Source organism: Schistocerca serialis, chromosome 5 (genome assembly GCF_023864345.2).
Source record: "Schistocerca serialis cubense isolate TAMUIC-IGC-003099 chromosome 5, iqSchSeri2.2, whole genome shotgun sequence".
Taxonomy (NCBI): Eukaryota; Metazoa; Arthropoda; class Insecta; order Orthoptera; family Acrididae; genus Schistocerca; species Schistocerca serialis.
The window spans coordinates 361,890,436-361,962,524 of record NC_064642.1 but is presented as its reverse complement, the minus strand read 5'-3'; the positions used below and the strand labels follow the sequence as shown (position 1 = coordinate 361,962,524).

Genomic DNA, 72,089 nt, shown 5'->3' with positions numbered 1-72,089 from the left:
CCTGCTTCACTTATTGCATTTTTGTATTTTCTCCTTTCATCAATTAAATTCAGTATCTCTTCTGTTACCCAAGGATTTCTACTAGCCCTCATCTTTTTACCTACTTGATCCTCTGCTGCCTTCACTACTTCATACCTCAAAGCTACCCATTCTTCTACTGTATTTCTTTCCCCCATTCCTGTCAATTGTTCCCTTATGCTCTCCCTGAAACTCTGTACAACCTCTGGTTTAGTCAGTTTATCCAGGTACCATCTCCTTAAATTTCCACCTTTTTGTAGTTTTTTCAGTTTTAACCTTCAGTTCCTAACCAATAGATTGTGGTCAGAGTCCACATCTGCCCCTGCAAATGTCCTACAATTTAAAACCTGGTTCCTAAATCTCTGTCTTACAATTATATAATCTATCTGAAACCTGTCAGTATCTCCAGGCTTCTTCCATGTATACAACCTTCTTTTATGGTTCTTGAACCAAGTGTTAGTTATAATTAAGTTGTGCTCTGTGCAAAATTCTACCATGCGGTTTCCTCTTTCATTCCTTAACCCCATTCGATATTCACCTACTACGTTTCCTTCTCCCCCTTTTCCTACTACCGAATTCCAGTCACCCGTGACTATGAAATTTTCGTCCCCTTCACTACCTGAATAATTTCTTTTGTGTCATCATACACTTCATCAATTTCTTCATCATCTGCAGAGATAGTTGGCATATAAACTTGTACTACTGTAGCAGGCATGGGCTTCGTGTCTATCTTGGCCACAATAATGCGTTCACTGTGCTGTTATTGACTCAGAATCGCGTCTTGTGCGGAACGATCCAATAGTGTTTCGTTAGTGCTCTGTATGAAACATATGTATTTCGTTAGCATTGCTGTGTATTTTGTTTTTGGTGTGGTTGTCATGTGTGATGAGATACGAAATAAAAAGGCCAGATCCAGGATTCTGGATAGAAGCACATCAGTAAAGAAAGGCGGACAGAGAATTGGAAGTAACTATTGTTGTGGCAGTTTGGCAACGGCGAACAGTTCGGACATGACGTTTGAGCGTTCTGATGTTAGAAAACCACCTACAACGACTGAAGTGTCAATTATCAAGTAATTTTAATCGGACTATAGGTAGTTACTTATGACAGGTCCCTCTATAAAATATCTAAGACTCGTCTGAATCACTGATTAACAGAGTTGATGGTTCCCTTTTGAGGCGGAATTTGGGGAATAGTCCAGTACCTCGGAAACCTCGTAAAAATCACACCAGGCTGGCTGGTGTTGGTGAAACAGCCCACCGTTGTTAATCCACCGTATGGATTCGATTCGGTTGAGGCACACTTCCCTGTCTTGCAAACTGGCGCACTGCGCGTTGCGCTACGAGAGCAGATGAAGAAATAACATTGCAGTATACGAGTAACTAATCTTTCCAAAAAAAAAAAACGCGTTATGTTTTGAGAACGCCTCGTCTATGTCGTGAGAAGCGGCGACGACGCTCCGCTCGGCCGCGGCCGGTGGCTGGGCGCTGCTAGGGAGTTGTCGCGCGCACGTTGGCCAGCCTGGGGCGCGCGCCCAGCAGGAAGGTCGGCGGTCTGGGCGTTGAGTCGCGGTGCGCCACTGCCGCCGGACGCGTGTGCCGCCACCGCCTCTGCGTGTGCCGGTGTGTGTGTCGCGTGTGTGAGTGTATCGTGTGCTGTGCTTCCAGCGCTGGCGAGTCGCCCGCATGGCCGCCGCCGCCTCCAGCCAGTGAGCTCAGTAAGTGCCCGACTGCCGCTGCCATCGCACGCGCCGGCCTCCTGCCTTTCCTTTTTCTGTGACAAACAAAAGCCGAGGGCCGGGGGCGGCACGCCGCTCTCCAGAGCGTTGATCTCCTTTGTCCGGACGCCGGGCTAGCGGCCGGGGCTCACATGCGAGTTGTGCCGTCGCTTTGTGAATCTCAATTCCGTACGGCTCATATTTTTTCGGAGCGCCTTGTCCGGAACTGTCCTTGACAACGGAGACTCCGCGGTAAATAAACTGACGCAATCAGCCGAAACAAAAATCTTTCGAAATTTGTTTTCTGTCTTCAGCGCTTCACAACAAAAACAACTGATCTTGAACAGTCAGAAGGCGTTTAAAACGGCGTCTGTTGACTATTTCTTTCCTCAATAAAAAAAGTTTCCTTATATGTGATGCTGAAATGTCAAAAGCCATCATTTCATTAAAACTCATTTATTTGTTTACATAGTTCACGCTTATGTTGAAACATTAAAATCAAACTTTATACAACAGAGTGTACAATAAATAGATTTAGACCTTATAAGTCAACAATTTCTGCCTTTCCCAAAACGTCTTCATTCTGAGAGATCTGTCTGCTCGTTCTTCTGCAGATACGAAGTACTTTTTCCGTTGTGATGTTCTGAATGTCACTCACATGTATTTGTTCTTAAGCAGCAGCTTGTCTATGTTGAATTCGTGTTTAGTAATGTTCAGTTCATTCAGATCCATTTGTACTGCCTTAAACCAGTTGTTTTTGTCTTACTGTTTCAAAAGTAGTCAAAAAGCTGTTTGAGGAATCTAGTATTCGGTAAGCGAGAAATGAGGCCATAAACTGCAGCACGTCTTCATTTAGGCCAGAATTCTTGGGAAAATACTACCGATACCTCTTGAGTTCCGCGTGCAAGCACGTAATTTCGTGTTTCACTATCGATAGCATCAGACACGTGAACAAAACAAGTTAATGCCTTTGTTCGTAGTATTAAAAGACAAAAAAAAAAAAAAGAACCTGTTTCTCTTACAGTCTTGACGACAAGATTAGACAGCTGTTTCACAGCAAATTAATGTGGTACATTTTGGTTCCGATTACAGAAAATTTTCTTGATAGCACATCACATTTATTAGTTGTGAAACAAACTATGTCGATAATTAGGAATTGTTTATATTCGAAACACATAAAACCCGTGTGTGTGTGTGTGTGTGTGTGTGTGTGTGTGTGTGTGTGGAGGGGGAGTGGGTCTTGCATTTGGTATGTTCTAAATTCTTGAAATCAAAATAAGACTGAAAAATCGAACATTACATCAAGCAATACGCAACTGTTGGCGTGTGGTATACAGATAGAGAAGTTACCACCACAGTGTGCAGAAACATAGCAGATCTACCCATAAGAATATGGAAAAGAATGCACGAAACAGCTTATAACTCAATAGACATGCAGGTTATGAATGATTGGGTGCTGGTTTTGACTCTAGTTTGCAGATGTCTATAGTAATCATTTCTCAATGTTTCATTCACTGCTAGGCCGTGGGAAGAATGACTTCTTACATGGCTCTTGCCAGTTGAAGCCTCACCATTATCGCTGGAAGCATACTCTGGTTTGTATTACTCACTGGAAAAGGGCTTTTGAAATTTTCGGAGTCGGTCGTAACAAAATCGTGGGCGTTTTTGCTAAGAGTATCTGTTGCTGTAGATTTTTCGTAATTTATGTGTCATTATCCAGTTGTTCAGTGAAACCTATGGCTGTCCATACTGCATACGTGATACGCGTGATGTGATTACAGCATCTCACTGCGGATTGTAGATTTGTTTAGAAATAGGTTATCTATTCCGTTATCGACAGTAAAATTATCAAGAACTCTCGCCATTTCCATTTCTGTGATAGCTGCAACGAGAAGGCCTGAAGGACAAATGTGTTCAGCGATTGATGACAGGAAAATGAGTAATCCCTTTCGTAAACAGCTTGCTGTTTGTCAGTATCTTACCGGTGATCAGCTCATTGATTACAGTAAAGGCATTTAGGGTTGCTCCGTTTCTCAATGAAAAGCGCCCGTGCCACGCCTGATGTACTGCAAATCATCACTTGTGCAAGAAACACTAATACTGCTACGCCTTACGTTACGTGAAGTGCATCCTGAAAGAGATTTATGTTCTTAGAGTAATTTCCTCCTCCGATTTGCCGCAGATTTACTGTTCCATGTAGGAAAAGCTCGTGGAGAGAAGTATGAGTGAAACTGGCAGTTCGTTATCAGCGACGCGATTGTGGAGACAGACTTACAGAAATCAACTTTTATAATTCGAGTATACTTAATTGGGGCTGAGAAAAGAAACGTAATGACGGTGGCCGGTTATGCTTCGCCGGGGTAGGAAATACTGTAGTTCTCTAGGCAAATAACTGGATTCAGTGATAGTACATACAAAATTCTTTTGTAAATGAGTGCATTAATAATTAACAGATTTAGTAAAGCTGCAGAATAATTATTGGAGATGCGTTATTTGCTTGCTGTTATGACATAACAGAAAATTTTGATGGTACCTGTATTTGGAATACTAATATAATTCCAAGTCATTTATGCGAAGTGTCACATTCCATCCCATGCCGATGCATCATGACATGTTAGATTACGAAAATTATTGGTACGTGCTGAATGAACCGATGCCGTTCGAGTGGACTTTTTTTTTAATCATCTGTACTCAGCAGCACATTTTCGTTAAAATATATTTGCATATTATTACAGCGAGAGGGCTGGGGCAGTGGTGAGAAGACTCGAATAATGCTGGGCAAGATAGAGGTTCAGCTGTCCGCAGCTCGTGGTCGTCCGGTAGCGTTCTCGCTTTCCGCGCCCGTGTTCCCGGGTTCGATTCGCGGCGATTTTCTCTGCCTCGTGATGGCTGGGTGATGTGTGATGTCCTTAGATTAGTTAGGTTTAAGTAGTTCTAAGTTCTAGGGGACTGATGACCATAGATGGTAAGTCCCATAGTGCTCAGAGCCATTTGAAGAGGTTCAGCACACATTTTTCTAAATAGTTTGAACGGAAGGCCGTGTCCGTTTTATTCGCCAATCTTGCCCCGTCCTAGATAATACGAGTCTTTAAACGATGTCGGCACCTTCCACACGTATTCGACTATATTTTTTATGTTTGGTACGAAGTATCCTGCGACTATAAATATCAGATTCATGCCACATCCACAGGTCACAACTATATGTAGGGAACATAAACATTAAATGTGGGATGTTGACTAATCTTGCGTAATCTCGTTTTTGCTCTCGGAATCGTTTCTTTGCTCTCGGAATCGTTTCTTGCAATAACGAACAATTTTACTGCAGAAATGCATAAGCTGGCAATGTAGTGAAAGGAAATAGCTTCATCACATTCTCAAATTACGCCAGCAAAAACCAACCCCAGAACTTTCCGCGACCATATACAGGATTAAATTCGATACCTGTCTACAGATTTTTAAGCAGAAAAGGCATAATTCACCGTGGCTCATGATTGGTCCATGGTATGCATTTGTTAATCTCGAAGGCCCCGTTGGCGTTACTCGAGATGAGTAAGCAACGTGTCGGGGGTCAGGTACCTATCCGTCTCCCTCCCCCACCCCCACCCCCTCCACTTTGTTTCACTCCTTGCACATCCAAGACGTAAGCATGAAACGAAACTACACAAGAAATCTAACAGTTCTAAATCTGTGATAAATCTCCATAAGAGTAAAGCATAGCTGGATTTCGGAGATTTCTCAATGGTCATCAAGGAGTGTGGGCCCTTCCGTTATAAACTTTTTACGCTTTCAGAATATAAACCACTTACGATTCCTTAAAGAATCTAGCTTCCATGTATAAAATAGCTGCAAACGTCTGATTACTTCACAAATGAGTTACTGTTAATTCTTTGACGTTAAGCGTACAAAACCTTTCTGGTTGAAGACACCAAACCATAATTACATTGATGTGCAAAACCTAAGGACGAAAGTAATCTTCGCAAGATGCGTCAATGCCAAGTAACATGGTTCGATGAAACTTGGACCATAAATAGAAAGAAATGCTACCAGGAATAGAAGTATGAAACCGGAATTTCGTTGCAACTATAATTCCACGTCTGTTGTTTGAAACTGATAAACAATATTTTATTCAGAATAATCTCCATTGCTATTTATGCATTTCTCCCACCTCTCCGACAAGGTATGAATACCACACAAAAAAAGGAAGTTCTTCTTTTGAAACGAACAATTCAGCGAGCCATTTTCTTACATTTTCATACGAATTGAAGCGTTGCTCAGCAAGAGCGTGTCCCAGTGGTGCAGATGATAATCGGAAGGAGCGAAGTCTGAAGAATAAGCCGCATGCTCTAGTATTCACCAGTTTTGTTGTGAGTGACTGGCCGTTATCAAGGAGCAATATGACTTTGTTGCCTTTTTCCATATTCCTGTCGCGTTTCACGTAATGCTCGATTTAAATCGATCATTTGCTGTTGGTAGAGATCAGTGTTAATGGTTTCACCAGATTTTAGCAGCTCATAATAGATGAAATCCTTCTGACCCCATCAAACACAGAGTATTGTCTTCTTTCCAAAGCGATTTGGTCTTGCAGTGGATGTCAATGGTTTGCCTAGATTCACCACCGAGCGAGGTGGCGCAGTGGTTAGACACTGGACTCGCATTCGGGAGGACGACGGTTCAATCCCGCGTCCGGCCACCCTGATTTAGGTTTTCCGTGATTTCCGTAAATCGCTCCAGGCAAATGCCGGGATGGTTCCTTTCAAAGGGCACGGCCGACTTCCTTCGCCGTCCTTCCCTAATCCGATGAGACCGATGACCTCGCTGTCTGGTCTCCTTCCCCGAAACAACCAACCAACCAACGTAGATTCACCCATCATTTATGAAGCTTAGTATTCTCAAAATATATCCATTTATCCTCATCTGTCACCATTCGATGGAGAAACGGCTTTCCTTTGTATCTGGCAAGCAGCATTTCACAAGTGGTCTTTCGAATTGCCTGGCGTCTTTAATTTATTGATGCGGAACCCATCTTCCCACTTTCTGCACCTTTCCCGTAGCTTTCAACCGAAGTTTAACGGATTTCCGATTCGCATTCGATTGTTCCGCGAGTTCCTGTTGAGTTTGAGTATCATCTTCATCCAATGAGGCCTACAATCCGTGGTCTTCGAACTTTCTCGGTGGTTTGCCGCCCTCGTCGTTTCTCACGCCAAAATCACCACATTTCAATTTTTTAGATCACTCGAAACACTGTTTTCCCAAGAACTTATTCGCCGAAAGCTTCGACAAGCATTCGATGCGATTCTGCGGCAGTTTTTTTTCAAATGATAACAGAAAACCAATTATGTCCGCAAATCGTTGTTCGTAAGCACAAAACTCGACATTCGAGGTTTTAAAGCCGCGCAGTCTGAGACGCCTTGCCACGGCTCGCGCGGCTCCCCACGTCGGAGGCTCCAGTTCTCCCTCGGGCATGTGTGTGTGTGTTGTCCTTAGCGTAAGTTAGTTTGAGTTAGATTAAGTAGTGTGTAAGTCTAGAGACAGATGTCCTTAGCAGTTTGGTCCCATAGGAACTTACCACAAATTTCCAAAATTTCCGGAGTTTGAAACAGAGACTAACGTATGGAACTTGGGTTACTGCGTGTTGACACACGTCGTCAGCCGTTACAGGAAGCAGATGGCGCTGCAGACGCGGTCTCGCTGGCTCTACATTGACGACTAGCACCATCTATAGGGAAATTCCGGTTTCATACTTATACACCTGGTATAGTATAGTACAGAAGGTAGCTGAAAGAAATACAAGCCTCTTGCGTCCTGAGAATCAGAGAATGCACTCGGGCGCGCCTTGCGTAATGAGACCATGGTTCCATGATTCGACGTACAACGCCGCTTGAATTTTCTATAAGTGGTTTTTTTTCTGTTATTAAGCCAACAGTTCTGTCCTTAATGCGTAGCGTCTGGTTCATTGTTTCGTATCTAATCCTAAAGAGGTTAACGCCGCTTTGGTTGTCAGTTGAGGTCACTACATGACTTGATTATTATATTACTGTGTTGAAGCTTTCGTTGTTCCTGCAAGAAAAATAACTAGGACGAATTACTGGGTATCCAAACGTCATGGCCGCGCTCAGAATGCACCTGTAAGCGACGGTTTTTGTTCAGCGAAAAAATGAATTATCTCAGGGCTAGTGCTTTCCAAGTAAAACTTATCGCGTTATCTGTATTGAAAATTGAGAGTGGAGTTATACATAGAATTTGTTGCGATAACATAATCTACGTGTAATGCCAACTAACGCGGTTCATGGTCTCATATAATTTATATTTATTATCTCTATGAATAAATCGCATCGGTCTTGCTGGTTTCATTGTTATTGTAAGGCGAAAAAGGTTTTCCTCCTACTAATCGCACACTATTAGGTGGCTCTTTCGCCGAAGGGGTGCTGGGAGCGAAAACTTCCGATTGGTTCGTAGCACATTGGCTGCTTGAATAAGCCCCGCCTCCTTCTCCCAGGACAGCCACATTATAGTTTATAAAGGAACGCAAAAGTTACGAGTTATTGCGTCGCTGAAGTGATACCAAAGTTGAAGGCGAGCCCTAGAAGAACCAGAACATTTTTCTAATTATTATTATTATTATTATTATTATTAACAATAATAACCACTACGCAAAACACCGCACACGGATCAACGCGACTTTCACAATGGCTACTTATTCCTACAGTGCTTAATTTGCTTAAGGTTGCCAACTAGCGTAAACATTCTGTAGCGGAGCGAAATCAGCAGACGTTCGCTTATCAGAAAAGGGCGACCTTACAGAGTGCACCCCTCCCATGTAAAACGCGGCACCATGAGTCCAGCTTATTGCATCCCTCGCTCCTACATAATTTTCCTTTTCACAGCACGAAGATTACTGTGTGAGCATTAAGATAATTGTCAGAGGAATAGTTTGTGATATTATGTTTCTTTTATTTCCATTATTGACTAAACTTTTGCAGGATAAGAATGGGGCGGATGGAAGGGGAGGGGGGAATTCTCTGACGCATTGCGTCGCCATGTATAAACCTGGGTCCTAGTTTCAGTATTAAACATTTTCTAGTTAGATCACCAAATATGCACCGCTACCATATAGCGTATCATTACATAAAATTGATATTACACTTAAGTGACAGAAGTCATTGGTTACCGATATGCACGTACACAGACGGCAGTAGTGGCGCGTACGCAGGGTATAAAAGGCCAGTTCTTGGCGTAGCTGTCATTTGTACTTAGTTCATTCACGTGAAAAGGTTTCATTATAGCCACACGAATGGCATTAACAGACTCTGAACGCGGAATGGTAGTCGGAGCTAGACGCATACGAGGTGCTATTTCAGAAATCGTTAGCGAATTCAATATTCCCAGATCCACAGTGTCAAGAACGTGCCGAGAAAACTAAATTTCATGCATTACCTCTCACCACGGACAACGCAGTGGCCAACGGTCGACGCTTAACGACCGAGGATAGTGGCATTTGCATAGAGTTGTCAGCGCTAACAGACAGGCAACACTGCGTGAAATAATCGCAGAAATCAATGTGGGACGTACGGCGAATGTATCCTTTAGGACAGTTCGCCAAAATTTGCCGTTAATGGGCTATGGTAGCAGACGACCGACGCGAGTGCCTTTGCTAACAGGACGACGTCGTCCCCAGCCCAACTTCTGAGCTCGTGACCATATCGGTTGCACCCTGGACGGCTGGAAAACCGTGACCTGGTCACATAAGTCCCGATTTCAGTCGGTAAGAGCTGATGGTAGGGTTCGAATGTTGCGCAGACCACACGAAGCCATGGACCCTAATAACAAGAGAGTGTGCAAGCTGATGGTGACGCCATAATATTGTTCTGATGTGTTTACATGAAATGGACCGGGTTATCTGATCCAATCGAACCAATCACTGATCGAGGTTTTTTTTTTTTTATATATATATATATATATATATATATATATATAGCTTCATTTCCCCACACAACGATGGAATTTTTATGGTTGACAATGCGCCTTGTAACCAGGTCACAATTGTCTGGACTGTTCGAGCGAATGGTTTGCCCACCCGACGTATACCACATCTAACATTTATGGGACATAATCGAGAGGTGAGTTCGTGCAGAAACAACGACTTGTTGAGTCCACGCCGCTTCGAGTTGCTACACTAAGCCGCGCAAACTGAGGTCCGAGAAAGTGAAATGGACGTTACAATTGCTCTCGAAGGACTGTTCTTACAGTCGTCTGATTCGTCCCCATGTTACGTGCAATTGCACGAGTGCTGATTGAAGGATCGCGCTCCACATGCTGCAAGACAGCTTTCTCAAATTGCAGTGTTCTTAAAGTGCGACGGCGTCCCTGTCTAGGTAATCTGCTAAATAACCCGTTCTCACGCAGACGTTGGTACGCAGCAGCAGAAGTCGTATGATGCGGGATACGGCGATTAGGATATTGTTGTTGATAAACCCGCTGTGCAGCTCGTCCGTTGTGGTGCGCTACGTAGTACGCACCAACCATATCAGTGTACTCACTCCAGGTGTATCGCACCATTAGTTAACAGAGACAATGCAGTACTACACTGGTGGACAGCAGTTGCCTACAACTGAAGAGCGTAATACGCCCTCTAACAACTAAAGATCGTAATACGGCCTCTAACAACTGAAGAGCGTAATGCGGCCTCCACTGGTTTAAATAATCCCCATAGGAAAGAATGACATTAGGGAAAAATATTTGTTTTGATGTCCTCTACAACCTGTATAACTAGGTTCCGAACTCGCTAACCGCTGTTTTAAGTATAACACCAAAGTTCACCAGTTCTTTCTCTCGCCTAAATTATTACTTACGAGAAGATGTTTGACTTAAAGTGTGGGTTGAGTCATCCCCCCGCGGGACAGCTGAGTCAGTTTTTTGTCCTCCGTAGCGTGACGTGTCAGAGGAACGCTTCCGGCCGCAGCATCCGCGACTGCAGCGGTCAGCGGCTGCCCGCCGCTGAGACACGCAGAAGAAACACAGTTGTCTTCAGGGTACGGTCATGGCTATATTTAGCCTCCATAGGGGGCGGCGCCACTTAAGACGCCGCGCCACCAGAGTTTTTACTCGTTCGCTGGAGAGGGATCCGGGCTCAGCGCACCGCGTGTGACTCAGACGTCAGCAGGCAACCGGTGTAAACGAACGTCGCCGAAGCCGAGGCAGTGAAAACTACTGTCTAGAGCAGCGGTTCTCAACCTTTCCTCTGACGGAACGCTTTGAGAATGTTGGTACTTTGATGGAACATCCTTTTTATTTTGAAGGTTAATAGCATTTTTAAAAATGAAAAAAAAACTCGTTTTATTCAGTGATTATTCCAAATTTAAATTGTGCCTGATAACACAAAAATCCGAAGAAAGTTATTGAAAAATAATCAGTATCGCCAAAATTTAGGAAAAAAACACCCTGTTATTAATACTTTTTTGAGGAGAACTTGCTCACTTTCCGCGGAACACTAGTGTTATGTCGAACACAGTCTGGGGAACTCTGGTCTAGAGCGCTCCAGGCTGTCGCTCCAGCTAGGTCCGCATGAACAGTGCACAAACTGACGACGTCTACATATTGTCGCTGAATAAGTAATACAGCGTATGCCATTTCCACAGTGTCGAGCAGTCTACATGAAGTTGATGATTGTATTTATACTCGTATATGTGCAGACAAGGCTCCTTGTTGTTGTTTTTTTCTTTTTTTTAAGACCAAAACGTTATAGAGCTTCATGGCCATCTCCAGCGTTCGTATAATTTAGTGCCTTACGTCCTCGTCAGTTGATGCCTCATCTGACACACAAGATTCCAAGCGGAGTCGATACTGTAACTAACTGGACGAGGTCTATCTAAAAGACGACAAGTAAAGTTACAGTAAAATTAAAAAAGAAAAAAATTATGTGGAGGCACGTAGTAAGTTATATGAACGCTAAAGATCGGCATGTAGCCGTGTACTGTATGTTTCAAAGTTTTCGCATCAAACCTCTTGAGGAGACGATCACGTCACTGGGAACAAATTTTGTTCAAATGGTTCAAATGGCTCTGAGCACTATGGGACTTAACATCTTAGGTCATCAGTCCCCTAGAACTTAGAACTACTTAAACCTAACTAACTTAAGGACATCACACACATCCATGCCCGAGGCAGGATTCGAACCTGCGACCCTAGCAGTCCCGCGGTCCCGGACTGCAGCGTCTAGAACCGCACGGCCACCGCGGCCAGCACAAATTTTGTTAGAAGCAAAATGTTCACTGAGGTTTCTCGGCACCCTTTAGTATTCGCTAGCCGGACGGCGAATTTCAACGAACGAGCAGGGTCTACTAACCAGGCTGCATCTGTACACTACCTACTCCAGTAAATTGCCACAAATTTTCATCAAGAAAACCATTAAAAAGATTGTCTCTAAGCTGAGAAACATATTTAGAAGCGAATTAGGAAACATAATGTTGTGGGAGTACACATGTTCATACTTGCTCCCCCCCCCCCCCTTTCCATTATCCGATGGGACCGATGACCTCGCTGTTTGGTCCCCTCCCCCAAATCAGTCAACTAACCAACTGGAGTATAGGCGACACAAAGCATACGCAACGCCACGGTGTGCCCATGTCCTTTCAGGGACATAACCAATACAAAAGGACGCCAAAATTTTGTCTATAATAAAAATTGTTGTCCATGATGTAGTCTGCCCCCCCCCCCCCCCCCTCTAAACGGTTGATGCAAGGACTTTGTAACGCCCTGTATTAATAAAAAATAAAACAAACAGGCTATTCAATACTGCGTTGACTTTTCCGATTCGTTGCAAAAGCTGTTGCCGTACTCCCACGGCAATTTTGATTTCTTTGAAACAAACCTGAAGGTGAAAAAATACCGCATAAGTCAAACAAGGCCAATACAGGTATAAATTCCGCTCGATTACAAAAGGATGTAACACCGGGTGACTGGTGCGTTGGAAGCTGCGTGAGTATCTTCACGAATGTTGCTGTTGAGTTTAGGCAGGCTGGAACGCCAAACGGATATATCGAAATACAGGAACGCCTAGTGCGGTGACAGGCAGGTTTCCACCAAGCCCGACACGAATATCCACTTTCAAGCGATACTTTCGAGTGAGTAACAGTTTACTTCTAGGCGAAAAAAACCTTCTTGCGGAATGCTGCTCATTTCTGTCAGTTGAAGCTTTGACGCAAGATTGCTTTCCAGTACGGATAGATAACGTAATAAACAATACACTGTGCTGTGACTGGGCGGACTTTCGCATTTACTCGGCAAATCGACTAAAAGCTTCTGGATGGTGTCGTTTCAACGACATGTGTTTTGGCGAGCTACAATTAAGTCATCAGTGTATCGGGAGTAAATGAGGTTAGAATTCAGTATACTGTCAATATCTTGAACGTTAGATACAGGTATAAATTCTCGATCGCAGAATGGTAGAGGAGGAAATGGATTAGAACCTTGCCGAAGGAATCATCTCTGCATGTATCTACAGTGATCTGTAGACACTATGGGACTTAACTTCTGAGGTCATCAGTCCCCTAGACTTAGAACTACTTAAACCTAACTAACCTAAGGACATTACACACATACATGGCCGAGGCAGGATTGGAACCTGCGACCATAGCAGCAGCGCGATTCCGGACTGTAGCGCCTATAACCGCTCGGCCACAACGGCCGGCTCAACAGCTGTATTTTGCGTAAAATACAAAACAATTAATAAAATTCTTTTGCGGTATAAGTTTTTCAATTCTCCGTAAAATTTCACTTTTTGTGACGTTATGTGTTTTGAAAAGTTGCTCGTCTTGTATACTCCGTACTAGGACCACCGATACTATCTCCTTCTTTCTGCTTTATTCGCGAATGGTGCGCGGGAAGAACGCCTGACGTTAAAAGAAAGGAAGTAATGCGTTGCCCGTCTCTTCTCAGAACGTACGTTCTCGGAATTTCAACAGCACATCTTTAGGAGATGCACAACGCCTCCCTTGAACGTCTGGTGATGTGAGTCCGATAAGCATCTCCCGTGATACTCTGAGAGTACTAAACGAACCCTTGACGACTCGTGCCGCTGTTCTTAGAATCTTCCTCATTTCCTCTACTAATCCTACTTGGTAAGGGTTCCAGGGTTAATTGGTCGAAAGAGGATTTCTAAGCTACCTTTTTCGTGGTGAGAAAGATTTCTTCAGGAATCGTCCAAAATGCCATACTCTGGCTTCTGCCATTGCTGCAGCTACAGTGTGGTTCTCCCTCTTTACGTCGCTTCCTAGAAGGTTTACGGTTGTTACTATTTCCAGTGATTTATCGACAATCCTTTAATCGTATAATAATGAATAATTGCACTTACGTATGTGGTGAGAAGCGTCGCTCCACTGCAAGACTTCATGAATTTCGCTACAGGTTTTTTGCTGTGACGTTGCTATGAGCAGTAACTCTATCCCGGAACAGACTCACCAAGTCTCCGGCGTTAACAACTCTAGGAAAATCTGTTGTTTCAAAAGTACGAATTTGCAGAACGTCCCGCGGTATAAAGTATAAATTGCTTGTCAGTATAAGAAAATAGGGACCATACGGTCAACGGCTTTCTTCGATATTGCGACACGGACAAAGTGAGATTCATTATCATAATTACGGTGAAAAGGATTTGAGCGAAATGAAATCCGAGAACTCTTCATATTAATGTATACTCGCTCGTTTGTGTATAGCAAAGTCTATTGCAAATATACTTGTTATATGACATAATGGCAGACACTGAAAAAACCAAAATAGTAAAGTGAGTTCCACACTGCTTAACTTGTTTCCTAATATTATAGCTACCGTAATGGAGTGTGCTCCTGAAGATACGAGTAGGAAAGTCGCCGAAACGTTGCTACAGCACAACGCCACGACTCCGCTGTGAACATGAAAAGATTTCATCAACCATTATAGCCACAAGAAGGAAATTTGTAAGGTAGAGGCGGAAGTAAAGCTGTGAAGGCAGGTTGTGAGTCGTGCTTGGGTAGCTCAGTCGGCAAAGCACTTGTACGAGTGTCCATGAGGTGTGATTCAGGTCACCCCAACGTCTGAGCTCACAATGAACATTGATTTCGGCTCTAGCAGAAACCTCACCAATGCTGTCCTTTATTGGTTATACCGATTGACTGTCAGTCATTCGAGCACTTAATCAGAGCTTTCCGCTGTAGATGGTGGAAGGATAATAAGTGGTCAAGTTTCTGGACTCCGCCTATTGACTGAAAGAAGACCGAAAAAATCCTTCGTAGTTTACGCCCACGAATGCTTACTTTTTTCCGAATGCTCCTTTCTACATATTAGAAACCATCTGCAGCTGGTAATGATTGGGAAGCCGCCTTAATACACGTAGAATTTTGCTCGTACGGACAGTACTACCCAAATCATAATAATATGGCAGCCTTTTTTTTCAGTTTGTCCATTGTGGATGACGAACTGCGACTGTGATTTAAATATGCGTTTATCTGGTAATAAATATGCAACCAGTCGCTGTTTTACAATTTATTCAACCATTAACATGTTTTATAGTCACTGCAGGCTCATCATCAGATGGAGGTGTTACAAGAACATTATGTTGTGGACCAAGTGTAGCTAGGCGCAGTGCTGGTGCTGCTGGCGGAAATGATGGAAATTCAGTGATCGGTGACGAAACGTTTACGAACCCGAAACGATCGTCACCGGCCACTGAATTTCCGCCATTTCCGGCAGCAGCAGCACCACCACTGCGCCTAGCTACACTTGGTCCACATCGTAATGTTCTTGTAACACCTCCATCTGATGATGAGCATGCAGTTGCTCGAAAACAATTTAATGGTGGATAAATAGTAAAACAGCGACTGTTTGCACATTTATTACCAGAGAAACGCCAATATGGCGTACTTGATACGTTATCCTTGTGGCAGAGCACACAAAGGGGGACAAAAAATGCAGGAAAAACATCTTCTCCGGATATGTAAAGAAAAAGTAAGGAAAAGTAATACATTTCATAAACGTGAGTTAAAGTAGGCCAATTGGACATGTACTTTTTATGTTTATTTTTTATTTTATATGTCGTGCTCCGTAGAACCAAATGGAGGAGCAAGTCTCCATCGCCAAGGAACGAGTCAGTTCATTAAATTATAACAGAAGAGTAATAATAGATCAAATGAAACGTGTATGAATCCTATGCAGACGGCAAGCCGTAAGGTTAAATAAACATACTCAACACCGTTACACAGGAATTGGCATAATTTTTTAATTCTTCCGAGAGTTCCTCGACAGAATGGAAGGAGTGAGCAATGAGGAAACTATTCAGTTTAGACTTGAAAGTGCGCGGATTTCTGCTAAGATTTTTGAATTCTTGTGACATTTTATTAAAAATGAATTAAGCAGATTACTGCACGCCTTTCTGCACAAGAGTCAAGGACGTGCGTTGCAAATGCATTAAAGGAAATACGTATTGAAAGGCCAAAGTCAGAATTCCCAGACTACTGAACAAGAGTCGGCAAAAGGTCCGCGAACTTACACTACATATTGCCCGAACCAGCGTTTCTGAGCCAACAATACCTGTTTTGAATCGGAAGAGATACCCCAAGAAATAATATCATACACCGCAAGCGAATGAAAATAAGCAACGTAGTCTACTTTTCGTGTTGAATTATCACTTATTTCAGATACTGCTCTAATGATAAATAAAGCAGAATTTAGTTTTTGAACAAGGTCCTGAACATGGGCTTTCCACGGCAACTAATTGTCTTATCTGAAAGCCTAGGATTTAGAACTGTCCAGTCTCATTAATAATACGTCCTACTGTGTAATCGAAATGTCAGTTTTAGTTGTATTGCGTTAGAAACTATAGAAACGGAGTCTTACTGTGATTTAGCATCAAGCCATGAACTGCATTATTTGATATTGCGTCAATATTGCACACATCATTCCTCACTACCAAGCTGGTGTTATCAGCAAACGAGAATATTTTGGAGTCACCTGATATATTAGAAGGCATATAATTACATAAATAACAACAGTAGCGGCCCCAGCACCGACCTCTAGGGCGCCTCCTCCTCCCCTATCCCCACTTACCTGTGCTCCATTGGGCCTGCACGTCGTAGCCATTCAAAAATGTTCAAATGTTTGTGAATTACTCGGGGACAAAACTGCTGAGGTCATCGATCCCTAGACTTACACACTACTTTAACTTAAACTAACTTATGCTAAGAACAACACACACATCAATGCCCCAGAGAGGACTCGAACCTCCGGCGGGAGGGGCCGCGCAATCTGTGACATGGCGCCTCAAACCTCGCGGCCACTTCGCGCGGCTAGTCATTCTCAATATTGGCGGAGAATGACTTGCTGTTAGTTCTTAAAGTAAGAAAAAAACCAGTTCTGAGCTATTCCCCTTATTCCATAATGGTCTAACCTCTCCAGTAATATCAAAACTCCTTAGTTAAATCAAAGACGCCTAGCGAGAAATCTCGGGATGCGCTCTAGTGTCTCTGATTTTATCTCGTGGTCATTCCGTGAGAGGCCGGGTGTGTGGCAGAGCGGTTTTAGGCGCTTCAATCTGGGACCGCGCGACCGCTACGGTCGCAGGTTCGAATCCTGCCTCGGGCATGGATGTGTGTGGTGTCCTTAGGTTAGTTCGGTTTAAGTAGTTCTAAGTTCTAGGCGACTGATGACCTCAGAAGTTAAGTCTCATAGTGCTCAGAGCCATTTGAACCATTCCATTCCGTGAGACGTATGTAAGATGAGGTAATATGTTGTCCAACTTTTGCCGGAACGTAGGCTCTCGGAATTTTAACAGCAAACCTCACCGTGATGCACAGCGCCTCTCTTGTAGCGTCTGCTACTGGAGTTTGTTGAGTGTCTTTAACACCCTGGCCCCTACTTAACGACAACGCAGCAGAACGCGCCGCTCATCGTTGGATCTCCTGCATCTCTGCTATTTATCTAATCTGGTAATGGTCCCAAACTGATGATCAACATTAACAAATGGAGCGAATAAGTGCTTGATTTACAAAACATTTTGTCAATGCATTGCATTTCTGTATTGAATCTAAGCTTAACATCTGTTTTTCCTGCAATTCGTGTTATTTGGTAATTCCACTGTAGGTCGCTTCGGAATTTTATTTTTAGGTATTTTAAGGTAGTTACTGTTTCCAGTGATTGGTCGCCAACAATGTAATCTAACACTACTGGATTTCTTCGCCTAATTGTGTCCAGTTCGTTTCCTTTATTTACGCACAGGTCCCATTGCCACTGCAGATCTTCCTATACTTCTCTACAGTTCTCTGCCGTTGCTACCTCCCTAAAGACTCATCGTGCTCTGCGAACAAAGTTATAGCGTTTCCGACGTGATCCACTAGATCATTTACGTATATTGTAAACGGTGATGTCCATACCACACTTACTTGGGGTACTCCAGAAAAATCTTTTAAACCCGTACGTTCTGTTCCGTTAAGAACGATATGTTGAGTTCTGTCTGCAAGAAAGTTGAAAGTCGAATCGCATCTCTGGTCTAATACTCGATAAACTCGAATTTTGCTCACTAAACGATCGTGCGGAACCGTATCGAAGTCTTCCAGAAATCAAGGAAATCGCCGTCAACCTGGGCGCTGTTATCTCAGTGGCGCTTTGCATCCTACGAAAGAACAGATCGAGCTGAGTTCCGCAAGCTGTCTTGTAGATTATTTTAGGGTGGATTTTCGCTTTTTGAAAACGTCATAATACGGTCGTATAAATGTGTTCCATAATTCTACAACAGACTGACGTCAACAATACAGGCCGTTCTCGAAAATGGGAACGACCTGCAATATGTACCCTTCGTTGCTCCAGAGACCTACGTTAAACTACTGCTGAAAGAGGAACAACTTCTTTCGCATAATCTCTATAGAATCTCACAGGTATCTCTTTCGACCCAGTTGCCTTTCCACAACTGAACGATTTTAATTCTTTTCTATTTCACGATCACTTCTCTCAGTATCCGTAGTTCCATGGGAAAAACTGTTAATTTTCTCTGCAACCGTAGCCTAGAATGCTAAATCGTGTAACTAACATAGACACCAGTTATAGTATGTGAGAGAACAAATAAACAATTTCTGCATCCATCACGTCCTTATTTTGCCACTATGCTTTTCGGTGGTTCACACTGTCATCTCCAGGTGGAGAATTGTTTATTTACATAGCTAGTGTTGATGAAGAGTACACAGACGTCTTTTCACAGTAGCCGACCAAGGGCAGTGTAGGTGACGTCGCGTGTTCTGCTAATAGTAAAAATTGTATATTTAGAATTGAGCAATTCCTTGTCAGAAATTCATGATTTGTAACCTCAACCTTTTGTAAATAAACAGTTTTATCATTAATAAAAGACGCAACGTAACCTAACACTACCCTCGCTCTGCTACTGTGTAAATGTGTCTATACTGTTTACCAACACCAGCTACACTATGTGATCAAAAATATCCGGGCACTCCCAAAAACATACGTTTTTCAGATTAGGTGCAATTTGCTGCCACCTACTGCCAGGTACTCCATATCAGCGACCTCAGTAGTCATTACACATCTTGAGACAGCAGACTGGGGCACTCCGTAGAACTTATGGACTTCAAACGTGGTCGGGTGATTGGGTGTCACTTCTGTCAGACGTCTGTACGCGAGATTTCCATACTCCTTAACACCCTTAGGTCCACTGCTTCCGATATTATAGTGAAGTGGAAACGTGAAGGGACACGTACAGCACAAAGCGTACAGGCCGACCTCGTCTGTTGACTGACAGAGACCACCGACAGTTGAAGAGGGTCGTGATGTGTAATAGGCACACATCTGTCGAGGCCGTCACACAGGAATTCCAAACTGCATCAGGATCCACTGCAAGTACTATAACAGTTAGGCGGGAGGTGAGAAATCTTGGATTTCATGGTCGAGCGGCTGCTCATAAGCCACAAATCACGCCGGCAAATGCCAAACGACGCCTCTCTTGGTGCAAGGAGCGTAAACATTGGACGATTAAACAGGGGAAAAACGTTGTGTGGAGTGACGAATCACGGTACACAACGTGGCGATCCCATGGTTGAGTGTGGATGTGGCGAATGCCCGGTGAACGACATCTGCCAGTGTGTACAGTGCCAACAGTAAAATTCAGAGGCGGTGGTGTTACGGTGTGGTCGTGTTTTTCATGGAGGGGGTTTGCACCCCTTGTTGTTTTGCGTGGCACTATCACAGCACAGGCCCACGTTGATGTTTTAAGCATCTTCTTGCTTCCTTCTGTTGAAGAGCAATTCGAGGATGGCGATTGCTTCTTTCAACACGATTGAGCACCTGTTCATAATGCACGGCCTGTGGCAGAGTGGTTACAGGACAATAACATCCCTGTGATGGACTGGCCTCCACAGAGTCCTGACCTGAATCCTATAGAAGACATGTGGGATGATTTAGAATGCCTACTGCGTTCCAGGTCTCAACGACCGACATCGATACCTCTCCTCAGTGCAGCACTCCGTGAAGAATGGGCTGCCGTTCACCAAGAAACCTTCCAGCACCTGATTGAACGTATGCCTGCGAGAGTGGAAGCTATCATCAAGGCTAAGGGCCGGCCAACACCATACTGAATTCCAGCAGTACCGATGGAGGGTACCACGAATTTGTAAGTCGTTATCAGCCAGGTGTCCGGATACTTTTGATCACATAGTGTATGTAAATAAACGGTTCTCCACCTGAAGATGATGGGATGAACCATCGAAATGCGTAGTGCAAAATAAACAAGTGACTAATGCAGAAACTGTTTTATTTGTATTTATCACAGGGTGTATACGACCCGGGACAACCGGGAAATCCGGGAAAAACCCGGGAATTTTTTCATCCGGGAGAAAACCGGGATAAACCCGGGAATTTTTCGGAATTCCGGGAATTTTTCGTTGTTTTAGCTCTCAGTTAAATTTTTGTAATTTTGACAGCAGGATTGATTCTCTAGCAAAGAATGTTATTGTGTCCTGCTACTGGAGAATGATACTGCAGCAATAAAATATAAACGAGAGGGAAAAAAATAAAAGTTTAGTGGCAAAGGAAATGTGCAATTTACAACAACAAAACACCGTGCACGCACAAGCTTCTGCAAATAGCAAAAATATGTCAGAGGCCGTAGGGCGCAGACTGTAACTCTTCGTAACAATAAACCGCTTGCTATGAGCATGACGTCACAACTGTTCACATTAGGTTCGTTTGACCAATTGCCAGCGGTCTGTTGCGCATGCGCATTTAACTTGCGAATAAGCTGTACCTTCTCCCGCTACTTGAAGTTTGGCTGTTAGCTGTATCGGTAGTAGCAGCAAGTAGCCAGATGCAAACGAGAAAATTTTTTCTCGCGCGCCCTAGCTGCCAGATAACGCTTGCACAGAGTTGTCTGAGTTGTAGTGGGGAGGGGGTTAACCTCCACGTGACCAGTGTTTACGTTATGTGATTTTGCTGCTTCTCTTCATGTACAGCTCCCACGTCAAATGAAAACAAAACGGATTTCTGTGGTCGGGAGCTATCAAGAGAATTAAAATACATTCACATAATTACGGAGGGCAAAAATATATTACTAATTTCAGTTTTCTAATTTTATTTTATTTCCAAGTTAGTAGCAGTCAAGCATTAATCGCCTTGCAGAACAGTGAAGTTATTTTTGCAAGTTTGCTAAAGAATTTTGGCTTTATTAATCTTTCCGCTGAGGCAATCATTTTATTTGAAACGAAGTGTTTCATTCTACAGTATTGGCTAGTTCCAACTGTTCGCTGAATTTCAAGTGCACTTTCAAGTGCACGTTATCATTTTCTGCCATATATGGCATTATGTCATAATAAAGAACCAAAAATGAGGTCTTAGAGTACTGGTGCTCCAAGAAAATTTACATCCCAAAAACCACACTGAAAAGCTTAATATCAGATGGGACCTACTTCATTGTGAACTGGGAAAAGCGAATTTGCACTTCAAGCCGAATTATGCATTTTAGTATGGTTTACGAAATTCCGATGATCTTTGTAGTATCTTCTGATGCCCTGTTTCTTTTATGGTGTAATGTAAACTCTCTTAGTGCTTTATACACACGAACATACGGGCTTCCTACACCACTGCAGTTGCACACGCACAATAATACCTGTTTTCTGGCGCTCTCTCGCAACTGGTAAATCGAACCTATTTCCAACAATCTCCGGATAGTATTGCGAACGGTGGTTAGAAAAGCGTTACTTTCTATCTAATTTTCTTTTTACGCAAGAGGAATTATGTTACGTGTGAGAAAGTGGGATGGATATCTAAATCACAGAGCGTTCGAAACTGAACAGTTTGAGGACCAGCCACTTACAAGAATTTCGAACCAAGACATTTATGTCATAATTTTAAATTTACTGGCACGTTTGTGTGATGTATCTTAAAGTATAACACACGCAAAAAAGGATCAATATTACATGCGAAAGCTTAGCTTCTCTTGTAGCGTGTTAATCTTAGAGACTAATATTATATGTGAAAGCTTAGCTTTTCTTGTAGATATACGGTACTGTGTACATTAATGTAAACCGTTAACTTCTCCTCTTGCGTGTTCGCGCTATGTAACCAGTGACCTTGCTATTGGCTGACTATAACACGTGTCCTATGCTCTGAATAGCTGCTGTCATCGGCTGGCGAGATCTCGTGGCTTGAGATATGAGTCGCTTACAAAAGGACATCGCAACCTCGGTTTCAACGCTCCGGAAACTAACGCGCTGTGTTTGGTGCAATTCGAATTTATAGTTTCGTAATACGAAAATATGCAACGTATATGTTGCTGCAAATCAAAGGTCTTTCCAAAACTTCTCTCCTTTTCTTTATTAAAAGTCTCTCCAAAACTTCTCTCCCCCGTCTTTCTTTTTTTCCGGAAAGTTCTACGCGATTGTATAAAACGTTAACCATTCAAAGGATTGATAAGTTTTACAGTTCGGAGGGAAAATCTACGGAAAACCTACTGTCACTTAGCACAGAAAAAGTGTATTTTCGCCCGGGAAAAGCATATTTTTTAAACGGGATATCCGGGAGAAATCCGGGAATTTTTTTTCCTTGTCCCCGTATACACCCTGTATCAGCAGTCACAGCCTTCATAATACCGTTCCTAACGGACGAAATATTTATTTATGTGAGAGAACAATGAGTATCGAGGTAGGTGAAACAGCAGATAATACACTGAAGTCGCATTTAAAAGGCGTGGGGTTCAAATCCCAGTACAATCACCCAAATTTTGTGTTTGTACGGTTTGTCTTAATTGATTAAGTCGAATGTGCATTCAGACGACTAGTTTACTGGTAGAAATACATTCCGAGCAACGACGTTAAAAGCAACGAGGCAGTTTCGGCTAGAATAAATCGTCAGATTTGTTGGTTGGGTGTGTAAGACACATACGTGTGCGCCTCTAGTCCAAAAACAAATGCACATTAGGCCTAAATGTATTCTAGCTCGGAAACCATTCGGAATAGGGCATATGTCCTTTTGAAGTTTTTTGCTTCAAATGGGCGTCGCTGTTATAACTCTGAATATTGACCATTCGTCTTGGGACACCCTGAAAACAGATGTTTTTCCTTCGCTCCATTTGCGAGACTAACAAGAAAGGAAATGAGGCAGAGGTACGATGTACCCTCTGCTGTGCACCGTATGGTGGCTTGCGGAATATGCATGTGGATTTAGATGTAGTAACTTGTAGGTTATTATGGCTTGTAACAAACAAGTGACCCGTCGTCAGCATTCCCAAATATTCTCCCGGGCATGCCTAGTCACCCTGTATATTTGTTTGTGGATAGCGTTACCTCGAGTCCCGGATCCCCCATTCAGAAATGGATGTTGTTGTTAAATTACGGAAGCAGTATATTTTCGTAGCGGGGCCGGCGGTGTTTTCTTCCCCGGAAACTCATTAACATCTGAGCGGACAGAATGTGAAGCAACAAACACACGTACGGCCTCATATCACACGAGGTAGCAGCCGGCGCGCTCATGAATGGAGCCTTGCTACAGCATACAGGGCTGCCGCTCTCGCCCATCCGCCCTGCTGAGCCCTTTTGAAAGGCTGCAGTCCCGCTATGGCGGCACACAAAAGGGTGTGACGCAGCCCCACCCTCTCCGACCCCCCCCCCCCTCCCCCACACACACACGCATGGCACGTATGCCGAGGAGCTCACCCTAAAGCTCCGACGCCCTTCGCTTCTGTATGAAGGGCACCCAGCGGAAGTACCAATGTGGCAGCCCTGGTGGAGCGTCGCACGGTGTATATATACGGCTGTCTCTCCTCTCCCGTGCCACTCAAGAGACAGCAGGGGGAGAGAAGGAACACTTAAATGTGTACCACCGGGGTAGGGTGCACTTCCAAGTACTTCACACTTCGTGCTGTTTCTACGTAATGACGTCTCTTCGCGAAACACCCACTTCTAATCCTCCCAGCAGCCGTAAGTCTTCCTGCACTCATCCTCAACCATTTCTCCACTTAGTAACACATGTGAGCTGTTAGTTATGAATAATAAAAAGAAAGGGATAAAAATATTAATAAATAAAAGCAATAAACCAACCATTTAAATTGTGACAGCATGCAGCTTGTCGTTTTGATATTTTGGTAGTTCCATTGCGATGCTGTAGCAGCCACGTTTGGCAAATTGTTGTCACCTGCATGCGCCACCCGTCGACAAAAAACGACTTGTTGCATATTGTCATCAGCTTTTCTCCAGTTGCTCACTAAAGTATCACTCTACTACATCTACTACACACTGTCGTACTCTTGTTGGCCCCGAATACGAATGCATGTCATTGCATGAATGCAGCTAATGATGATGTTTTTCAGTACATGTTTACCGCTTTCTTACGAGCTGAATGATCTGAAGAGGATTGTAGAAAGCAACCGAAACTAGTCATCGTGCTGCAATTATATTTTAAAAATTGCGGTCTAGGCATTAAAAGTTTTTTAAATTTAAAAATTTTTATTTAATAAATTATATTAAGGCTGCCGTCTCCTTCCTGACACTACCAGGCTTCGCATATAATTCTCTTCTTCATCCTCATGGTCTTCTTCTCTTCCTCTTCCTTATGTTGCTCAGGGTTACGACCAAGAAAGCAGCGGTTGCTACGGTTCTCAAAGGCGTGACGCACTACACACATCTCGTTCCAGTCTAATAGAGTGAATTGCCTGCTATAAAATACAGGTGACTTGCACCATTGGACATAGGCGATACCTGTCCAGGCAACTATGGGCGTACGCAGAATTTTTTCCAAGAAGAGACAATTGCCAAAACTGCTACTTTGTATATAGTTGATATGGTTTGTTTGAGGTCATGTGTTGCCCTAAGAACTAAATTTGACAACTATCGTATCGCGTAAATTAAAGCGGCCCGCCAGAGACAGTCAGTCATTCTCATAGCGTGGATGATAGCACCCGAGACTGCTCAGCCTTTGACTCTGGTTCGATCTTACCACCGTGCCATGTCCAATTTCTGTATCACTCTCTTATTCAGTTCTAGAAAACCAAACGAAGAACACATTTTGAGACATCTTCTCTGGCGGGTCACTTGAATTTGCGTACACAGTGGTCTTCTGTGCCAAATAGTTCCGAAATGGCGCAACATATCAGTTTTTTTAACAATTTTTTCTCAGTCCAGCCTACGCTGCAACACCCTTACAGGCTTTTGTGACTCTTTCTGACCACCCTGTATACCTCTAGATCACTAACATATGAGACCCACAATTTTTATATAACCATCTGAAATTATATCATGTTTTTGAAAACTTCTATAATATTCACAAGAGATATTTTTATTATGGCTATTAATGTTACACTTGTCACTCAAATGTGAATCTACGAAAAAGAAATCAGAACTTTGTAGAAAATCCTGTTCAAATGCAACAAAATAATAAGGAAAAAATGCCGAATAAATACTTCTCGAAGTGAAAAACGAAAATAAACTTTCAAAGAACCACATTGTTTCCTTTTTCGCCAGTGCTCAGTCTCTTTTTTAGGATCGTAGACAGTCACTGGTAAAATTGTACGAGAATATTGTTATATGAGCGAACAACTATGGCAACAAAAATGACGTAGTTAACAAACAAATAGGGAATACAGAATGTGATTCAAGGGGAAGAAAAAATATTTAAATTCATTGATACAATGGTGAACCAAGATCAAAGCGGAAAGTTCTCGAAGAATTCCCATATTCGCTGATTTCCCCATTATACCCTCGCAGCCTCTAAACATCACTGAAGCGGGAATATTATCTAGAAAAGTAAACGGCAAGTCACTATTCGTACAACGAATTCCATCCATTTTAACTATCTTACTGGCAGATTTAAACGGCTCTAAGTTCCGGCGAGGTTAGCATACAGTATCGCTATCAACAAATCACAGGAACAAACATCTCAGTGTTAACGAGCGCCTTTTCAAATGCCTCTAAGCACTATGGGACTTAACATCTGAGGTCCCCTAGACTTAGGACTACTTAAACCTAACTAACCTAAGGACATCACACACATCCATGCCCGAGGCAGGATTCGAACCTGCGACCGCAGCAGCAGCGCGGTTCCAGACTGAAACGCCTAGAACCGATCGGTCACAGCATCCGGCCAGCGCTTTTTAAGAATGGTGTTTCTCGCACGGACAGCTACATGTAGCGTGTTCGCATGCTGGACGTCCACAAAACTTATTCACTTTTGTACCTGAAAACAAAGAAGTTCCTTTCGAAGTAGATACACTTTCGAGAATGTAGGCGAATAAAAGCATTGCATGAAGAGACAGTCCCTCACCCCACATACAAAATCTCAACGTCTGCCTGTTGTCGCCTTCAGTATTGTTAACAACGCAACGCAAACCGCTAGCAGCATGTGCCATTAGGTATGTTTTATTCTTTGAGATGAAGTTCGTATGTGCAACTAAATGAAAGGCTGTTTGACTTCCGCCAAGTGTTGGTTTCTTGTATTTACTGGCGCTGTTTTGAAACGATCACGTTCACTTGTAACTACTGTATATGTATTTGTCATCGCTTTTTGAAGACTTTTGGCCTACCCTTTCGAGGTCGATCTACAGGGTGTTACAAAAAGGTAAGGCCAAACTTTCAGGAAACATTCCTCACACACAAATAAAGAAAATATATTATGTGGACATGTGTCCAGAAACGCTTAATTTCCATGTTAGAGCTCATTTTAGTTTCGTCAGTATGTACTGTACTTCCTCGATTCACCGCCAGTTGGCCCAATTGAAGGAAGGTAATGTTGACTTCGGTGCTTGTGTTGACATGCGACTCATTGCTCTACAGTGCAAGCATCAAGCACATCAGTACGTAGCATCAACAGGTTAGTGTTCATCACGAACGTGGTTTTGCAGTCAGTGCAGTGTTTACAAATGCGGAGTTGGCAGATGCCCATTTGACATATGGATTAGCACGGGGCAATAGCCGTGGCGCGGTACGTTTGTTCAAAATGGCTCTGAGCACTATGGGACTCAACTGCTGAGGTCATTAGTCCCCTAGAACTTAGAACTAGTTAAACCTAACTAACCTAAGGACATCACAAACATCCATGCCCGAGGCAGGATTCGAACCTGCGACCGTAGCAGTCGCGCGGTTCCGGACTGCGCGCCTAGAACCGCGAGACCACCGCGGCCGGCGGTACGTTTGTATCGAGACGGATTTCCAGAACGAAGGTGTCCCGACAGGAAGACGTTCGAAGCAATTGATCGGCGTCTTAGGGAGCACGGAAGATTCCAGCCTATGACTCGCGACTGGGGAAGACCTAGAACGCCGAGGACACCTGCAATGGACGAGGCAATTCTTCGTGCAGTTGACGATAACCCTAATGTCAGCGTCAGAGAAGTTGCTGCTGTACAAGGTAACGTTGACCACGTCACTGTATGGAGAGTGCTACGGGAGAACCAGTTGTTTCCGTACCATGTACAGCGTGTGCTGGAACTATCAGCAGCTGATTGGCCTCCACGGGTACACTTCTGCGAATGGTTCATCCAACAATGTGTCAATCCTCATTTCAGTGCAAATGTTCGCTTTACGGATGAGGCTTTATTCCAACGTGATCAAATTGTAAATTTTTACAATCAACATGTGTGGGCTGACGAGAATCCGCACGCAATTGTGCAACCACGTCATCAACACAGATTTTCTGTGAACGTTTGGGCAGGCATTGTTGGTGATGTCTTGATTGGGCCCCATGTTCTTCCACCTACGCTCAATGGAGCACGTTATCATGATTTCATACGCTACCTGTGCTGCTAGAACATGTGCCTTTACAAGTACGACACAACATGTGGTTCATGCACGATGGAGCTCCTGCACATTTCAGTCGAAGTGTTCGTACGCTTCTCAACAACTGATTCGGTGACTGATGGATTGGTACAGGCGGACCAATTCCATGGCCTCCACGCTCTCCTGACCTCAACCCTCTTGACTTTCATTTATGGGGGCATTTGAAAGCTCTTGTCTACGCAACCCCGGTACCAAATGTAGAGACTCTTCGTGCTCGTATTGTGGACGGCTGTGATAACAATACGCCATTCTCCAGGACTGCATCAGGGATTCCATGCGACGGAGGGTGGATGCATGTATCCTCGCTAATGGACATTTTGAACATTTCCTGTAACAAAGTGTTTGAAGTCACGCTGGTACGTTCTGTTGCTGTGTGTTTCCAGTTTCCGGGCACATGTCCACATAACATATTTTCTTTCTTTGTGTGTGAGGAATGTTTCCTGAAAGTTTGGCCGTACCTTTTTGTAACACCCTGTATATTCTGGACAATATCCGCATGTCGCTACAGGGTATAATGGACACATCCCAAGGAAATATGTTCTTGACGTGCTATTTATCGCATAGTAAGACCAGCTGCACTTCAAGACACAATTGCAAAACATTTTTCCGTAGAAAGCTCCTTTCTTCGCCCCATTATTGATGTTTACACAGAGCACTCACTGAAGTTCATTCTTTGATATCTCATGCGTAAATGCATGCCCCTTTCTTACCTGTAACCGTGTTTACAGATTTGTTGACGTCCTATGAAAGGCATTTAGTGAGGAAAGCTTATATTATGCCACCACAACACAAAATTAACGGCAAGCAATGCTTGGAACCTGAACATCATAACAACGGGAATTTAAGTTTTGAACGATTTCATTTTTAAAATTGCGGAATACTGTTTTTAAACGTTATATTGAGCGTGACACTGGAGAAACATAGCTAATCCGTACCTGAATCTGATAACTATCTTTTTTTATGTTACTTTCAGGGCGTTCGAAAAATTTTGTGTGATAGTCTACGCTGGACAGATATATTTAAGACACATGTACTCTTTGCGAAATAACTATGCCACTGAGCGACAAAAAGGTAATCTTTCCAATGGTACTGGTGGCCTTCCAGTCAGCAGTGCCGTACGACTTTACTTCTTTTACTTTGGAGATTTATCGCGTCAAGATACGCTGAGATGAAAAAGTCATGGGATAGCGATGTGCACATATACAGACGGCGGTAGTATCGCGTACGCGAGGTACGAAAGGGTAGTGCATTGGCGGAACTGTCACTTGTACTCAGGTGATTCATGTGGAAGGGTTTCCGACTTCATTATGGCCGCACGACGGGAATTAACAGACTTTGAATGCGGAATGGGACTTGGAGCTAGACGCATGCGACATCCCATTTCGGAAATCGTTAGGGAGTTCAATATTCCGAGATCCACAGTGTCAGGCGTGTGCTAAAAAAAAAAAAAAAAGTAATTCAGGCTTTACCTCTTGCCACGGGCAACGCAGTGTCCGACGACCTTCACTTAACGACCGAGAGCAGTGGCGTTTGCGTAGAAATCTCTGTGCTAAAAGACAATCAGCACTGCTTGAAATAACAGCAGAAATCAATGTCAGACGTACGACGAACGTATCTGTTACGAAAGTACGGCGAAATTTGGCGTTAATGAGTTATGGCAGCAGACGACCGACGCGAATGCCTTTGCTAACAAACGACATCGCCTGCAGCGCATCTTCAAATGGTTCAAATGGCTCTGAGCACTATGGGACTTAACATCTGAGGTCATCAGTCCCCTTGAACTTAGAACTACTTAAACCTAACTAACCTAAGGACATCACACACATCCATGCCCGAGGCAGAATTCGAACCTGCGACCGTAGTGGTCACGCGGTTCCAAACTGAAGCGCTAAGAACCGCACGGCCACACCGGCCGGCGCAGCGCATCTCCTGGCCTTGTGACCATATCGTTTGGACTCCAGGCGAGTGGAAAACGGTGGCCTCGTTAAATGAGAGCTGATGGTTAGGTTCGACTGTGGCGCTGATCCGACGATACCATGTATCCAAGCTGTCAACAAGGCACTGTGCAAGCTGGTGATGGCTCCATAATGGTGTGAGCTATGTATACATGGAATGGAGTGAGTCCTCTGATCCAGCTGAACCGATCATTGACTGGGAATGGTTATGTTCGGCCATTTGGGACTATTTGCAGCCAATCACGGACTTCGTGTTCCCGAACAACGATGGAATTTTTGTGAATGACAATGCGCCATGTCATCGGGCCATAATTGTTCGCGACTGGTTTGAAGAACATTCCGGTCAGTTAGAGTGAATGATATGACCATCTAGAAAGCCCGACATGAATACCATCGAACATTTATGGGACATGATCGAGAGATCAGTTCGTGCACAAAAATCCCGCACTGGTAACACTTTTGCAATTATGGACAGCTATAGAGGAAGCATGGTCAGTATTTCTGCAAGGGACTTGCAACGAATTGTTGAGTCGATGCCACATTAAGTTGGTGAACTGCGCCGAACAAAAGGTTCGACATGGTATTAGGAGGTATCACACGAGTTTTGTCACCTCAGTGTGCACGTTATATTCATTTCTTTATTCGGGTCAGGACTGTAAGTGATCATTCCCCACCCCAATGAGTACGTCGTAAGTCGTCATTATTTGATCGCGATATCACGTGCGTAGAGGGCTGCACGAAAAAGCAACTGGCCCTGTATCGTCTGCGATGCGGAGCGGCAGATAACGACGGACAAGCCATCAGCGCTGTTGCTTTCAGCGCGGGGTTCCTGTATGCCGTGAGATAACGCTGCTACCCCGCGGGCACTCCCTGCACTGCACTACATACAGTACAAAAAATGCAGAACGTTGTACTAAAAAATTACAAAAAATTCAGAACGTTGTACTAAATAATGCACCCAGTAGACACACTAGTCAGTTTCGAGGCTGGAGAGAATCCATAGCTGAATTTTTGTTTCATTGTTTTATCGGCTCGTGCATCAATTTAACGTATTACAACTAGAGCAAGCTCGTTTGCCATATGGTACGAGTATTATAAACAATCTCTTGCAATCGACATAAGCAACAGAGAAATCGTCAGTGAAGTTTTGTTAAGTGCCTCACAAATTAAAACTGGCCATGACTTGAATCTGGACCATTCGGCGGCAGTGCTCTAGTGATTGAGCTACCCAGGCACGCCTGAAAGAAATAATATGTTGGAGAGAAACGTCTCTTAGGTGAAGGCTGGGCCATTTCTCTGCCACATCCTATTTCGCAGGAGTGCTAGTCCAGGAGTTACCTGGCCAGTAGGAGATAAGTAGTGTGCAGGCTGAAACTTAGTCAATGAAAGGCAGAGGCCTCTGTTACTCAAACTGCAGGCTGCACCTCAGTGGCATCTTAAGTAAGTAAGTTAAAAGTATCTTTTGGATTCCGTGTCATTACAAGTCTTAGAGGGGAATAAATTAATACGGTCAAGTACACACATCAAAAAAAGTTTTGCATCACCTCGGTTCCGAGAGGTCCGCAGCCTGTACGTAAAATTGGAATAGAGATCAACATAAACATCATTTCCGCCCATTTTATTGCTCATGAAAACCACACATTGCATGTTGTACCACTATATAGCGAGACCTTCAAAGGTGGTGGTCCAGATTGTTGTACACACCGGTACTCTAATACTTTGTAGCACATCCTCTTCCATTGATACATGCCTGTATTCGTGGTGGCATACTATCCACAAGTTCTTCAAGGCACTGTTGGTCCAGATTGTCCCACTCCTCGACGGCGATTCGCCGTAGATCCCTCATAGTGGTTGATGGATCACGTCGTCCATAAACAGCCCATTTCAATCCATCCCAGTCATGTTCGATAGGGTTCATGTCTGGAAAACATGCTGGCCACTCTAGTCGAGCGATGTCGTTGTCCTGAAGGAAGTCATTCACCAGATGTGCACTTTGGGGGCGCGAATTATCGTCCATGAAGACGAATATCTCGCCAATATGCTGCCGATATGATTGCACTATCGGTCGGTGGATGGCCGTTACGGTGCCTTCCATGACCACCAGCGGCGTACGTCGGCCCCACATAATGCCACCCGAAAACATCAGGAAACCTCCACATTGCTGCACTCGCTGGACAGTGTGTCTAAGGCGTTCAGCCTAGCCGGGTTGCCTCCGAACACGTCTCCGACGATTGTCTGGATGAAGGCATACACCAAACTTATTGGTGAAGAGAACGTGATGCCAATCCTGAGCGGCCCATTCGGCATGTTGTTGGGCCCATCTGTCCCGCGCTGCATGGTGTCGTGGTTGCAAAGAAGAAACTCGCCATGGACGTCGGGAGTGAAGTTGCACATCATGCAGCCTATTGCGCACAGTTTGAGTCGTAACACGACGTCCAGTGGCTGCACGAAAAACATATGTCAGGGTTCCCCCGAGCCATAATCCGTAGGTAGCCTTTGGGAGGCCTGAGCGAGGCATGTCATCGACAGTTCGTGTCTCTCTGTGTCTCCTGCATGCTCGAACAACATCGCTTTAGTTCACTCCGAGACGCCTGGACACTTCCCTTGTCGAGAGCCCTTCCTGGCACAAAGTAACAATGCGGACGTGATAGAGCCGCGGTATTGACCGTCTAGGCATGGTTGAACTACAGACAACACGAGCCGTGTACCTCCTTCCTGGTGGAATGACTGGAACTGATCGGCTGTCGGACCACCTCCGTCTAATAGGCGCTGCTCATGCATGGTTGTTTACATCTTTGGGCGGGTTTTTTGACATCCCTGAACAGTCAAAGGGACTGTGTCTGTGATACAATATCCACAGTCAACGTCTATCTTCAGGAGTTCTGGGAACCGGGCCCATGCAAAACTTTTTTTGATGTGTGTATTTTGTGTGTTTTCATTTTGTGTTAAGATATAGTTTAGATATAGAGTTTTCATTCGTCTGAAATTTGTAGTGAAAATAATTCTATGAAGTGTCACACTGAACTGTGCGTTACTTAAAGACAAACATTTGTACAAACCCATGTCCAGTTGCATTTCATTCCAGTAAGTGATCTTCGTAGTACTTAATCACTCATAATACTTACTCTCGAGAACTTTATTCTCACATGAACTTCAGAAAGTTAATAATTCTTTTTTTTTTTACCTCTTAAGTATAGTAAGGCTTTCCTCGATTTCTTATGCGTTCGCAGAAAAGCCAGTAAGTTTTCATGCCCTTGTTAACGACGTTTTACTACCGCCATTAACGCCCTCCACGCAGTGGCCCACCATTAGCGTACAGCATGAGAGTGATTTACTGCCTTGCTGCAGTGGTAACATCGGTTACCGTCAAATCACCGAAGTTAAGTGCAGATGGGCTTGGCTAGCACTTGGGTGAGTCACCGCCCTGGTCTACCGACTGCTGTTGGCAAGCGGGGTTCACTTAGCCCTTGTAAGGCCAATTGAGGAGCTACTTGACTGATTGGAAAAAAGAATGATACAAAGAAGTAAAAAATTAACATTTAAACCAGTTAACTGAATGAAAATAATATTCGAAATAATTTCGATAAAGATTTTAAAATAAAAGATATTTAGTGCACCTGATGAGAGTCGAACCCATAATCTCCTGCATGGGAAGCTGTTATCCTATCCATTATACATCCCATCGAGACGACCTAACACAGCAATTTTACCGCTACTGAGTGTCACATTCATGGGTAGATCACGTAATTAATGAAATGGCATTGAATAGAATAGGGGAGAAGAGGAGTTTGTGGCACAACTTGACAAGAAGAAGGGACCGGTTGGTAGGGTATGTTCTGAGGCATCAAGGAATCACAAATTTAGCATTGGAGGGCAGCGTGGAGGGTAAAAATCGTAGAGGGAGACCAAGAGATGAATACACTAAGCAGATTAAGAAGGATGTACGTTGCAGTAAGTACTGGGAGATGAAGAAGCTTGCACAGGATAGAGTAGCATCAAACCAGTCTCAGGACTGAAGACCACAACAACAACAACAACAACAACTATCAGACCAATTGTGTGATTGGATTGAGGAGTTTCTAGATAACAGGACGCAGCATGTCATTCTCAATGGAGAGAAGTCTTCCGAAGTAAGAGTGATTTCAGGTGTGCCGCAGGGGAGTGTCATAGGACCGTTGCTATTCACAATATACATAAGTGACCTTGTGGATGACATCGGAAGTTCACTGAGGCTTTTTGCGGATGATGCTGTGGTGTATCGAGAGGTTGTAACAATGGAAAATTGTACTGAAATGCAGGAGGATCTGCAGCGAATTGACGCATGGTGCAGGGAATGGCAATTGAATCTCAATGTAGACAAGTGTAATGTGCTGCGAATACACAGAAAGATAGATCCTTTATCATTTAGCTACAAAATAGCAGGTCAGCAACTGGAAGCAGTTAATACCATAAATTATCTGGGAGTACGCATTAGGAGTGATTTAAAATGGAATGATCATATAATGTTGATCGTCGGTAAAGCAGATGCCAGACAGATTCATTGGAAGAATCCTAAGGAAATGCAATCCGAAAACAAAGGAAGTAGGTTACAGTACGCTTGTTCGCCCACTGCTTGAATACTGCTCAGCAGTGTGGGATCCGTACCAGATAGGGTTGATAGAAGATATAGAGAAGATACAACGGAGAGCAGCGCGCTTCGTTACAGGATCATTTAGTAATCGCGAAAGCGTTACGGAGATGATAGATAAACTCCAGTGGAAGACTCTGCAGGAGAGACGCTCAGTAGCTCGGTACGAGCTTTTGTCAAAGTTTCGAGAACATACCTTCACCGAAGAGTCAAGCAGTATATTGCTCCCTCCTACGTATATCTCGCGAAGAGACCATGAGGATAAAGTCAGAGAGATTAAGAGCTCACACAGAGGCATACCGACAATCCTTCTTTCCACGAACAATAGGAGACTGGAATAGAAGGGAGAACCGATAGAGGTACTCAAGGTACCCTCCGCCACACACCGTCAGGTGGCTTGCGGAGTATGGATGTAGATGTAGATGTAGAACGAGTGTCACACAAAAGTCCGAATTTCTTTTTCGTCAATTATTCGCATGGCCCACCAGGGTGAATGGCTCGAGTGTGTGATATCCGGTATGTTAACCTACATCACTGTATTAGTTCCAAAAAGTCGGTCGCGCCGCTGGCGACCTCTCCTTGTAAGTAACTATTCGTCGAGGCGTAATAGTGTCTAATTATTTTTTCAACCTTAACCCTTAACTGGTATCACACATTTGTGAGACGGCTGTCACCCCTTCCCTTCTGGGGCCGTTTCATCTTTTCACTCGGTGTACCATTCAGTTGGGGTGCTGGCTTCTTGCTGTGAGGGTTGGGAGCCGTTTACATAATTGACCTTCAGTAAGTCCACAGTGAAATCGTCGCAACGTCTGGCGGAAGTGTGCTACCAGTTACGTGATTATTTTTCGTCAGACCTGTTTATCAGCGTTGAGTGTGTATTGCGATAATTATGGTGTAATACTTTATGCTTATTGCTGACGGTGACCCGCAATTACTATGCACAATATGCAGCCTCTAGCAGATACACCAGACCATTCAAAATAGCCTGAACAGACTGGTCATTTTCTACAAGTTCTAAGAGTAAATGAACCAAGCTTCTAAATGTATTTGGAAGGTATGATGTATGAAATTCTGGACGAATTGATCCAAATTCCGCGATAGAAAGTGCTTATGATATGAGTTCAAAACAGGAAATGGATGGTGGTGATGATCATGATGGAACGTAGGACGTACAAAGAGATGAAGCTGATGTAAGTAGAAGACAGCCATATCGCCGTAATTCCTACTTTCGTGTTATGGGAACTGCTTAAAATGGAGAAAAGTACAATCAACAACTAATGTTAGAACAAGACGACATAATATTGTGTTGCACATTTCTGGTCTGCCTTTGAGAAGAACCCAGATGTTGTTTTAATCAAGACATTTTAGATAAGATACTACAGTGGTCAAACAATAAAATCGGTAAAATTGAAGTACTGTCATAAATTTTGTACATGATATTTGATGTTGTTGAGCTGAAAGCTTATATAGGCTTCAAAGAAATCCCTGAATCTGACAACGGATTCATAAATAAACTTTCTGAGTGGGTGGAAGAGGACGTAACATTTTTCTCTATAGCGTAAGAGAAGGTTTTTGTTCATATCGACAGCTCTTCTATTTGAGAACCCAGATGACGGGGAAGAAAGGCAAAATTAAGATACGACTAACGCAGTGTCAAAAATCTTTAACAGATTTGTTATGAACTGTCAGCAATGCTGTTCTGCAGACTGCAGCATTTGTATTGATGAAATGCTTGTGCCTTTCCGCAGTCGATGTAGGTTTCGGATCTAGCTGCCAAGAAAACCTGCGAAGTATGTGCCAAAGATTGTCTGAATGATAGAAGCCAGAATGCAGTACTTACCTAAAGTTTACATTGCCACATGTAGAAAATTTGGAAGTTAACGTCATAATGTGAATTTATCTCTGACCTTTTCCCGCAGTTTTGTTTCTGTTTCTGATTCTTGGTTGTTCAGGCAGGCATCGTATGGAGCTCATCAATAAATTTTTTTTATTTTTAGATTTAAAAGAAACGTAGAATAGTCCCCTATTTTCGGAATATCACTTGCGTATTTTCAGTATTTTCTTCTTGGTTATTAGTATTTTGCTGCGGCTTCACTTTCACAACATGTTAATACGTTTGAAAATATATTGTGACTAGCATCATTAAACAACTAATAAGGTAAGACAATATTTTAGAATTCAGTAGCAAACTTCTGGAATCTGAGAGACATCGTGATACCAATTACGTTACAAAATCGTATGATACTAGGTAGGGTTACACTGTGTTCTTATACCGTAGTAATTTTCATCAAACTTCAACACGTCATTGGCAGAGGGGAGCAGGTTACTTGTAAAGTTGTTCTTCCAATTCAATCAGCCGCCCAGGTCTCAGTGATAGCGTCAGCTAGTCGTTGGCTCTCTTCCATTCGACATAAACTCGTCAGTGATAAGCTTGTCCTGGTGATTATGTCACACCCTTCGCTGGATGCATTCTCTCGAGTGCTTGTCAGAGAAACAGCCAGTGTGGAATGCGACTAAATTGGAGCGGAGCCAGTGGCGAGTTACGGCCTTATTCTGCCTGCTAAGCAAGCTGCGTGGCTGAATTTCCAGAGCGTAGTCCGTGAAAGGCAGCTGTTTGTATTCTAGGGTTTGCTGGATTTCGCCGCAAGGTTTCCTGTGCGAGGTTTCATACGAAAGAATGACTAGTTACACTGCAAATTTGCGCAGTACAGCGTATGTTCAATCTTTCGTGGTCGACTTCGTAGTCATCGTTGAGCAAATGAAAGATGATACAGGATGACTTAGAATTTATATTCGGTGTGATGTATAGCAGCTTGCTCAAAAATGTAAGTTAATGTAGACGAAAGGAAAAACAGTCATGCAATGTTCGACTGCAGTATTAGTGGTGTGCTGCTTGAAACAGTTACATCTATTAAATACGTAGGCGTAATGTTGAAAGCCGTATGAAATGAAACGAGCACATGAGTTCAGTAGTAGGAAAGGCGAATGGTCGATTTCAGAATTATAGGAAAGGGTAGCTTTTCTACAAAGGAGACCACTTATAGGACACTAGGACAATCCGATCCTGAGTAATGTTGGAGTATTTGGAAGCAATTCTGAGGCGTGCCACTAGCTTTCTGACCGCTAGGTTCGATCAAAACGCGACTACTACGGAAATGTTTCATGAACTCAAATGAGAATCCCTGCAGGAAAGACGATGTTCTTTCCGTGAGGCACCGTTGAGAACATTTGCTTCTGACTGCGGAACGATTCTACTGCCACCAACGAACATCTTGCGTAAGTACCACGAAGACAAAACAAGAGAAATTACGGCTCATACGGAGGCGTATAGGCAGTCGTTTTTCCTTCGCTCCATTTGTGAGTAGAACAGGGAAGGGAATGACTAGTCTCATGCAAGGTACCCTCCCGCCATGCACTGTATGGTGGCGTACAGAGTATGTGTACATGTATGTGGATCGTATAATGATCTTGGGGATGTTATAGCTCTTGCACTTGAATTCACCAACGTCTGCATACATTTCTTTCACTGAATGAGATTTTCACTTTGCAGCGGAGTGTGCGCTGATATGAAACTTCCTGGCAGATTAAAACTGTCTGCCAGACCGAGACTCGAACTCGGGACCTTTGCCTTTCGCGGGCAAGTGCTCTACCACCTGAGCTACCGAAGCACGACTCACGCCCGGTACTCACAGCTTTACTTCTGCCAGTATCTCGTCTCCTACCTTCCAAACTTTACAGAAGCTCCCCAGGCTGTGGCTAAGCCATGTCTCCGCTATATCCTTTCTTTCAGGAGTGCTAGTTCTGCAAGGTTCGCAGGAGAGCTTCTGTAAAGTTTGAAAGGTAGGAGACGAGATACTGGCAGAAGTAAAGCTGTGAGTACCGGACGTGAGTCGTGCTTCGGTAGCTCAGATGGTAGAGCACTTGCCCGCGAAAGTTAAAGGTCCCGAGTTCGAGTCTCGGTCGGGCACACAGTTTTAACCTGCAAGGAAGTTTCATTCCTTTCACTGTTCGTAACAATTTTGGTCATCGTTTTCCTCGGGCCTGCGCAGTAGCTTCTCCGATTCTGCCTCCACGAAGAGCAACATCGTAACATGTCGGTGCTAAAAGCTCGTCCACTGCCACTGAGTTTATCGATTTTTATTAAACGTGTCTCAACGCATGTACACAATCAAGGCTCGAAAAACAAAAATCAATTAATATACCACGTTAAGAAGGTTCCAGTTATGCGAGCTGTCTCGTTCCTTTTGTGTCTCCACAGGATATTAGTTTTAATTATCACCTCGGAAAAAATCAAGCTGCGATCTCACGTTGACGACGTGAGCCCTCTCTGTTTATCCAACCTTCAATGTGGCATGTTTAGCTCAACAGTGGATGACTTGGAGGAGACTTCAGTTGCCCAAGAAACATTACACCGCGAAAATGACTTCATTCTGGAAATAGCCGTCGCTCAGTGGTTTCTTTATCCAAGGAAAGAGGGAAACCACTGGATACCACGTAAGGAGAATACGGGGGAAAATTTGATACGTCAAAGAGGCAGCATGTGCGACTGTCCTGTAAGAACGAGCTGGGGCATTCTGAAGCAAAAGCAGCCTTCGAACAGGTTCCCGCGACGCTGCATATAGACAGCATCCCTTATCCTCGACAGAAGACTTCGGTAGTATGTTCTTGTGACGGTTTGCCCCTTACGAGCTTAGTCCACTAGCACATGCCGTAGCAGTACCAAAAAACACTTACCATCGCCTTGCCCGATGATGGTTGGGTCCTCGTCTTTTTCGGCGGTGGTGAATCCACATCTATCTACAATTTGTTTTACCACATTTTTTCGGGGTCATTGCGATACACCCAGCATCTGTCCATGGTGATAAAGGGCTAAAGAAATATCCTGGATTGGCCTGACGGAACTGCGACATTTCCGTTGCTGCTTCGGCTGGGCGAGCTTTTTGTCTGAGTGTAGATAGTCACGAAACCCAGCAGGCAATGGCTTTTGTCATTTTCAAATGTCGTGTAAGATATTGCAAACTGATCCATGACTGATTTTCACTTTTTCCATTATCGCCTCGATTGTAATACACTGGTCTTCCACTGTCAGGGCGTCCCTCCACTTTTCTTACGGTTTACAGTTCTTCACTAGGACAGTTATTCTTCAGTTGTGGTTCTGAATTGTTGGAACGCGCTGGGAGCCTATGCGCCACCTAACCACTGTGTCGTACGATCGCGCATTACTTGCCTACACCTCCACCAGCTCACCACAAATTACAATTTTTATATTGTTCCAGCGTTGTTGCCTTTCAGGTACAGAAAACGGACTACCGCACGATACTGCGACGGTCTGTGCCATTTTGTTCCGGTTCACCTAGCGGCGCCCTATGGTATTGTAGCGCAGGGATTTCAGTGTGTGTCAGGACTCCAGAAATGAACCCGCAAACAAACAAAATTTTGATTACATAACTTTATATTTTCAAAGTGAGAATTAAAACTGTATCGCCAGCCTCACACAGTCAAAGCAAGATTCGAGATGGTGTCAAACGTTCTTAATGGATTTCATTAAGTTGATGCTTGTGTTTAATACGTAATAATACCTTGTTAGAATTTCGTCTACATTTACTGGCAAACAGCACGGATTCACAAAATATCGTTCTTGTGAAACACACCTAGTCCTATTCTCATTAAGTAATGAGTGCTGTCGACTGCGGATGTCAAATAGGTTACATATTTCTACATTTCCAAAAGGCTTTTGACACCGTTCCTCAAAAGAGACGTCTAGTGAAATTACGTGCCTGTGGAGTATCGTCTCAGTTGTGCTCCTGGATTCGTGAATTTCTGTCAGAAAGGTCAAAGTTCATAGTAACTGACGGAAAGTCATCGAGTAGAAGTAATGTCTGGCGTTCTCCTAGGAATGTTACAGGCCCTCTTCTGTTCCTGATCTACAAAAACAACAACATAGGAGACACTCTGATCAGCCCTCTTAGATTTTTTTTGCAGATAATGCTGTCATTCACCATCTTGTAAAGCCATCAGTCGATCAAAACCAATTGCAAAATTAGACAAGAAATCGGAGTGGTGCGAAAAATGACAATTGACTATAAATAATTAAAAGTGTGAAGTCATCCACATGATTACTATGAGAACTCCGTTAAATTTAGGTTATACAATAAATCACACAAATCTGAGGGCTGTAAACTAAACTAAATATTTAGGGATTACAATTACGAACAACTTAAATTGGAACGATCGCATAGATAATGTTGTGACTGAGATTTATTGGCAGAACTCTTAGAAAATGGAGTAGTTCTACTGAAGAGACTGCTTACACCACACTTGTCTGCCCTCTTGTGGAGTATTGCTACGCGGTGTGGGATCCGCATGAGATGGGATTGACGAAGGGCATCGAAAAGGTTCAAAGAAGAGTGACTGCCACGGACGTGATACGTGATTTGGGTGATAATCATTAAAGCAAAGCATTTTTCGTTGCGTCAGGATCTTCACGCAAAATTTTCTCCTCCCATAGCGAAAATATTCTGTTGGCGCCCACCTACATAGGGAGAAAGGATCATCGTGATAAAAGAAGAGAAATCGGAGCTCGCAAAAAAAAAATATTAATTTCTCATTTTTCCCGCGCGCCGTTGGAAAGTGGAACGGTAGAGAAATAGCTTGCAAGAGGTTAGATGAACCCTCTGCCAGGCACTTAATTGTGAATTACAGATTAATCATGTAGATGTAGTGATGGAGGGATAAAAGTTCATCATCTAGACATAAACGTCAATAGGATTCGTCGAGACGTGACAGCGGAACTAAAACTAGCTTCATAGTCGTAAGTGAATACTTTCCAACTAATCCAATTTATAAATGAAAAAGACAATATTTTTATACGTTAAACAGGACGAAGCTTGCTGAGTTCACCGGTTCTCAGCTTATAAGATCATCTTAAGACTTTAACTGACTCGGCGTCAAAGAAGTTGCACTACTCGTAGACAACAATGGAAAAGCTGGTTGAACATGAACGCAGCTGGAGGTTACAGAATTAAGAGTCCACGTTTGCTGGGCATGTACTGAGTGAGGGCCACAGTCCCATGTCCTCCACTTAGCAAACAAAGACCAAAAATTCAACCTGTTTGAAGCTCTGGAAATCAACGAACACCGAGCCCATTGTCCTGATTTAATATTAAGTGACTGGGCGCAGCTCAATACTTCGCCTCTTATAGACTTCACTTAATTCACACAGTTTCTTAATGCTTCCCACACTGTCTGCTCCATTCTACTCCTTCATTTTACTGTATTTTATTGTGTGTCTATGTACTCTATTGTTACAGTTTTCATTTCTAACTTTTACTGTCTCTGTATTACCTTCCATAAGTAATACGGAATTACAGAATATAAAATTCTTTATTTCTATTTTCAGCAGCTAATTTTCTTTTGTTCGATTTGTTAATTTAATGTAAACGATTATGTAGGCACTGTTTTTCGAGTTTAGTGTTAATTTTTTTTTCTTGGTTTGCTCTTTAAATATAAATATACATTAATTGCACCACCACTGCACTGTCAAAGACGATGTTTACTGTGTGCTCGTCCCTCACTTTAGATGAGTAATATCTTTTCCAGAGTTTTTTTACAAATTCTTTAATTAGCTCTGTAAAATATACATAGTATTGTGTTTTTCGTGTTCTACCAAGAAACCACGGAAGAATCAGTTGAGGCAGATCGGGAGAGGAACACAACTCTGACCATTCAGTGGAGCGGCAGAGTCGTGTAGACATTGTAAGGACATGATCAACAGCAAGGAAAGTGTTTGCATGCGTATTAATTACGCAACCCGGCCTTGACCACAGTTCCTCAGAAAATTACAACGCGCTACCAGTGACTAGCAGGAAAGTCTCCTCAGCGCAGTCAACTGTGGACGAAAACTGGTAGCCATGCTGCTACAAGACTAACGTCTTCGCTACATCAAACGGTTCGCTGCTTCTGCTTCGTTGCAACTGCTTCTATTCGGAGAGCAGGAAATTCACTTTCACATGAAACTGTTAAACACAGTGGTAGCTGATCTGTGAAGGTCACCCAGAAATTAAGTTCCCGTAGTTAGCTGGAAATGCAGCGTGTACGTGAGAGCTACGACGTAATAATCAGAAAGGACAGCCTGAGAAGTCTTGACTGCTATCGATAGCGCTGCAGCAGACTGAAAAGCGCGGCTCTTATTGTTTCACACGCCGACAACGTGAGTCGGTCTGCCATAAAGTTTCTTAATGCACAAAACGCCGATCTAAATTCGGCACAGGCCGAGGTCGTGAGCAAACAGATGGCGCAACGCTGGTGTAGGCAATTTTCTGAAGGTCCAGTTTTCCGAAGGTCGTCAAAGCGTCCATATTAAAGAAGGCCACGGACGACAGTTCCTCCACGAACCTGCGGCAGCTCATTATAAACATCTATTTTTTTCTATTTACTGCTAATTACGAGGTATGATCAAAAAGTAACGGGAATTTTTTAATTTTACGAACTTTATACATCCGACTTTCAATTTTATTTAATCATGTTGATACGCATGTTGGTGATGTATGTTTGATTTTCATATGTTTCGAATACTTAGTTTATAGTTAACAGTCGACAAGGTTATACGTGTTTTCGAGTGCTCGGCGAATTTTTGCTTTTGAGAAACATGAATCAAAGAATTTGCGTTAAGTCTTGCTTGAAAATGGAATAAAGTGCAACACGGCATTCGAAAAGTGGCTGTGGCTTTTGGCGAATATGCTATTAGTAAGACAAGAGTTTAAGTATGGTATAAAGGTTTCAAAGAGGGTCGAGAAGACTTTGAACAGTTCTTATCGCATTTATTATTGTTAAAATACCGCCAACCGGTTTCAACCCGACGTAGGGGTCATCTTCTGGGCGTTTACACCATTGGTCGATTGCTGGTGGTGTTACTCCTGTCTACATAACGGCAGGAAACTATAGTTAACAATAATATATGAGATTAAGACTGTTCTGGAATTATTGATCATCTATAGGAATCAACATGGATTCTGTAAACAACGATCATGTAAAAACCGGTTCGCTCTGTTCGTCCACTAGACCTAGAAGGCAGTAGATGCCATCAACCAGATTGACGCCGCTTTCTTTGACTTCCGGAGAGCGTTCGATACAGTTCCGCACTGTTGTCTAATGAACAAAATTCGAACGCAGGGAATTTCAGGCTAGCTTTATGATTGGATTGAAGAGTTCCTAACAAGTAGAACACATCGGGCCTACACCACGGGCAGGTTACAGGACCATCACTTTTCACAGAATACTGTAAATGACCTTGGAGACAACGTCGGATTTTCCATGAGGTTGTTCGCTGATGACGCTGTGACGCTGTTGTATGATAACGCGGTTGCTGACCAAGCAATGGAAGCTGTGACATCTATTAAATATCTGATAATCTTCGAAAGAAGCAATGTTAAGTGGAATGGCCACATAAAACAAATCGCAGAAAAGGCAGAGGCCAGACTGAGATTCATTGTGAGAATCTTCAGGAAGTGTAATCCACCCACGAAAGAAGTAGCTTACGAAATCCTCATTCGACCGACACTTCAGTATCGTCCGTCATTCTGGGATCCGTACCAAAAAGTATTGACGAGGAATAGAAAAAATTCAAAGAAGAGCAGCGCGTTTCGCCATCGGAGATGCTAAGTCAGCTCCAGTGGCAGACGTTACAAGAGTGGTGTTGTGTATCACTCTGCGGTTTACTATTCAGATTCCGTGAGCATACTATCCTAGAACAGTCAACCAATATAGTGGTTTATTGTAGATAGCCACGAAGGTAAAATTATGCAGATGTAAGTTTACCGAATTCTTACCAGCAATTGTTGTTCCGCGTAATATTCGGGAGAGGAAGAGGAAAAAAATGGGGAGGGGGTTCAAATGGTTCAAATGGCTCTGAGCACTATGGGACTTAACTTCTAAGGTCATCAGTCCCCTGGAACTACTTAAGCCTAACTAACCTAAGGACATCATACACATCCATGCCCGAGGCAGGATTCGAACCTGCGACCGTAGCGGTTCCAGACTGTAGCTCCTAGAACCGCTCGGCCACCCCGGCCGGCTGGGTAGGAGGAGTGACATGGGTACAAGAAGTACCTTCCACCAAAGACCAATACGCGGCTTACGGAGTACATCGTAGATGTAGAATTAAACGTTATTTGAAAGTTGATGTTATAAGGAAGTGAAGGAAGGAAAGGTTTAACGTCCCGTCGACGCCGAGGTCATGAGAGACTGAGCATAAGCTTGGACCGTGTCAAGAATGGGGAAGGAATTGGCAGTGCCCTATCAGAGGAATCATCCCGGCATTTTCCTGAAGCGACTTAGGGAAATCACGGAAAACCCAAATCTGGATGGCCAGTTGGGGCCTGAACCGTCGTCCTCCCAAATGCGCCTCCAGTGTGCTAACCACTGTGCCACCTCGCTTAGATGTCATTACCTGGATTTGAGAATCGCTCGGTTTGTCAACTAGTGATTTTTAATTTCAGTGTCTCTTCTATATTTCTCGGAGCAAAAAATGGTTGAATTAAAGCACCTAATTCACTACAAAATTCGTAATTTATCATCTGAGATGTCGCAGTGATCACCAGGGCACCTTAGGGCCAGATCTGATAAATGTGTAGCAACTAATATTTTCATGTTATTGGTTTTGAATACGAGCACTTGAAAATTATATTAGTCCTGTTGCCACCAGTAAAATATTTTATTCGATTCTTTTTTCAATAGTGTGGGGTTTTTACTACAGTTCCATGTTTCTGTGTACGTTGTATTTCACCCGACTGGCGATACTTAACACATGTCAAAACTACAAAGTCGGAGGTGATTCTATTTTCACGTTACTCCGTATAGGGACAACCCTCCTTCCACCCCCACTCATCTGAACTGGGAGACCCTGATGTTTCTTAGGTCTGAGAAAGGCATATGCACACAACATCCATTACGTAATACCTAGAACGCATATGGTATTGAAACCGACCCGGTCGACAACTGCTTCGCTTACCCTAAAACAACTGAATTAATTATTCGGATTTTAAATTTCAAAAATTCCTTCATTATTGGGACCAACAAGTAGGTGTCTTCGTGTGGGGAACAAATTGTTAAAAAAACCTGACTTCTCATATACTAGTCTGTAAAATTATGTGAGCAGCATGTCTTTCATGGTGGAAGTTTTCTCGATTTTCTTACTGCATGAGGTTTGATTGGGAAGTAAAGCTTTTCCAGCACTGTTTCGTTCGTCGCCGTCAGAAGCTAATTGTCATAATTGATACCGGACATGGGGAAAATTTCAACGAAGATTGTCTCCTCAATAACAAGAATTCCATTATTCCATGCCATTCAGCTCCACGCTTACAAATAACTGAAGATGTTAAATCTCATTTTGGTTATGAATCATGGACAACCGTCATGGTAGCGTATATTCTTGGGGATGACTGTTTTCTACGATCTTCGAGGAAAAGAAAGACGCTTTAAAACATAGGTTGTCTTAATCACCCATTTCTCTCTATCACCTTTTACAGTAGAGTGTTCAGCCCTCTCGCTATATATAAGATACGTATGCGTGGGAAGATTCATACTCACGCAAATCCCTCCAATATATGAATTACTTTGTTTGATTCTTTATTTGCTAATAGCGTTTAAATCATTTATCTCTATGCTTACTATAACGTATGTACTCCGCCAATTGCTGCACCTGAATTGTACGTAAATGTCCCTCATGAAATATCACGTTCTCCGATTGAAAAGAAGATTGGCTGGCAGAGACTCAGACAGTAGACTCGTTTCCAGAGACATTTTACGACCGCTTCTCGCTATGCGCAGAAACTTGGGAACTAGTTAATGAGTTGGGCCCGATAAGACTGCCAACTTTAAACGTCGGTTAACTTTTAAAAGTTAAGATTTTATCTGACACTTAAAGAAACTTCGTAACCTGCTGCTAGATCGATGTTGTCTTTTGTAATTGGAGTGGGAATTATGAAATCTAAAAAGAAAAAGGAAAATGTGGTGGCTTTCCATGCACAAACATCGAACGCAGAACTTGCCGTCGTGAGTGACAAGGAAGCTCGAAACTTATAATGAGTGCCTATGCTGTAAGCCACCCTGAAGTCCAAGATTTACAGAGCCTGTTGAGACCGCAAGAACTGTCTAGTAGAACTATATACAGCGTGTGTCATAATGAATAGCGTAAACGCCTACAGTTGAAAGCATACCGTAAGAGCTATGCGCACTTGCTTGGTGTAAACTATGTGTTTCGCGGTAGCGAACATTAGTTTGACGTAAACGATGTTTCGCGGTAGCGAACATAAAAAATTGCTGACAGTTCTTACGGTATGCACTTTGGAGCCCACGTTTACTAGCCATTTTTTTCTTGTTTTGGTCACTATAATGTTTGGAGAAGATAAAAACAACACTTTTTTAAACGAGAAAAATGTCATAGTGCACCTTACCACCGCCGGAGTTCATGAAGGTTTTGAAGACTGTGTTCAAACTGCCGTGTGATGAATATTGTTTTAGAGATGTTCCTGGAAATATTGTTCATATAAATTAGTGCACCACTGGTTCAGCCGGCCGGTGTGGTCGTGCGGTTCTAAGCGCTTCAGTTTGGAACCGCGTGACTGCTACGGTCGCAGGTTCGAATCCTGCCTCGGGCATGGATGAGTGTGATGTCTTTAGGTTAGTTAGGTTTAAGTAGTTCTAAGTTCTAGGGGACTGATGACCTCCGAAATTAAGTCCCATAGTGCTCAGAGCCAACCAACCACTGGTTCAGCGTGTTAATGACTGTCTAACACGCTCAAAACAACTAGTTGTTTACGAAAAATGGCTGCAGCTTCAGCCGAACGGACTGAACAGTTCGCATATTGCGAGGTTTATAAGTTTCTCTTTGATCTGGTCTAAGGTATCGTATTTCACGAAAACGGCCATCAAGTCGTCGAAATTTGACATGATTTGGGAACCTCCTCCTTGGAAATCGTTCTACATACAGGTTGTTTGCAGATGACGCTGTCGTTTATCGACTAGTAAAGTCATCAGAAGATCAAAACAAATTGCAAAAGGAGTTAGAAAAATATCCGTATGGTGCGAAAATTGGCAATTGACTCTAAATAACGAAAAGTGCGAGGTCGTCCACATTAGTGCTAAAAGGAATCCGTGAAACTTCGGTTACACGATAAATCAGTCAAATCTAAAGGCCGTAAATGCAACTTAATACCTAGGGATTACAATTACGAACAACTTATTGGATGGAACACACAGAAAATGTTGTGGGGAATGCTAAACAAAGGCTGCGTTTTATTGGCAGGACACTTAGAAAATGTAACACGTCTACTAAGGAGAGTGTCACTGAATTTATACGGGGTTTGGGGTGGACATCACTAAAACAAAGGCTGCATTTTATTGGCAGGACACTTAGAAAATGTAACAGGCCTACTACGGAGAGTGTCACTGAAATTATACAGGATTTGGGATGGACATCACTAAAACAAAGGCGTTTTTCTTTGCGGAGGAATCTTCTCACGAAATTCCAATCACCAGCTTTCTCCTCTGAATGTGAAAATATTTTGTTGACGCCGACCTAAATGGGGAGAAACGATCACCACGATAAAATAAGGGAAATCAGAGCTCTCGTGGAAAGGTATAGGTGCTCGTTCTTTCCGCGTGCTATACGTGATTGGAATAATAGAGAATTGTGAAGGTGGGTCGATGAACCTTCTACCAGGCACTTAATTGTGATTTTCAGAGTATCCTTGTAGATGTAAATACAGGCGCTTTGCTGCTCGACTGTTGCATCATGCCTCCCAATAAATGAGATACATGTCAGCTAACTCGGGTACAGTGTAATCAGCCGTTAAGAATCTGTAACCATCAGGAGAAAGTTTCATGTAAATACAACCTGTTGTTGTTGTTGTTGCCAACAGCCTTGCCGCAGTGGTAACGCCGGTTCCCATCAGGCCACCGAAGTTAAGCGCTGTCGGGTTGGGCTAGCACTTGGATGGGTGACCATCCGGTCTGCCTAGCGCTGTTGGCAAGCGGGGCACTCAGCCCTTGTGAGGCAAACTGAGGAACAACTCGATTGAAAAGTAGCGGCTCCGGTGTCGGAAATTGACATGCGGCCGGGAGAGCGATGTGCCAACCACATGCCCCTCCATATCCGCATCCAGTAGCTCCTATGGGCTGAGGATGACACGGCGGGCGGTCGGTACCGTTGGCCTTCATGGCCTGTTCGGGAGGGTTTTAGTTTTTAGTTTTTTGTTGTTGTGGTCTTCAGTCCTAAGACTGGTTTGATGCAGCTCTCCATGCTTCTCTATCCTGTGCAAACCCCTTCATCTCCGAATAACTACAGCAGCCTAAATCCTTCTGACTCTACTTAATGTATTCATCTCTTGGTCTTCCTCCACGATTTTGCGCCCAACACTTCCCTCCAGTATTAAATTGGTGATACCTTGATGTCTCAGAAAGTATCCTATCAACCGATCCCTTCTAATAGTCAAGTTGTGCCACACATTTCTTTTCCCCCCATCTAATCCTCAGCATTCTTCTGTAGCAGCCCATTTCAAAAGCTTCTGTTCCATACTTATCAAATCTGTTTATCGTCCATGTTTCATTACCGTACATGGCTACGCTTCAGACTAATACCTTCAGAAAAGACTTGCTAACATTTATTTGATGTTAGCAAATTTCTCTTCTACATTTTGTATCCTCTCTACTTTGGCCACCATCAGTTATTTTGCTGCCCAAACAGCAAAACTCATCTACTACTTTCAGTGCTTCATTTCCCAATGTAATTTCCTCAGCATCATCTGATTTAATTCGACTTCATACCATTACTCTTGTTTTGCTTTTGTTGATGTTCGTCGTATATCCTCATTTGGAGACACTGTCCATTCCATTCAACACCTCTTTGAAGTCCTTTGCTTTCTCTGACAGAATTACAATGTCATCGGAAAACCTCAAAGTTTTTATTTCTTCTCCCTGAACTCCTACTCCGCATTTTTCTTTGGTTTCCTTCACTGCTTGCTCAATGTACAGATCGAATAACATCGTGGATGGGCTACAACCCTGCCTCACCACTGTTTCCCTTTCATGTCCGTCGACTCTTACAACTGTCGTGTTGTTTCTGTAAAAGTTGTAAATAGCCTTTCACTCCCTGTATTTTACCCTTGTTACTTTCAGAATTTCAAAGAGAATATTCCAATTTACATTGTAAAAAGCTTTCTCTCAGTGTACAAATGCTATAAGCGAAGATTTGCCTTTCATTATTTGTCTTCTAAGGTAAGTATTTGTTATGTCACTGGTTTTGTGGCACCCTAAGACGATCTCATCTTGACTGCTGCCACACTAGATGTACACGGCCCGCTGTCCACGCTTTCGGTGTGTTCTCTTGCTAAGACATTGTGTCTACAATACAGAGCGCACGCTTACTGTCAGGATGTTCGCAGGACGGTCGCAGGTTCGAATCCTGCCTCGGGCATGGATGTTTGTGATGTCCTTAGGTTAATTAGGTTTAACTAGTTCTAAGTTCTAGGGGACTAATGACCTCAGCAGTTGAGTCCCATAGTGCTCAGAGCCATTTGAACAATTTTTTTGTTCGCAGGATAAGGAGAAGCAAGCCCGACAGACCCTGTCTCACTCCATTCTCAATCACTGCTTCTCTTTCATACCTCTCGACTCGTGACTGTCGTCTGATTTCTGTACAAGTTGTGAATACCCTTTCGCTCCCTGAATTTGAAAGAGTGTATTCCAGTCAACATAACACAAACAACAATAATGTAACTTTTTATCCAGCAACGTGGAAACTGCTAACAGGAATCAAAACTTACCCTTCCTAGCAGTGAGACGTAACTATTGCGAATCAAATTCCAACGTCAACATATTGCATACGAAGCAGCCAAAACAACTGTGAACGCTGGCCCGAGGGAAGCCAGTCGCGAACACCATAAAGATCTCTGGCAAAGAAACGCTGAACCCATAACATTTGTGCCACATAACAAAATTGTTTCTTTTTATCTCCTCTAAAAACTCTACAGAATTTCGTATACGTAGTTGTTTTACGTCCTGTATTAATGGATCTTCCGTCCTCAACGGAAAATTTAAGAACTCTAGCGCCCGTTAAAGCCCCAGAAGGTACTCAGAACCTGTTAACTGAATTTTCTGTGACTCTTCAATAAAACAATGTCATTTTAATGAAAAATCCAATATTGTGAAATGCTTTACCGGTACGTATATTACATAAAAGGCTATTGTATCACATGAAGTAATTATCGCAAAAGCATCATACGCATACTACATTCCAGTATTGGTGACACATATAAACTATGAAACTTTCATACTAATATAACCACATTGCTTAAAATTAAAACTGATATTATATAATGTAACCCTACCACAGCCTTCTTTATGTCAGGGTACCAGATCATTGAGGCATTTCAAGTATTTCTGAAATAATCGTGTCAAATTGTTTGAGACCTTGACTAAAGCTCATTGGAAATGACTTCTGGGAGGTACTTGTGACACATCTGACAATTGATCTTACCTATCACCAGCTTCATCGTCGATACGTTTGAGCAGCACCCAGACCAAAGAATAAACACTATAATCGTATCCTGCGAATTTACCCATTGCAGGCAATATGTGATGTTGCTCTGCCTCACTCTAATAAATATTATCCTAGAACTTAGACTCATCCTATGCAATTCCCAAGACTTTATAGTTGTTATGTGTGACGTTATTTATGGCTATGTAATTTACAGCCCATGGCAGACGTCCGCATTATCGCTCTGACATTAAAAAGCTAGCAAGAATCTCTTTTAATAGAAGCTGTAAGCATCTTGGTTAACCTCATTACCAAATGTTATTCCAATCCATTTCAGGCTGATTTCCATCTCAAACACCTGAAGTACGATTATGATTTAAATAAATTTATTGACTTAATCACAGCCGGTAACAAGTTTCAACGTGGCTCATATTCTTGCAATTTTTAACATACTTTTGATGTACTTAATGCCAAATGTGCCAGCGATCACGAGTCATACAATTGCGCAAACTAACGTCATGACATGTTTGTACAATTCATAAAAATCAGTTAACTGTATTATGAATGTATTCAAATTAAAGTTTATTGCATGGAAGACAAAATAGCACAGACAGTTCTGCAAAAAGAGAAAGATATAGAAATTTTGTACATTATTGATTCACACACGAAATCAAACAAATACATGCTTGAACATTTTTACCGAAAAACAGTTGTTTTTTTTAAATTTTTCCCGGAGCAACAGCTTATAACAGAAGAATGAACGGTATCATTGATTTATGTACTCTTACTTTTTATAGGTCAAACGCTAGAAAATTTTCACTGGATCTTACATAACCGACCCAAGAATTCAGATGCTAGAAAACACTCATAATTAAAGCAACTTATTTTATCAACTCATAAATAGACAAGGTTTAGATTCATGGTACATAAGGATTATCCAAACATTTAGAAGACGATAGTGCTTAGTAGATGAGGCATAGTCGTAAGGACAAAATGTGCGTTATGCCTCATATCCGTTACGTCATGTTGCATCTTTTCGCCAACCACAGATATGAGGACTGCAGCTGATCGTTATGTAATCCTAGTTTTGTTATTCAGTACATAAATGAGGGAAACAACTTTATTTACTATTTTATAAAGACTGTCAAGACAGAAGATTGTATTCAGCAGTGCATGTACAGGTAAGTATCCTTTTATAATGGTAGAGTACTTATGAGGTGGAGTTGGACTCTGCAGATGAAAAGGATGCTGCCAATAGATAAATTTGCTACAGTTTGCAAAACGTTGAGGCATAGATAACAAAAATTTATGTACTCTAGCATGTGATAATAACTAAAGATATTTTCACGTAAGACTCCATCTAGAGGAGGACTGGAAGTTCAGAAGAACAACGATAGATGTTGAAGATTGCCTATTGGATAGCAGTTGGCCGGCGTCATCCTCCGAATAAAAGTCACATTTCACACCCAAAATCGGCTACTGTTGTGCTTCCACGGAAGTTTGGTCAAGCATTTGCCTGTAGGATTTCTGTCACTATAATAACATAGGCTGTGGCGATTGAGTTCGTCATTGACAAAATCTTGGTTTCACCAATAAGAAAGCCCTATGAGACAGAGTTGAACATTTCCAATGTATAGGCAAATTAGGGAACCTCATTACGTCGGCGTACTGAAAAGTAGTGCCTCCGATTTTTTATACGAACGCTCCTCATTTAAATAATAAAACAAACTTAACATTCTACATCTTTATTCTTCATGTTTACATATTTATTTCTCAACACAGTCAACCAGGCGACGAACACAGTTCTCACAACAAGAGACCAGTTTGTTGATACCGTTACTGTAGAATGTTCGATTTCGTTGATGGAGTCACAGCCTCCTGTCTGCTTGTACCACTTCATCACTATCAAACTGAAGTCCTGGAAGGTGTTTTTTTTTTTTTTTTTTTTTTTTTTTTTTTTTTTTTTTTTTTAAGTTTTGGAAACAGATGAAAATCGGATGCCGCCAAGTCGGGACTGTATAGAGGATGATCTATGACAGTGAACCCAAGGCTTCAGATTGTTGCGGTGCTCGTTTGTGCTGTGGCATTGTCATGCTCAAGGAGAGGGTGCTCCATGTGTGGACGAGCCTTCTGCGGCTAGAAACTCAATTACAGCACGTCGTTTCTCACGCTCCGACATACTTAACGTTATACACCGCCATATTACACGCTAGAATTCGTTGCCCTCTAATGGCAGAGGGTTGCAACCTGTGTCAGCAACACGAGAAAGTCGACCAACTGATATACATGGCATGTAATACATCAACTGATTTTGAGACCAGAATAACAAAATTCGGAGGCATTACTTTGCAGCACCCTCTTGAGAAGCTGCAGCATTAGAAAATTGCAGCGAAATGCAGGAAGATCTGCAGCGGATAGGCACTTGCTGCAGGGAGTGGCAACTGTCCCTTAACACAGACAAATGTAATGTATTGCTAATACATCGAAAGAAGGATCCTTTATTGTATGATTATATGATAGCGGAACAAACACTGGTAGCAGTTACTTCTGTAAAATATCTGGGAGTACGCGTACGGAACGATTTGAAGTGATGTGATCATATAAAATTAATTTTTGGTAAGGCGGGTGCCAGGTTGAGATTCATTGGGAGAGTCGTTAGAAAATGTAGTCCATCAGCAAAGGAGGTGGCTTACAAAACAGTCATTCGACCTATACTTGAGCATTGCTCATCAGTGTGGGATCTGTACTAGGTCGGGTTGACAGAGGAGATAGAGAAGATCCAAAGAAGAGAGGCGCGTTTCGTCACTGGGTTATTTGGTAAGCGTGTAGCCTTACAGAGATGTTTAGAAAACTCAAGTGGCTGACTTTGCAAGAGAGGCGCTCTGCATCACGGTGTACGAGGTGCATTCAAGTTCTAAGGCCTCCGATTTTTTTTATAATTAACTACTCACCCGAAATCGATGAAACTGGCGTTACTTCTCGACGTAATCGCCCTGCACACGTACACATTTTTCACAACGCTGACGCCATGATTCCATGGCAGCGGCGAAGGCTTCTTTAGGAGTCTGTTTTGACCACTGGAAAATCGCTGAGGCAATAGCAGCACGGCTGGTGAATGTGCGGCCACGGAGAGTGTCTTTCATTGTTGGAAAAAGCCAAAAGTCACTAGGAGCCAGGTCAGGTGAGTAGGGAGCATGAGGAATCACTTCAAAGTTGTTATCACGAAGAAACTGTTGCGTAACGTTAGCTCGATGTGCAGGTGCGTTGTCTTGATGAAACAGCACACGCGCAGCCCTTCCCAGTCGTTTTTGTTGCAGTGCAGGAAGGAATTTGTTCTTCAAAACATTTTCGTAGGATGCACCTGTTACCGTAGTGCCCTTTGGAATGCAATGGGTAAGGATTACGCCCTCACTGTCCCAAAACATGGACACCATCATTTTTTCAGCACTGGCGGTTACCCAAAATTTTTTTGGTGGCAGTGAATCTGTGTGCTTCCATTGAGCTGACTGGCGCTCTGTTTCTGGATTGAAAAATGGCATCCACGTCTCATCCATTGTCACAACCGACGAAAAGAAAGTCCCATTCATGCTGTCGTTGCGCGTCAACATTGCTTGGCAACTTGCCACACGGGCAGCCATGTGGTCATCCGTCAGCATTCGTGGCACCCAACTGGATGACACTTTTCGCATTTTCAGGTCATCATGCAGGATTGTGTGCACAGAACCCACAGAAATGCCAACTCCGGAGGCGATCTGTTCAACAGTCATTTGTCGATCCCCCAAAACAATTCTCTCCACTTTCTCGATCATGTCGTCAGACCGGCTTGTGCGAGTCCGAGGTTGTTTCGGTTTGCTGTCACATGATGTTCTGCCTTCATTAAACTGTTGCACCCACGAACACACTTTCGACACATCCATAACTCCATCACCACATGTCTCCTTCAACTGTTGATGAATTTCAATTGGTTTCACACCACGCAAACTCAGAAAACGAATGATTGCACGCTGTTCAAGTAAGGAAAACGTCGCCATTTTAAGTATTTAAAACAGTTCTCATTCTCGCCGCTGGCGGTAAAATTCCATCTGCCGTACGGTGCTGCCATCTCTTGGACGTATTGACAACGAACGCGGCCTCATTTTAAAATAATGCGCATATTTCTATCTCTTTCCAGTCCGGAGAAAAAAAATCTGAGGCCTTAGAACTGGAATGCACCTCATAGCTTGCTGTCCAGGTTTCGAGAGGGTGCGTTTCTGGATGAGGTATCGAATATATTGCTTCCCCCTACTTATACCTCCCAAGGAGATCACGAATGTAAAATTAGAGAGATTCGAGCGCGCACGGAGGCTTTCCGGCAGTTGTTCTTCCTGCGAACCATACGCGACTGGAACAGGAATGGGAGGTAATGACAGTGGCACGTAACGTGCCCTCCGCCACACACCGTTGGCTGGCTTGCAGAGTATAAATGTAGATGTACATTACAATCACGACCGGCGGTGGAATGGTACGTCCTAATTTAATTAACAGTATGATAGCCATGACGACTGATAGAAGTTCAGTATGGAATAGCGTATATCTTCCGTGAAGTTGTGTCAACAATTATGTTGTTGTTGTTGTGGTCTTCAGTCCTGAGACTGGTTTGATGCAGCTCTCCATGCTACTCTATCCTGTGCAAGCTTTTTCATCTCCCAGTACCTACTGCAACCTACATCCTTCTGAATCTGCTTAGTGTATTCATCTCTTAGTCTCCCTCTACGATTTTTACCCTCCACGCTGCCCTCCAATGCTAAATTTGTGATCCATTGATGCCTCAAAACATGTCCTACCAACCGATCCCTTCTTCTGGTCAAGTTGTGCCACAAACTTCTCTTCTCCCCAATCCTATTCAATACTTCCTCATTAGTTATGTGATCTACCCATCTAATCTTCAGCATTCTTCTGTAGCACCACATTTCGAAAGCTTCTATTCTCTTCTTGTCCAAACTATTTATCGTCCATGTTTCACTTCCATACATGGCTACACTCCATACGAATACTTTCAGAAATGACTTCCTGACACTTAAATCAATACTGGATGTTAACAAATTTCTCTTCTTCAGAAACGCTTTCCTTGCCATTGCCAGCCTACATTTTATATCCTCTCTACTTCGACCATCATCAGTTATTTTGCTCCCCAAATAGCAAAACTCCTTTACTACTTTAAGTGCCTCATTTCCTAATCTAATTCCCTCAGCATCACCCGACTTAATTAGACTACATTCCATTACCCTTGTTTTGCTTTTGTTGATGTTCATCTTATATCCTCGTTTCAAGACACTGTCCATTCCATTCAACTGCTCTTACAAGTCCTTTGCTGTCTCTGACAGAATTACAATGTCATCGGCGAACCTCAAAGTTTTTATTTCTTCTCCATGAATTTTAATACCTACTCCGAATTTTTCTTTTGTTTCCTTTACTGCTTGCTCAATATACACATTGAACAACATCGGGGAGAGGCTACAACCCTGTCTTACTCCCTTCCCAACCACTGCTTCCCTTTCATGTCCCTCGACCCTTATAACTGCCATCTGGTTTCTGTACAAATTGTAAATAGCCTTTCGCTCCCTGTATTTTACCCCTGCCACCTTTAGAATTTGAAAGAGAGTATTCCAGTCAACATTGTCAAAAGCTTTCTCTAAGTCTACAAATGCTAGAAACGTAGGTTTGCCTTTCCTTAATCTTTCTTCTAAGATAAGTCGTAAGGTCAGTATTGCTTCACGTGTTCCAGTGTTTCTACGGAATCCAAACTGATCTTCCCCGAGGTTGGCTTCTACTAGTTTTTCCATTCGTCTGTAAAGAATTCGTGTTAGTATTTTGCAGCTGTGACTTATTAAGCTGATAGTTCGGTAATTTTCACATCTGTCAACACCTGCTTTCTTTGGGATTGGAATTATTATATTCTTCTTGAAGTCTGAGGGTATTTCGCCTGTTTCATACATCTTGCTCACCAGATGGTAGAGTTTTGTCAGGACTGGCTCTCCCACGGCCGTCAGTAGTTCCAATGGAATATTGTCTACTCCGGGGGCCTTGTTTCGACTCAGGTCTTTCAGTGCTCTGTCAAACTCTTCACGCAGTATCATATCTCCCATTTCATCTTCATCTACATCCTCTTCCATTTCCATAATATTGTCCTCAAGTACATTGCCCTTGTATAGACCCTCTATATACTCCTTCCACCTTTCTGCTTTCCCTTCTTTGCTTAGAACTGGGTTTCCATCTGAGCTCTTGATATTCATACAAGTCGATCTCTTATCTCCAAAGGTCTCTTTAATTTTCCTGTAGGCGGTATCTATCTTACCCCTAGTGAGATAGGCCTCTACATCCTTACATTTGTCCTCTAGCCATCCCTGCTTAGCCATTTTGCACTTCCTGTCGATCTAATTTTTGAGACGTTTGTATTCCTTTTTGCCTGTTTCACTTACTGCATTTTTATATTTTCTCCTTTCATCAATTAAATTCAATATTTCTTCTGTTACCCAAGGATTTCTACTAGCCCTTGTCTTTTTACCTACTTGATCCTCTGCTGCCTTCACTTCTTCATCCCTCAAAGCTACCCATTCTTCTTCTACTGTATTTATTTCCCCCATTCCTGTCAATTGCTCCCTTATGCTCTCCCTGAATCTCTGTACAACCTCTGGTTCTTTTAGTTTATCCAGGTCCCATCTCCTTAAATTCCCACCTTTTTGCAGTTTCTTCAGTTTTAATCAACAGGTCATAACCAATAGATTGTGGTCAGAGTCCACATCTGCCCCTGGAAATGTCTTACAATTTAAAACCTGGTTCCTAAATCTCTGTCTTACCATTATATAATCTATCTGATACCTTTTAGTATCTCCAGGGTTCTTCCATGTATACAACCTTCTTTCATGATTCTTAAACCAAGTGTTAGTTATGATTATGTTGTGCTCTGTGCAAAATTCTACCAGGCGGCTTCCTCTTTCATTTCTGTCCCCCAATCCATATTCACCTACTATGTTTCCTTCTCTCCCTTTTCCTACACTCGAATTCCAGTCACCCATGACTATTAAATTTTCGTCTCCCTTCACAATCTGAATAATTTCTTTTATTTCATCATACATTTCTTCAATTTCTTCGTCATCTGCAGAGCTAGTTGGCATATAAACTTGTACTACTGTAGTAGGTGTGGGCTTCGTATCTATCTTTGCCACAATAATGCGTTCACTATGCTGTTTGTAGTAGCTTACCTGCATTCCTATTTTCCTATTCATTATTAAACCTACTCCTGCATTACCCCTATTTGATTTTGTGTTTATAACCCTGTAGTCACCTGACCAGAAGTCTTGCTCCTCCTGCCACCGAACTTCACTAATTCCCACTATATCTAACTTCAACCTATCCATTTCCCTTTTTAAATTTTCTAACCTACCTGCCCGATTAAGGGATCTGACATTCCACGCTCCGATCCGTAGAATGCCAGTTTTCTTTCTCCTGATAACGACATCCTCTTGAGTAGTCCCCGCCCGGAGATCCGAATGGGGGACTATTTTACCTCCGGAATATTTTACCCAAGAGGACGCCATCATCATGTAATCATACAGTAAAGCTGCATGCCCTCGGGAAAAATTACGGCTGTAGTTTCCCCTTGCTTTCAGCCGTTCGCAGTACCAGCACAGCAAGGCCGTTTTGGTTATTGTTACAAGGCCAGATCAGTCAATCATCCAGACTGTTGCCCTTGCAACTACTGAAAAGGCTGCTGCCCCTCTTCAGGAACCACACGTTTGTCTGGCCTCTCAACAGATACCCCTCCGTTGTGGTTGCACCTACGGTACGGCTATCTGTATCGCTGAGGCACGCAAGCCTCCCCACCAACGGCAAGGTCCATGGTTCATGGGGGGGTCAACAATTATAACATCTAATTATTACTGTAGACATACGCCCTAATCTCATTGTTTGAAATTGTACTTTACTAACGTAATTGAGATGGCACAAAAACTGTTCATTGTGGACTAATTAAAAGAACTATGTATCTACATTATCTTAATGTTGTGCGCACTGCGCGATACATTTTGTCCACAGTATGCCTAAATATAAAATTAAATAATTTTTTTTAATGCCCTATCTTTCTCAAAATATACACATTGTGCCGTACTATGCACATTGAATGATGGAGCTTGAGTTAGTCGCCGTGTTCAAAGTAGTCGCTGCAATAACAGCGAAAAGCAGACTTGTGCGTATGCTTAGAAAGAATGTAGGTATTTGTAGTCCCATTGACGAGGTCAAGAGATGGAGCAAAAGCTCAGGGGGCGGAGACCGGTGGTATCCTTAACAAAGGAACCATTCCAGCATTTGCTTTAAGCGATATATGGAAATCAAGGAAAATCCCACATCTGGATGCCTAACCGGGGATTTGAACCGCATTCTCCCGAAAACATCTATGTCTAGTGTGTTAGCACCGCGCCATCTATCTTGGTCGGTGTTCTGAGGTGCCAGTTGTTATATTTATTTGTGCATCTACGCACGGTATACTTCTTTTCACGTTCGTATATTAGAAAGAAGATAATTATCGACTTAAATATTCTGCGTCACGCACCGAAAGGTGATTTGCTCCTTTCAAGTTCACATGCAGGAAAGCATTCGCACGACCTTCAATAGTGTTCGTTTCTCGTTTCGGTCGCAGTGAAACGTGACCGCGTTGGCTCGTCTCCAGCAAGCGGTCTGTGGGTCCAGCGTTGCAACCACTAATCTTCCAGGAACGAGCGTCGCTTGCAGCCAGTTAGCTGAGGTCATGGATCTTGCTGACGTCTGCGCAGTGTTGCTGGATGTAACTTAACAACTCGAGGGCGACCCCACAAGGCACAGCAGGGCGGAAAGGACGAAATCGGATCGTGTCATAATGAAAGGAACGGCAGGTGTAATGTACTACAGAATTAGAGAAGAAGCGCTATAGTCCGTTTTAAATTAACTGGCATTTGACAGCGAGTGTGATTGACTGCTCCCACCAGCAAACCAGTAATACGCCTGGCGTTATAGAGTCCCACGATGTTGCCATTTCCGCCGCGCAAAGCATTATGCCTGTCAGTTATCGTGTGGGGAACTTTCCCTGGAGCGAAAATTTCACCTATTTTTTCTTTTTTTAAAAATACGTAACTCCGGCCCAATTAATGTTAAGACTAGATATTTTACATTTTTAGAGACATAATAGAGATGAATTCCATGATTGAATTTCAGAATTTTTACGTGATTTTGTAGGTGACAGAGACTTAAAAAGATCATTATTGTTAGGAGTTAAGTATTGACAAAAATACAATAAAATGCCGTTTTTCGAAGCTTATACACAGCAAAATCAACTAGATGCGAAACTTTTGAAAAATCCCTTGACGAACTTGGTATTTCGGTCATCAACGAAAAGAAATGTTGCAATGAGTTTAATCGTTTTCGATATATGACTTAATAAATTGAAACTGTTTTCTCAGGCGGAGAAAAACGAACGTTAAAAAATTAACATGATTTCGGCCCAAATGAAAATTAAGAACGATTTTTTTACACATTTATAGACACTGTTGAGATCAATACTGTTCATAAATTTCAGATTTTTCACTTGGTTTGCATTTTTCACTTGGTTTGCATAAGTCTTGCCGCAGTCGGCAAGACTCAGCACAACCAGGGGCTAGTCCAAAGATGTCCAACATAGCCTTGGACGAAACGTCTGGGATAGAAGAGTTCCATAGACCACCGCCATACAACACGGAAGAATTCTCAGCACATGTAATTTGTTACTTCAGATGAGCTTTCCCGTCATTTCCCTGAATATTGACCATTCGTCTTGGGACATCTTGTTCCTGTACCTAGTCATGGGGTGTTTATATTGCCCGGGAGGAGGAGACGAGTGTTAAACGCCCCGTCGACAACGAGGTCGTTAGGGACGGAGCACAATAATGGGGAAGGAAATCTTCCTTACCATTTCAATGGAATCATGCCGGCATTTGGCTGAAGCGATTTAGGAAAATCACGGAAAACCTGAATCTGGATGGCCAGACGCGGGTTTGAACCGTCGCCTTCCAGAATGCGAGTCCTGTGCACTAGCCATTGCATTTTTATTACCTGCATAGCTGAATGTTTCGCCCCAGTGTTGTGATATTATGCTAGTTGTATAAAATGTCCATGTTTGCATAGTGGGGTGTAGGAAACCTCGGATAGGAACCCTATAAAATAAAATAAAAAAGGGACAAATGTGTCTAACGAGCTAATGGGTAGACAACACGTTCTGCTAGAGCAGCTTCTTCTGAGAATCACCAGCGAATTATAGAATGGCTGCCCTCTCCCCCTCCCTTTTAGACTCTCCTTACTGTTGATACTGTTCTCATCACTTAGCTCGTCAAGCACTTTCTCTCACGGAGTAGCCTTGTCTCGGTCTTAAGTAGCTGTTACTATTTCATTGTTATTAAGCAACTGGAGCTCTTGTGCTCCCCAATTTATTGTGGCGCCTGTGGTGCTCAAATGTAGGCTTCCATTCCGATGAGGAGAACCTTTGCAGAGAGCCCTCGTCTTGTCGGCGTCAACTGTCTGATGTCCTGGGGTAATTCTCAGAATACTTGCGAGGGTAACTACTGCCGCTTGCCGGCCGTGCACGCTCAACCAAATAACGCAAACTTCACTGAGGCTACTAAAAATCAACTCAACGGAAGTCATATATTCTGATCCAAGTCTTTTATTCTGCTACACGAATGGAGGCATGCACCATCACATTACAGCCACCGCAGTGTAGGTTATTTTATAGCTTTCCTGAATCGTTTCGAGAAATTGTACTGTTCCCGCAACACAGCCACTTCTAAGAGCCCCTTTCATTGTTGTTCACCGAACTAGAACTACTCCTCCTATGAATTCAATGTAACCTTCATTTCTTAAAAGGACCTAGGAGGTTGACATCAGAGATTTAATAACTAAGAGAGATCTTCTAGGTATATGAAGCTACTAAAGAACATAAAGAGTTCATAAGTCATCCTTCATAAAAAAGAAATTGTTAGTGCTCCCTGTCCTGCAGAAAAGCAGTTACAAGTGAATGGTTGCTCTAAACGAAATATGCGGCCTTGGTAAGGCAGGAGAAAATCGCCTGGAGAATAATGTAGCTCTTCTTCCGTGCTCACAAAATAATATCTTATATGATTGAGTGGTGTCTGTTCTTTCGGATATGGCCGAAAGAGCAGATAACGTGCATTTATGTAATTAATTAAGCCTAGCTGCGCAACCGATCCACCTTCTTCTGTGCGGATGCACAAATACCTCCGACCTCCCGTGGGAATCCCAGAGTAACGAGTTTGGAGGAAATGGACGGGGCTGCGGATAGGTGGCGCTCGGTGGGACTGTAGATGGGTTGTGAGGTGTATGGACATGTCTGCGCGGTGGCGATCAGGCTGTGTCTCGGCTGGCGCAGTCGTCAACGCACCTGCCTAGTAAGAAGAAGATCCTGGGTTCGAATCCCGGTCCAGTACCTATTCTTCACTCGTCACCACCTACTCCGCGTAATGTTCCGATACAGCTGACAGCAGTGATGTCCTCCTTTCCCTGTCGTTTCTCCCCCTATCCACCTTCAGTTTACATATAAAATAATATCTATCATGAAGTCTTGTCCTCCATGTCTAGCTATGATTCTGAAAAGGCTACTGTTTATGATGTAAATTATTTCTGTTAGTCACTTTTCTTGTTATCGTCGAAAAGCGTGGAGGAAGAAAATGAAAGGGTCTGACAGAGGTAATTGTTTTAATGTATGATATTTCATATTTCAAAACATAATGATTTTACAACGTTTTCACATCAAAATAAGTTTTAAACGTATCTCTTTCTCAACAACAAATCAGTTATCGTGTACAGTTTAGCAAATTACTGCAGTGGTAGAAACTAAATAAGGTGTAGGGATTGTTTGATTTGAAGCACTCTTCTCAGTCGATTTCAAGGTAGCGGTGTTATCGGATCAAAAGTTTCTGGACACCTGTCAGTGGATATTAATATTGGATGTGCGCATTCTACGCCTTTGTGACAGCTAGAACTCTGCTGGAGACACTTTCAGTGAGGTGTCTGAATGGCTGTGGGGAAATGGCAGCCCATTCTTCCTCAGGAGCCGAAACTAGAGGAGGTAGCGATGTTGAACGGTGGAGTCTGGAGCGAAATCGAAGTTTTTAGTCATCTCAAAGGTGTTACATTTGGTTCAAACAGGGACTCTGGCAGGCCAGTCAGTTTCAGGAATGTTATTGTCCACAAATCACAGCCTCACAGATAGTGCTTTACGACGGGTACATTGTCATAAAGATACACAGTGCTGTAGAATGTGTTCATATCCTTCCGTATTTAGCATTTTTAAGAGCAATAAAAGGGCCACACCCTAACCACACAGAACACCTCCACACCAAAACACAACCTCATCCGTACTTCACTGTTGGCGCTGGACCCGACGACAGGTACGTTTCTCCATACATATGCCAATCAGAACCCTTTCATCGGATTGCGACAGGGTTTAGTGTGATTCATCACTCAAAATCAGTCGTTTCCAGTCATCTTCTGTCCAGTGGCGTCGCTCAAATCTGGGTCTTACCAGAACCCTTTCATCGGATTGCGACAGGGTGTAGTGTGATTCATCACTCAAAATCAGTCGTTTCCAGTCATCTTCTGTCCAGTGGCGTCGCTCAAATCTGGGTCTTCCGAGGAGCTGCCCTACCTTTGCAGCCTGTTCTTTTCAACTCGCTACACAGTGTCGTTTTGCTAGCTGGAGTGCTGGGAGCACTGGGAAGTCACGAGTGATTCCTCCCTCGGATTTCAAACAATTTTTTTTAGAATACCATTCGCGATGTTCGACGGCCCCTGTCCGTCAGTATGAGATCTGTCAGGTCTTGATTTAGCTGTGGTTGTTCCTTTTCGCTTCCACAGTCGAGTTGGGCAACTTTAGAAGGTTAACTTGTTCGTACTGAGTAATAAGCACTCCGTCTTCAGGCCACAAGTGGCCCATCGAGACCATCCGACCGCCGCGTCATCCTCAGTTGAGGATGCGGATAGGAGGGCCATGTGGTCAGCACACCGCTCTCCCGGTCGTTATGATGGGTTTTCTCTTGACCGGAGCCGCTACTATTCGGTCGAGTAGCTCCTCATTTGTCATCACGAGGCTGAGTGCACCCCGAAAAATGGCAACAGCGCATGGCGGCTGGATGGTCACCCATCCAAGTGACGGTCACGTCCGACAGCGCTTAACTTCGGTGATACCACGGGAACCGGCGTATCCACTGCGGCATGGCCGTTGCCAAGTAATAAGGGGCTATCTGTAAATATTCACTTTGAAGAAAGACAACTTCTCAGCCAAGATCGAATTTGTAAAACCTTTATTTACGATGATTGGTATTGGTAAAACAGAGTTACCATCATCTGATCTGTGAATAGTGTACATAAAGCGTAAAGCATATTAAATTATAAAAAAATGCCGTACAATGTCATAAACATAACACATAAAATGGATTATTATTGCACATACTTCCGCAAAGGTTAATAGAAGTGCCCTGTCACAGCTATAAATGTACTCCACATCTTAATTAGCCGTATAGTTGACTGAAATGGGACTACCTTCCCAGCCCCATCTGAAATTCCTTCGCCATGTCAACATGCTCAGTAAGTAATGCGACATTTTTTTCTGAAAGCAGGTAGGTTTTATCCAGGATTCCAATACGCCGTATTATTCCCCGCTCTTTTGCTACAGAACTTTATTTCTCAACATAATCTGCATTTAGTGCGGCTGTCTTAATGCTACCCTACTGTCAGCTTGGTACCACTCTACTGTTCAACGTCGGAGCCAACGTCTTACTGCATCAATAACCTCCCCATCATCTACGTACTGCTTCCCGCAGGGAGTGCCTCCTTCATTGGGCCAAACAAATGGAAGTCGGGAAGTGCGAGATGGTGGCTAGGGGTTGGATGAGAAAGAACAGTCCTATCAAGTTTTGTGAGCTCCTCTCGGGTGAGCAGTTTGTTTGAGGAAACTTCCTGGCAGATTAAAACTGTGTGCCGGACCGAGACTCGAACTCGAGACCTTTGCCTTTCGCGGGGAAGTGCTCTAGGCTGTGGCTAAGCCATGTCTCCGCAACATCCTTTCTTTCAGGAGTGCTAGTTCTGCAAGTTTCGCAGGAGAGCTTCTGTAAAGTTTGGAAGGTAGGAGACGAAGTACTGGCAGAAGTAAAGCTGTGAGGACGGGGTGTGAGTCGTGCTTGGGTAGCTCAGTTTGTACAACACTTGCCCGCGAAAGGCAAAGGTCCCGAGTTCGAGTCTCGGTCCGGCACACAGTTTTAATCTGCCAGGAAGTTTCATATCAGCGCACACTCCGCTGCAGAGTTTAAAATCTCATTCTGGAGTTTGTTTGAGGCCTTGCGTTGTCATGGAGAAGAGGAAGTTCGCGTTTCTGTAGCGACAAAGACGCTGAAGTAGTTTCTTCCATTTCCTGAAGGTAGCACAACGCAATTCCGAATTGATCCTTACTGTCGCCATAACTTTCCCGTCTGAGGGTGCGGCTTGGAACCATTTCTTCGGAGGAGACGTGATGTAGACCCAATCCATGTATTGCAATTTTGTTTCCCGTTCGAAGTGATGCATCCATGTTCCGTCGCCTGTGACGATGTTCGACAAAAAACTGCCACGATTAGCCTCATAAACCAGCGGGCACACACTTTTGAGTACCCCAACTGGTGGAAGAACGTGTCAGCACTATCAACAGAGACGTCCAGTTGTGCATGGAGGTGTTTATTTGTGATCAGGCGATCACCTCGAATGAGAGTATCCGCACGTTCCAACAGGCGATCACCTCGGATGAGAGTGTCCGCACATTCCAACATGCAGGGGTCAGAGCTGTGTGCGGCCGACCGGCACGCGCGAGATCAGATATGTATACGCGACCTAGTTGCGATGTTGACAGGCGCCTTGCCCAACGACTTGACGTGCTTTTGTTCACTGTCAGATCTCCGTAGACATTCTGCAAGCGCCTACGAATATCTGCGATGTTCTGTTTATCCGCCAAAAGAAACTCAGTGGCAGCTTGGAACGCACTTCCGTTACAGACGCCATTTTGAAGGCTACGTACAGCTCCATTATCTGTCGGCACTTCGTGAAATTAAGGGGCTGAAGTGGGAATACTCCACGATGTCCCACAACAGATTCCACATTTTTCAAGCAAAATTTGCTGAGAAAAAAATGTATTACATTACTTATTGAACACCACTCGTATCTCGTATAGTTCTGTCAACGCCTGTTCGTTGGCCTCGCGTAAGATGCTAATAAGCTCTCACTCGGTTACGGACAAGAATGCAGCACAATCTGTTTCTCCCCATACGCGATGTCATCCAGCAAGTTTCGGTAATCCTACCGAAATGTCAGTCAGCCAGTTGAATTACCGTGATCCTGTTAGCTAGCGCTTTCAATCTTGTATCTGAGTCGTCATCTTCGCTCCAGCAAGACACCTTTCTAGTCTAAAACCCAACTATCAAAATCCCAGGTCACTTAGCGCAAACTAAACCGAATAGGATGTGGGGCAGGCAAAACAGGCGATAATCCCCACAGCTAAGGATGACGAGATTCACCAAGTTGTAATAGCAGAGAGTGCGCAGAAAATGCAGTTTATCGTCCAGAACTACCCCGTGCGTGCTTTTTATCGGATCTCATGAAGAGCTACATCAGAACTGCTCTAAAGTAGTTGAGTGGCTGGAAAACCTGTGCATTGATCTTTGATTTCCCTTTTACTTATTTATTTAACTGCTTGTTTATTACTTCTGTGCTTGTAATATTTGACGTACCAGCGATTCTCCAACATCATCAAACTCTAAATAAAATAAATAACTGAAGACTTTTACATCCATCAACCTGAAGGATGTGAAAATCAACGTGAAGCATATGAAAAATATCCTTGCAAACTTTACGTTCGATAAAGATGGGGGACTAGGAAATGCTGCTTGATCGTGGCGTAGATAGTGTGTAATTCAAGACACGTACTGATCTTTTGATTACTTACTAAAGTGCCAGGCGTCCCCTTAGGCGCGGAGCGTTCAGCCAACGTTATCTGTTCCAGCCGAGACGCAGCTAGACTGGATTCTGATTCTATACCACGAATGCGGCCAAGCACCGCCTTGAATATGCTTAAAACCTTTCGCTGCAGGAGGCAAGTGTATGCCCGCCTTGGAATCGAATCCCGATATCTGCTAGTCCTTCTCTGGCAGGGTTCTGTCCACCTGAGCTGTTGAGCTCGACCCACTTTCTAGCGGAGCGCATCAGGCTGCGCTTGCTCTTCCCCAGCGCATAAATTATAGCAGTTTTTCAACTTATTGTTTGTGCGAGGCATAGAGGGACCAGTGATGCTGTTTCAGTGTTTAATAAACCTGTTCTTTTCCTTTATATATGAACATGAATAAACAAGCACCACGAAACCGGTCACTATTCTTTAATTCTTCAATTACGACGCGTTTCGGAGACTATGATCCATCATCATCTTACAGTTTTGATTTTAACTCAGGAGCAGTGCTCTAAGGAATTCCGCGATGTCGCAGTTACTAAAAATGTTTTAAATTTACCACTTTAAGTACTGCTTTATTTGGTGGATTATTAAACGTAAAACAGTTTTGGAATCTGTGTTGTATATTTGGACCCCTGTGCATCTGTGTTGCGTATTTTCCAGCATAACTTCTTCCTTTACTAATCAGCTAAATGCAGTTGCAGTCAATGTGACAGATTTTCTTGGGGCAATGATGTTGATAAAAACCGAAAGCTGTCGCCTGGTCACATATCACAAATGAATTTAATTTTCTCTTTTTTCCTCTCAACATACCACACGTCATTACGGATTTTATTTATTTCTTCAGGCCTGCTCTAATAACTGCTCTATGGAGTTAATTCATTCTTTGTTGAAATTACACAGTTCAAGATAACAGAGGAATGTTGTATGAAAATAAAAGATGGTGCATATACAGATCCGTTGATTCGTATTTCTTCTTCAGTCCAATTCCGACTTTAAAAACCTTCTCCAAAGTTGAAGAAAATTGGTGAAATGGATAAAAAGTAATGGCAACACTGTTATAATTGACACCAGACTTCTTTGACAGACGTTGGCCATCTCACAGGTCCTCAATACAATCGCTCCGCATCTCGATCACTTTCCTCACACAGATGGAAGGCGACGTACACCGTCAGTGCTCCAATCTCTTTCGACGTCTCGCAAGGCCAGCCCTATGACGCGGATGACATCTTACCTCGCTTTGGGTACTGCATTCAATGACCGAGGTGCGACAGTGTCAACGTTATGCACTTGCAGTGGAATTACCCAATCGCTACCACAGGAAGAGTGAAGACTTTCTTTGGAAGGATCGTCACTGTGGACGACACTTGAGCTCGGTCGTACGAACCACGCTTAAAGCGGCAATCCAATAAATGGAAACGCTCTGGTTCACCTCGCCCACAGAACGTGCCACGCGAACGAGCTTGCAGCAGAGATGGTTATTGTGGCATACCTCATTTATGCTGGCGTACGCCTTCACCATCACACCGGTTGGCAATAGGAAACATTGTATAGCAGGCGCTGAACTAGGCGCGCCTATGACAAGAGAAGACCAAGACACGCTCTAAAGCTACGCGCACCGAGCGAGGTGGCGTAGTGGTTAGACACTGGACTCGCATTCGGGAGGACGACGGTTCAATCCCGCGTCCGGCCATCCTGATTTAGGTTTTCCGTGATTTCCCTAAATCACTCCAGGCAAATGCCGGGATGGTTCCTCTGAAAGGGCACGGCCGACGTCCTTCTCCATCCTTCCCTAATCCGATGAGACCGATGACCACGCTGTCTGGTCTCCTTCCCCAAAACAACCAACCCACCAAAGCTACGCGCAGCTAACGCACACTGGGCGGTGTGCATACAGGCCACCATGGCCGACCCAGCTGTCTCAGCTTCTCAAGCTGAGTACCTCAATATGTCACATCGGGACTCAGTTAGCATTGCACCACAATTCGCCGCACTGAGTTATAGTCTTCCATAGTGATAGTCGTCGCCTCGCAGCTTAGCTAGCTGTGAGGGAACGTTAGTCATTGTATATGGTTGTGATATGCACACGGACAAGATTCAAGAATTGTTATGTGTTATTTGATTGCTGTTTACCACAGAAGTGCGGATTGGACATAATTGAAGTTAAGTACTCAATTGGCTCCTGTAATAAAGTGTATTTTAACTACATGAGCATTTTGTGTTGTAGTCAGAGGAAACCGACCAACGGCCTTACCGCAGTGGTAATACCGTTTCCCGTCAGATCAACGAAGTTAAGCGCTATCGGGGTGGGCTAGCACTTGGATGGGTGACCATCCGGTCTGCTGATCGCTGTTGGCAAGCAGGGTGCACTCACCTCTTGTGAAGCAAACTCGACTGAGAAGTAGCGGCTCCGGTCTCGGAAACTGACATACGGCCGGGAGAGCGGTGTGCTGAATACATGCCCCTCCATATCCGCATCCAGTGACGCCTGTGAGCTGAGGATGACAACGGTGGCCAGTCGGTACCTTTGGGCCTTCATGGCCTGTGCGGGAGGAGTTTTAGAGAAGAAACCGGCCACCCGCCTATCATACCACCCTCTTCTCATCCACCCAGGAATTACAAAACATTAAAAGAGGGCACAGCCACAACAATATCCATGGGCTAATACTACAGTACGTTGTCCCGCAGGGACAGACGGTCACTGCAACCTACTACGACAATGTTGCGACGTCTTTCTGCACTGAGAAGAAAGCGATGGCATCTTCTGGCACTGCATCAATCATCCTTCGTGACAATGCGCGATGCCACAGGTGGGACCCCGTGCAGGAGCTCTTGCGTGTATGAGAGTGGGAGATACTGGAACATCCACTGTTTCACCCGATACGAGTCCGTACAATTACGACCTGTTCGCCAGAATGAAGGAACCTCTTCGTGACACGCTCTAGAACACAAAAGAAGACATCATGAGGGACGATTATATTGAGGCCATGTAAGACGGTGAATGTCAGTGCAGGATGTTATTAACTACAACAGGGTTGCCACTTCTTTTTATCCAACCCGTGTAGTTGCAACCAATTGTCAGTGACAAGGCTTGACACTCGTCTTCAGTCCCTGTGACCAAGCGAGGTGCCGCAGTTGTTAGCACACAGGACTCGCATTACGTAGGACGACTGTTTAAATCCGTGTCCGGCCATCTAAATTAATTTTTCCGTGTCTTCTCTAAATCGCTCCAGACAAATACCGGGATGGTTCGTTTGAAAGGGCTCGGCCGATTTCCTTCCCCATCCTTAAGTAAACAATCCGTCCCTAATGACCTCGTTGTCGACGGAACATTAAACCCTAATCTTCCATCCGTCATCCTTCAACCCCAGTCGCTTAGTACAGTTTTACGCCTACTTTTCTTACGTCTTGCTACGCGGCTGTGAGTGGTACACCAGTCCTTGTAGACACATTGTACAGTCAGCGTTGATACACCAACAAACAGGGCAACTTCATCCACGGCGTAATCCTGGTCACGTGCAAACACTATAGCTCGTATCCCCCATTCCGTCACGTATCCGCAGGTATCCATCTTGATGCGCTAATTCCGTAACACTCGCACATACAAATCATTTCACTGCCATGACTTACTTTGTAGGCAGAGGGTCACACGTTTTACAACATCTACTGCGCTCGAAGCGACCAGCACCATTTTAAAGAACGGCGCCCCATTGAAAAGTTGATTCACTCCAAAGTACCCAGAAGAAATACTGGACCACTCCCTCACCTTCAGACATCATTGGCCCAACGTCATAGATAAAATAAGTTGTTGGAATTATCTTGGAAACGTTAAAAGGCACACAAAGGGGAGGTCAGTCACATATTCTTAGAACCACTGCTTTGGGTCTGTGCCGTTTTGCAGCAGAGTATGCCTCCTATGCTTGGCATAAACCATCTCATGCCAAAACTGTGGACCCTTCTCTAAACGAAGCTAGTACACTGATTACATGAAGCTTGAAATCTACCCCTGTTGCGAAGATTTCTGTCTTGATGGTATCTCATCTCCAAATATTCGTCGGGAAGTTGCCGCTAATCATCAACGACTGAAGTCTGAGAACGACGGAGCTCACCCACTGTTTGGTCGTGAACTGCCTCAGCCTAGGCCAAAATCAGCAAAGAGATTGCTTCGAACGGCTGAACATTTGAAGCTCCCTCCAGCCAAGGAAGAACTTTTTCGATGGAAATCAATAAAACAAGATTGGATGGAACTGCGAGAACATATTCCGCTGTGCCACAAGGAGGAGTGGGGTGTTTTGAGATACCGTAACGGCTTAAGAGCTGCCGTCGGTAGGGCGAAATTCTGCCGCGATTTATAGAGTTTGGCAGCAGAGGGTGTCAAGTGTGAGTGTGGAGAAGAACAGACAGTGGAACACCTGTTCTAGTTCCCTCTGTCTATTTATCTGTTCAGTGCAGGATTTTACACTTGCAAACGATAGTGCCCTAAGTGTGGCCCGATTTTTGACAAATGTAAACAGGTTCGCAAATTTCGTCGAAGATATTTCTGAATGTTTTATTTTTGTAAGTATATAATATGTCTAACTCTGTGTACTGTAAAGTTAGGCTTCTGACACAAGTATATAAAATAAGGGGATGCCTAATGCATTGTAACTTCCCGTCGCTGACGGAAACGCAGGAACGCAGTCGTATGATAAATTGAGAGTAAGAATGGTTTTGCCTCAGAATGCAGGTTTTATTCTGATGTGATCGATTTCGAGGCTTGTGGACTCACCCGTTCACGGGTACACCTGTGAGGCTAGAAACCTAGTAATCCATCACATTAAAATAAAATTGAAGATCATTTACTTATAGTCTGGGGTGACTAGCATACATTGGTGTGCAGAACTTAAGAACGAAAGTAACTTTCGCGTGGTGCGTTACTGCCACGTATCGGTAACA

The 72,089-nt window shown here is 43.4% G+C and overlaps 1 pseudogene; it reads left to right on the top strand.

The window, feature by feature from the left end:
• The first annotated feature begins 48,507 nt into the window (after positions 1-48,507).
• On the top strand, positions 48,508-48,625 carry LOC126482693 (5S ribosomal RNA; annotated as a pseudogene).
• The last annotated feature ends 23,464 nt before the right edge of the window (positions 48,626-72,089 follow it).